We start from the raw sequence: 72089 nt of genomic DNA, 5'->3' as shown, positions 1-72089 counted from the left end.
ATCCTTTATTTCAAACCCAAAACATCACTCTTTTCATATTGAATCAAACTCAAAATATAATTCCTTTCTTAAATAATTCAATCTTGAAACATAAACCTTTCCTTGGTAAACCAAATTCAAAATAATTTAATTCTTTTCTTAACTAAATAAAATTCAAATAACATAATTTTCCAAATCCAAATATTCTAAAATAACTTTTCAAATGAAACCTCAAATTTTATAAAATTTTGGCAGCACCTCCCCTAAAGCTCGGACTTAACCACCCTTACGGGTTCCCTCTTTCTCACAGCAATTCATCCACCTTTTCTCAACAAGTATCAAATAAAAGGTTCTCAATCAATCAGAAAATCCAAAATTTGCAGTTCCCACATAATCTATCAATCCAACTTCCATCTCATCAATTTATCACTAATTTTCACAAATCACAGAAATCCTTTAACAGTTCTCAAAATCAATTCTAGTTAATCATAAATCAACAATAACAGCTATCAAAACACCATCAAGCAAACCAGCGACAATCACAACCACAATCCAAAACTCAATTCCTCAATTATCAAAGCGTCAGGTGTTCAATAATTAACTCATCATATTTCAATTTAATAAGTAATATCAAATACATCACTATTCATAGCCACATTTTAACTAATTCCAACCATTGCAAATCCATTTCACAGTCATTCCAATATATTAAAATTCCAATTCAATATCAAAATATTCAAAATAATTCATTCAAGATTAGAATATCAGCCAATTCATTGCAAAAATCAATACTTCAAAGTACAATTCACAACCGCATCTAATTTCATTTATAATTTAGAGTCATCACAACCGCATCTAATTCTAATTCATAATTCAGAATAATCACAATGGCTAACTATTCTGAAACACATTTCAAGCAATTCACGTCAATTAAGCAATTATTAACCATTATTAACTATTTGCGATTATCTAATTAACTTTGTAGGAATTCTAAATTAAAAACGTTTAATTTTAGAAAAAGAATCCTCTACCTCAATGTCGCAATTAGGAGAAATCAAGCGCGACGAACCCCTTCTTTTTCCAGTTTACAACAGCCAGTGCGGCCGAAACAGTAGCAATAGCCTCAGTTCTCCTGGGGGCAGCAACAACGACAATCGCGCCTATTGATAAACCACTATTTTATGGTATATTTTGGATTGAATTGAGTAGATTTTGTCAATTATTTTCCCACTTATTCATGTAAATTGCATGTTTTTAAGTTTCCTTCCTAATTTTGTGCTATGATTGAAAACATGCTTCTGTGGCTTTAAGTTACAAATTTTTAATCATCTTTTATTACCATTCGATGCCGTGATGTATATGTTAAGTGATTTCAGGATTTATAAGGCAGGAATGGCTTAGAGGATGGAAAGGAAGCATGCAAAAGTGGAAGGAACACAAGAAATTGAAGTTTTGAGAAGCTGGTGTACACGCGTACGCATGGCTGACGCGTACGCATGACCAAGTCATAACCAAATGACACGCAACATGGTTGACGCCTACACATGGCTAGGTGCAAGGTTCAACGACGCGTACACGTGGATGATGCGTACGCGTGACGAGTGTCACGTGTTGGAATTAAGGTAGCATTTGGTGGAGAGACCGAGACGAAAAGATTGAGACTGGGAGACAGAGACTAAAAGACAGAGATTGAAATAAATCTCAGTATTCTGTTTGGTGCAAAGTGGGAGACAGAAATTAAAACAAGAATGAAATTTTAATTTAATTTGTACAAAGGGTAAAATTAGAATTAATTAATTGAAATGAAGGTATTTTAGGTCTAAAATGTTATTAAAGTTTCAGTCTTTATCTCTAAAAATTTTAGTTTCCTGTGTCCCCACTTTTTGGAGGTACTGAAATATTGAAATTTTGGGGACAGAGACAGAAATTTTAGTACCATTCTCTGAACCAATAAACATGATACTAAATATCAGTCTCCCAGTCTCTGTCTCAGTACCTCAAAACAAACGCTACCTAACAGAATTCGCTGGGGGCGATTTCTGGGCTGCTTTTGACCTAGTTTCAGGCCTGAAAGTGAAGACAAGAGGATGGGGAGTGGAGCTGGACATTCATTGACATCATTCATTCACACACTTTAGGTTTTAGATGTAGAATTGTAGGGAGAGAGGCTCTCTCCCCTCTCTAAGTTTAGGGTTTCTTCTTTCAATTTCTCCTTAGATTTAGATTTCAGTTTTATTTTAATTTAGTTTTCTCTTACTTTTATTTGTTCTAGCACTTTAGTTATCTACTTCTCTTATTGATTCCTTTATTTTGCCCATTTAGTTTATGAACTCTTGTGTTACTTTCAGTTTCCTTTTTAATGCAATTTTATGTTTCCATGTCTTTTTTATGTTTGGCTTGGTTTCTCTTATTGCTTTCTTTCTTATGTTAGTTATAGCTTTTATTAATTCTTGCATTTTGTGATGTTTCTCTTTATTGCATTCTATGTGTTTGATGAAATGTCTCTTTTAGCTATAGAGTAGATTTTTCTATTCTTGGCTTGTGTTGGTAACTTGGGTGACCTTGAGTTGCTAATGCCCAAGTAATTGATGGTTGATGTCCATTGACACTAGCTTTCACTAATTCGATTAGTGAGTGGCTAGGACTTATGGATTGGGATTGATGAAGCTCATTTGACCTTCCTTCAATTGTTAGAGGATGACTAAATGCACTACAAGAAAATAAGCTTTCTGCCACGCTTTTAAAGCGTGCCGAAAAGTGCTAAACAGCGTGCCGATAGCTTTTTGCCACGCTTTTTGAGCTATCGGTACGCTTTTGAAAGGGTCACATCCGCCAGTGTGGTGGTTTCTCTATCGCCACGCTTTTGTGGATCTATCGGCACGCTTTCTTTTTCACCACGCTTATATCTTTTGGCTTTGGCTACCCTTCACAAACGTGCCGATAGGTGAAGATATGGCTACGCTTTCGAAGCGTGCCGATAGGAAAAGTTATTGTTACACTTAATAAGCGTGCCAATAGGGATTTTTTCGGTTATTGCCACATTTTTTAAGCGTGGTCGTTGACTCAACTATACAATATAGCCAACCTTTTTAAGTGTGGCTATAAGTTTATTCAATAACCTATTGTTTTTTTCTAATTTTCCTAATACAACCTCGCAAAATTCATATATAATTTTAAATCATAGTGTATGTGTGCCTTTATATTTGTATTTTTATTATTGAGACAAAATATAAAATAAGAAAGAAGAAATTGCATATACCAATAGGAAGAGAATAATTTTGATACACACCAATATGCTATAGACATTATTCCACAAATAAGTTCAGTTCCTTGATCCAATGTGAGCTTTCTAATACACTATTTTCTTGAATAAGCAGACAAGCAGTGGCCTATTATGCATATAACCCCAAGGCTGAATTTATCTAATCCTATATACTTCAACCCATTAATTTAACATTCCAGATGCATTTTGTGATCCATTTTGTGAGCTAATCCTATATTCCTTTGAGCATCTTCTAAGGGCAAAGAAGCCATTGTCATAGCCAAGAGCAGCTACCACTCTTGGTTCATTGAATGCTATCCAGTTCTTCACTCTGTCCCAAATGTCTTAAAAACAGAATTCTGCATAGTCTGCAAATTCATTCCTGTGCCAAATTTTATGCATTCGTAAGTAACAAGTACCATCAAAATTGTTGCTTAAGAAAAAAAGGGTGGTACTTACACTACTTGACTGTTCAATAATCCATTGTCTCTCAATACACTACTTGGCGGTTCAATAATCCATTTTATCTCAACCCAAGATCTTGTGGACGATCATAGTGGTAGAGATTTGCATAAGGAGTAATGCCTACTCAGTAGAAAAATAAAGTAAAAAATATTATGTCTCAAGAACTAGCAATCTTCTGCAAGATTTAAAAAATAAAAATAAAAAGAAAACAGAAACAATTAAAGTGCATAGCAACCAGTAAACTTTACTCTTCATCAAAAAATTAAATCATTTAATGCAAAGAAATAGATAGGAAGCATAGATAAGAAATATAGAAATAATAAAATGAAAAAAAAATTAATATACACTTAGGCCATCTCTTCTAATATGGAATTGATTCATTTAAAAAATTGAACCAAAAGAAAGGTAACAAATGGTTCAAAGAAATTAAAATACCCATGTAGTTGACGTTGTGCTTGAGATACCAACATTTCATTTTTGAAATCTACGAAAGCACAATTCCTCAACCTGAATTATACAAAACAATTACGATTTACATTTATGAACAAAAATAAATTAGAACAAATATTTTAAAAATAGGCTAGTGATTTAGTACACTTCAGAAAAGCTGCAAGCAGTAACCAATTTAGAAAAATCATATAAAATCTATCTTTGGTTAGATTTTCATAAATTTTGGTGTGGTTGAACTAGACTGACCCATATTTCATCCCGTTCAAGTCCTAGAGCATTTTCACTTCTCTAGAAAAAGTTAGGTCTCTCGAAATATGATTTTGTTTTAAGAAAAGGGAGCTGTCACAACAGTGAACAACCCTGCTTCCAGAAGGCACAAATTTCTCTACAAAACTCGAATTGTCCTAAAATTTGGACATAAAATACTAGACATCCTAGTATTTTACCTCTCTTTTGTTTCACCTCCAAAGAGTTTCAGAGTATTGAGATATGTGATTTTGAAGTTTCTGTTCCAGAATTGAGACAACATTCTTTCTGCAGAAAATGACCATTTTCTAAAAATTATATCTCCCAAACCACATATCGGAAAATTCTGAAGTTTTAGGGGAACAATCTAGACATCACAAAGTTTCATAAAAAAATAATTTTACTCATTTTGAGTGACTGGATTGCTCCCAGTTTTGTTCACAAAGTGCTATTCGAAACTGCATAATTCTGCAACAGTGCAACATGTAACCTTGAGTTTTGAGAGGTCAAAAATTGATTCCTAGCTTTTCACTCACTCTAACCTTGCATTCTAACTTTATTTTACCTATTGTGACTTGTTAGAAAGATTAACTCTCACCAAATAAGGTGGATCTGCCACTACTATTTTGAAGGAATGCTTCAACTCTAGTGGCAACTCCTCAGGGTGATTGTAGTCATAAAATGTGTAATCACATCCGTACTGCTCAAAACGTTTGTCATGCTCAAGCTTATGGACAACCTTCATAGCAACAACCCTCTGCAATGTACTACGAGCAAGAGCCATGCCATGATGCATACCAAGACAATCGATATGGTGGACCTCCTTGTGACTACCAAAAACCACCACCATATGCCTATGAACTCCCTCCTCAACATAGTTTTGAATCACCATACTCACAAATCCCTTACAATCAAACACCTTCATATGACCCTAACCTATATCCACCATACCAACCACCTTATGAGCCATATGAACTATACATAGAACCTCTCCAATTCCAACACTATTACTCCCAATAACCACTACCTCAATATACACCATCTCCATATCCTTATCAAGATGAACCACCTTCCTATTAAGAGCCCTTTCTCCCAACCAATGAACCCTCCTATCCATTCCAAGCCTCATTAGATGATTCTCTCACTTTACTACTTCAAGGGCAAGGAGTGATGCAAAGGATGACACTAGAACTCATGGCTAACTTGACCGAGGTAGTAAATAACTTAGCCTCCCTACGCTTCGACACTCAAAGTACCCCATGGCCACATGTGGAGAATATAATGAGGAGTGTAGCATGAAGTAGATATTAGAAACTCCGGTGGAAAATGAGAAATGCGATTTTGTACTAGAACAATTGGAGGAAGCCGTAGTTGTTGAAGAGAAAAAAGTGGTTGAAGACTTAGGAGATGTTGAGAGTCCATGGGAACCTCAAGTCATAGCTTCCAAGAAGTTTGAATTTAATGTTGAAGAGCGTGTACAACCTCCAAAGCATATCATGGTTGAAGACTTTGAGGAGGTTGATGATGCGTGAGCATCTTCTCTATCTTTTCCTAGTGAATTTGCATTCAAATTGTTGAGTTTAATCAAGATTTAAATATATTTTAGCCACTATGGATGTTACTTTGAGTTGTTTGCAATTCTATGTATTTCAAGTAGCATTCGGATGGATTTGACGGAGTTTTGTAGCAGAAAAGGAAGAAAGTGAATGATGCTGTCAACCCGACCTCCTTGCACTCAAACATAAATAACTTGAGCTATAGAGGTCCAATTGATGCGGATCTAGTGGCATTGGAAAGCTAACCTCCAGAGCTTTCCAACGATATATAATAGTATATACTTTCTTTGAATGACACACGGCTATGGTGGCGCCTAACTTGGGATTTCCCAAGTTAGGCGCCAGGATGAAGGAATGCACATAATCAAGCGGCCAGATGCACATCAAACTCGAGTTACTTGCTGCCTCAACAGTGCCTAACTTCAATTTCATGAAGATAGGTGCCAAAGCCAGCCAATTAACAAGGGGAGAAGTGTTCCCGCGTCCTATTGTGATGGCAATGCAGATCTTTTATATTATTTAATTTTGATTAGAACTTTATTTTAATTACATATAGGAAATGATATTTTTAGTTTTAGAAAATATATTTTATATTAATTAGGATTAGATATAAAAAGGAAAAGAATCAACCCTTCGGGCTCATCTCTTCTCTCTCTTACCTCATTCCGCAATTGACAGTTTTACAGAATCCTTGTTTTCTCTCTGAACCTTGAGCAACTAAACCTCCATTGTTAAGGTTAGGAGCTCTGTATATTCTATAGATTAATATTATTACTTTTTTATTTTAATTCATGTATTGATTTCAATTTCAAGAATTGTTTTCATTCTTCATCTTATGAATCTGGGTGGAATGGAAGTATGACCCTTGTTCTAATTGAGTTTTTGTAAAACTTGGAAAAGGAATTTACTTGAACAATAGCTTGAAAACAAATTCTCCTAAATCACTAATTATTTGGACTTAACGGGATACGTGACATATAATCCTCTTATATTTGGGTAATTAGGGTTTCTGTGGCATATAAACTAGAATTGAACTTAACCCTCTGATTGGAATCAGGTGACCAAGGAATTGGCAGTTGATGAAGGTTAGAGGAGACTAAAAGGTCTAAGGAATTAGGGTTTAGTCACATATATTTTGCCATGAATTGAATCTTGCATGATTAAAGTAGTTGGTAAGAAAAGTTAATCTGGAAAATAAACATCTCTAAAACCTTAACTGTTTTCTCCATATATTTCACAAACTGTTTACTGCTTATTTTCTGATATTCTGAATTTACTATTAATGCTTTTGAATTCTCAAAATACCATTTTCTGTTTGTCTAACTAAGTAAATCACGTACTTATTATTGCTTAGTCATCCAATCCTCGTGGGATCGACCCTCATTCACTTGAGGTACTACTTAGTACGACCCGGTGCACTTGCCGGTAAGTTTGTCGATTATAAACTCCGCACCAAGTTTTTGGCGCCATTGCCGGGGATTGATTGTGATTGACAACTACTCGTTGTTTGATTGTTTAGATTAGATAATTTTTCTTTTAATTAGTTTTATTTTAGTATTATTAATTTCTTTTTTTCATTTTTTTCCTTTATTTTTTTTCTTGCTTTTCGTTTCCCATCCCCTGTCCCCTGTTTGATTTTACTTCTTTTTACTTTTGACTTTTTTTTTCAAAACTTACGTCCGTTCCTTTTTATTTTCCTTTTTCTTTTCATTTTCTTTTATTTTTGTTTTGTTTCTGTCGATTTATTTTTTACTTTTTTATCGTTCTATATTTTATTGGTTTTATTTTATTTTTGTCTTTAATTTTCAAAAAAAAAAATATATCGCATCATATATTTATTTTTCCTTAATTCCTGAAATTAAGTTTGGTGTCACCTAGTTATTTTTATTTTAATTTTCCCGTTTATTTTTTATATAAATTTCAAAATTTTTATTCGCATTTTGCTTATAATTTTCAAATTTTTACTGCTTTAATTATTTAGTTGTTTTATTTTATTTCTTTTACACATGTTACCTCATTGGGAATTCTCTGCACTCTGACGTAGAGATTCCCATTTTCCTTTGTTTTCTGTTTGTTTATGAGCAGGAATAGGGATAAAGAGCCCCTTCCTGATTTTGATCCTGAACCTGAGAGGACCTTCAGACGACATTTGCAACAAGCTAGACTTTACAAGGTTAGTGAAAATCTAAGTGAGACTTTTGAAAGGGAAGCTGCAGAGTCTAATATGGATCATAATCGTGCTGTTAATGCCAATGTGGAAAATTTGAATGAGAATGAACAACCAAGAAGAGTAATTGGCTCATACACTGCCTCCAATCCAGATCTCTATGGGAACAGTATTGTGGTGCCTCCTATAGCTGCAAACAACTTTGAGCTGAAGCCTCAGTTAGTCACTCTGGTGCAGCAGAATTGTCAGTATCATGGACCCCCGCAGGAAGATCCAAACCAATTTATTTCTAATTTCCTACAAATTTATGCTCTTTTCATTTGCTGTGAGGGATAGAGCAAAGCTGTGGCTAGATTCTTAGCCCAAGGAGAGCCTCGACACTTGGGTTAAGGTAGTCACTGGATTTTTGTCTAAATTCATTCCACCTCAGAAGCTGACTAAGCTAAGGGTGGAAGTTCAGACCTTCAGACAGAGAGATGGTGAGACTCTCTATGAAGCCTGAGAGAGGTATAAGCTGCTGACCAGGCAATGCCCCTCTGACATGTTTTATAAATGGACCCAGCTGGAGATCTTTTATGAAGGCCTCTGTGAAATGTCCAAAATATGTTTAAATAATTTTGCAGGTGGTTCATTGCACATGAAGAAGACGACTAATAAACCCATATTTTACGATATATATTGTGCTCAATTTAAGTGATTTATTCAAACCTTCACCCACTTATTCATGTAAATTGCATGGTTTCACTTTCCCTTCCTTATTAAGTGATATACGTGAAATGCATGTTTCCTATGCTTTGAAATTATTTATTTTAATTACCCTTTATTATCATTCGATGCCGTGATTTGTGTGTTGAGAAGTTTCAGATCTTCTAAGGCAGGAATGACTTAAAGGATGGAAAGGAAACATACAAAAATGGAAGGAAAGCACAAAATGGAGTTTTTGAAGAAACTGGCAGCGACATGTAAGACCCGGTTAATTAACGGCTAATTAACCCATAAATGAGAATTTATTCTAGAAACCCAAAAATGTTATTTTTATGGCTAAATGTGATAGAGGAAATTAAGACAAGAATTTTGGTACCAATTTTATAGAAATCGGACCAAGATTGGACCGAACGGGCCAAACCGGGCCAACTGGACCCAAAGTGGGCCCTTGGCCCAACATAACTAAACCCTAAAATCCTCATTTCAGCACTGTCTCTCCTCATTTGAGACACTAAACACGCTGAAATGGAGGCCATGGAGGGAAGAACACTCTCTCAAGTTCTTTCTCTCATTTGATCTTCAAACCACCATAACTTTTGATCTAGAGCTCCGATCGCCGCACCGTTTGTGGCCACGTGTTCACCGCAAATAGCTCTACAAAACCCATACAATCAATCTTAAGGTAAGCCACGTTTTGCTCTTCAAAATTCCAGCCCTTGTTTTCGGGTTTCATGGATGAAATGTTGAGATTTTGGGCTCTTTGATGTTATAGGACCCAACTCTCTTGAAGGAGAAGGTTAATCTTGCCTCATTGGACCTTGGGTGTGGTAAGATTCTCAACCCTAGTATAATTTGTTGTTCTATGATGTTTGGGTATTGAGATGTTGTGTATGGGTATGATGATTGTGGCTTAGGTTATGTGTATGTGAATATTAGAGCTTGATTGGTGATTTTGGAAAGCTTGGGAGGGGGTTTTGTGTGATAAAATCTGTTCTTGGAGGTGTTGAGATCTTGAGAGCTTGTGGACAAGTGGTTTGGAAGTGCTTCGGTTGAGCTTGGGAAATCGGCTAAGGTATGGTTTCGGTTTCTCGTATCTAATATGTAATGTGGTAGGAAATACTTAGGCTAGAGGCCCTAAGATAGGCATTAAATTGATGATGTTGTTGATTGGTTGAGATATATGATGTGATCATATATGTGATTATGAATATTGATGCCTTGGTTGTGTGATGTATGAGAAAATGCATGTTGTGATATATGCTTGATGAATGATTAAGGTTGAATTGGTGGGTGGTTCCATGTTGATGGTGAGTATGATGATGATTATATATAATGATGGTTGATTGGAAATGGTATTATTGGAAATTGGGATGAGGAAGGATGTATGATATGATATTGTGTTTGTCCTTTAGACATTTGATTGAGAAGTGTTAAAATAGTTGGATGTGGTTTTGGAAATTTTGGTAAAGTGTCAACGTGTGAGTTGAGGATGGCTTGATGTTGATTTTGGTACATTTTGATTGATTCCAAAGAAAAGGGATGAAATTGGCATGTTTTGATTGATTTTGAAAAGAGTTGAAAGTGGCTTGTTTTGAAAATGGCACTTTGTGGTTTTGTATGAAAACATGGTTTTTGGGCATACTTTGACGGGACATAACTTGGACTACGGATCTCTGTTTTGTGCCAAATTTGTTAAAAAATAAAATTTGATCCGGGATGTCCATGCCGTTCGAAGAACGGGTGAAAAACGATTTAAAATGAGAAAATTATGTCCGTCGGAAGATTGGGGGTTGAATCTGTAAATTCTGCAGCTTTTAACTTAGAAAATTTTTTAGCAGAATGACCCTCCGCGCGTAGGCGCACTTGGCGCGTGCGCACCGTTCTTCAAGAAAACACCATCCACGCGTGCGTGTGGTGTGCGTGGGCGCGTCGATGCGCTGCACCAAATGCCCAGCTATTTTCCCGAGAGTTGTGCCAGTTTTGTGCCTGGGGCGCAAGAGCACCCACGCGTACGCGTGGCCCTGTTTTCATCTCAAAGTTGATTTTTGAGTTTTAAAAGCCAAATTTCATACTTCTAAGCCTCCGATCTCACCACTTATGTCTTAAATCATTATGATATGTCTAGCAATGAGAAAAGGGGCTGGCTAGTGAATGTGGTAACTTGCGAGTGATGCAAGGGAAAATGGATGATCAATGAGGATCAAAGATGATTATGTGAGATGCGGAGGATGGCGGTGGAAGTGCTTGTTATGCCATGGGGCGAAGGGCCGTGATTGTTAATGAATTGGCTGGTTATGGATTTAACCGTGAGCCGGATGGCTAGATTATTGCCGTGTTACGGCGGAGCCATGATTATGGCTAAGTATAAATGCATATATGCTGTTGAATGAATTGTGAATGTTTGCACTTCCACCATCGGAGATGAGGGTTTTCCTGGGAGGAAGCAGTGCCTAGCCACCACGTGCTCCAGGTTGATACTCGAAGCTCTGTTAACCCTATGTCGTAAGTGTGGCCGGGCACTGTGAAAGGCCCGGATGAGCTCGCCCCCGTAAGTATTCACCAGTGAGGGTGATGGATATGGATCATGATTATGATCAAGTTTATGATGAGTATAACTCGAGTTGGGGATGCGCGACAGAGGGACAGTCCAATGGTTAGCTACCAGGACTTGTCGGGTTGGCTCTATAACCGACAGATGATTTCATCAGCCACTAGGGACAGGCATTCATCATATGCATACTATATGAATTGTTTGAGATTGCCTATTTGACTGCATATTACTTGCTAATTGTCTAAATGCCTTATCTGTTCCTATTTGTAAATCTCTTGTCTGATATAACTGTGTTTGCTATATTATACTCCTGCTGGTGGTTGGGAGGTATGAAGGAATTGGAAAGGGAAGTATTAGTTAGACTGAAGGATCTTTAGTCAGTTGCCACTTACGGTTTAGTTTGTTTATAAGCTTTGATATTATCTGGAGGAAGTTCTAGGATTGCCTTCGGCTTTCCTTTATTATTATGTATTATATATGTGGAAGCTGTTACCATGCTGGGGACCTCTGGTTCTCACCCATGCGGATTTTGTGGTTTTCAGATGCAGGACGCGAGGCTTCTCGTTGAGGCATGCTGGAGACTTCTGGATTAGCGAAGATCCTTGTTCTCGGGACTCTGTTTTGGTTTATATATCTTGTTTAGATACTTTTATCTCCATTAAACAATACAAACTGTGATGACTCCTCTTATGGGAGATTTTTGGAGAATAGGTTCTCTGTTTTTGTGTCCCTTTGGGTTTCCTTTGGGGTTTCCTTATTTTATTATATGTATATATTGCTATGTTCGGACTGGTTATCTTCGCAACCGGATTTTGAGTCTTAATATTCCTGTTTTTGACACTCCCTTGTATATATATAATCTCGCGTTAGCTTATCCCTGTTCGTTACGTTATCGATTGGAGTGTTGCGCTTTCGAGTGACGGTTTTTGTTTACCCTCTTTCTACAAAGGCTCCTAGCTATAATCAATAATTCATACTACTATACGTACTAAATTTTTGTTTTAGAGGTCGTAATACCTTGCCATCTCTGAATTATGACTTAAGCATAAGACTCTGTATGGTAGGGTGTTACATGACGCGAACGCATGGACGACGCGGTCGCATGCCCAGCGCAAAAAGGCAGCGACTGACGCGGACGCGCGCCATGAGCAAAACACAGATGACGCGTACGGGTGACGGAAGCGAACGCGTGATAAGGAAAACTCTAGATGACGCGACCGCATGACCCACGCGGACGCGTGACAAACGCCACTTACTAGAAATTACAGAAAACGCTCCCAGCGATTTCTGAAACCCTTTTTGGCCCAGATCCAAGTCCAGAAGGCACAGATTAGAGGTTATAAAGTGGGGGAATGCATCCATTCATTATGATGTCTTCAATTATTTACTTTTCATAATTTAGATGTAGTTTTTAGATAGAGAGGTTCTCTCCTCTCTCTTAGGTTTTTAGGATTAGGATTCCTCTTAAAGGATTTAGAATTTCAACTCTTCATTAGGTTTAATATTCCTTTTACTTTATATTTCTCTTTTACTTTCAGATATTTTAATGCTATCCTTTAATTACTTATGTTGCCAGATTGGCTTATGAACTCTTTATGTTTAAATTGATTTTCTCTTATTAATGCAATTGAGGTATTTCAGATCATTGATTCTTATTTAGCTTTTTATGTTATTGGCTTTAATTGATTAATTGGAAGTTCTTGAGTTATCAACTATCCGTGATTGGTTGTTATGTCGACTAAATTGACTAGTATTCCACTAACTCTAGCCTTTCCTTAGGAGTTGGCTAGGACTTGGGAATCTAACTAATTAGTTCACTTGACTTTCCCTTGCTTTCATAAGGGTTAACTAAGTGGGATTAACTTCTATTCTCATAGGAGTAACTAGGATAGGACTTCCGAATTTTCATACCTTGCCAAGAATTTATTTTATAGTCATTTATTTATTTTACTTGCCATTTAAATCACTTGTTTCTTACTTTCAAAACCCCCAATTTACAAAACTCATAACCAATAATAAGAACATACCTCCCTGCAGTTCCTTGAGAAGACGACCCGAGGTTTAAATACTTCGATTATCAATTTTAAAGGGGTTTGTTACTTGTGACAACCAAAACTTTTGTAATAAAGGTTGATTTCTTGGTTTAGAAGCTATACTTGCAACGAGAATTTATTCTGAATTCTAAACCGTCAATCTGCAATTCTTCAAAATGGCGCCGTTGCTGGGGAACTGCAAACGTGTGCCTTATTATTGGTTATTGTAAATATTTTTCTTTTATTTGTTTATTTGTTTTTATTTTTCCCTTTTTATTTTTATTAGCTACTATGAATTCTCACCCCTCTTTCTTTGAGTTTGGTTCTAATATTGTTGAAGGGAATGGAAGTTATAGCAGGAACATGCATCAATGTCAGAGCAATCAAAGATGGATGGAGCCAAGAGGATCTGATCAACCCTTTAGGCAACAACACCCTCCAAGATATCATGGACGAGGACCACTATACAATTCATACCAAGCTAATAGACATGGTAGACCACCTTGCAATTACCAACAAGCCCCACCTTGTGCTTATAGACCATCCTCTCAACGTAGATTTGAACCACCACACTCACAACTTCCTTTTCACCATTCACCACCATATGACCCTTATCCACCACAATCTCAATCCAATTACTCCCAAGAACCACCACATTCTTATTTTGAACCCTCTCCCCCAACCAATGAAACCTCACACCCACCCCAACCTCCAGTGAATGACAAACTTCGTGTTCTTCTTCAAGGGCAAGCAAAGATAGAAAAGGGCGTACTGGAACTCACTACTACCGTAACTAAGGTAGTAAATTTAATAGCTTCCCGACATCTGAGAATTCAAGGTACTCCCATGGCTGTATGTGGAGAATCAAAAGAAGAGCGTAGCATGAAGGAGACAATAGAGACCTCGGTGGACAATGAGGAGCATGGCTTTGTACTGGAACGAGTAGAGGAAGCCATGATAGTTGTAGAGGAGGAAGTGGTTGAAGATTTAGGAGATGCTGAACCTCCATGGGAATCAAGAACTGTAAAGGATTCCGCTGAGAAGTCCAAAATTAATGCCAAGGAGGACAGTGCACAACCTCCACAGCATATGCCTTGTGAAAAATTGGACGGAACAGACCAAGAAGTTGATTCCATGGGCAGTGACGATCTTGAATTAAGCTCTCCTAGTCACGAACTCACATCTGCAACTGAATTCCTTGAGCCTGAAGAACCTTACCCAAGTGAATACGAAGATGACGTCGAGGTAGATTTCTCTCAACCTCCAACATATGACTTAAGTGATGAGGAAGACATAGAAGACTTTGATCAGGACACAGTTGGAGCTGAAGAATTTTGCAAAGAAGTGGAGGAATTCACAGAAGATTACAAGGGAGTAGAACTTACAGAACCACTGGAAACACCTATCCCAAGGCCATTACCACCTAATACAAGCTTCAAGTGGGTACAATCCTTAACCTTTATCTTTACTTTTCCACTTGAATATGGTTTGCTTGAAACAGATGGCCAGCTTAGAGCTCTCTGTGGCTTTAAGAGTAAGAGGGAAATGGCTGGCACTCAGAGCTGGTGTACAAGATTCAATAAGGTTCCATGTTTCAATTCGAAGTGCAAGGATTGGTATCAAGTTCAATTGAATGGGTCACGAAAGACATTTGGTCATCTTGGTGAGAATACAATTTCTAAACCGCCTGGATGGAAGCATATAGATCAAGACAAAGGCGGATTTAAAAGCAAAGTTTGGGATCCTGGAATCTATTATGACATTCGTCACCCCGGGAGCCTGAGAACCTGTTTGAAGCTGCTCAAAAGCTTCACATGCCTAGTTTGGGACCCCAGAGGCTGTTGGCATTCCAAACATTGGTGGAGATTTCTGGATGAATTTAAGCATAAGCCACTATAACAGGAAGCTCATCCAATATCCAACTTAAGGACTTTAACTAAAAGTGCTAGGTGGGAGACAACCCACCATGGTATGGTCGTTTCTTTTTCAATTTCTAGTCCGTACTGTTTGATTTTATGTTATATTATTTTTTATTATTGAACCTGGATGTTATTCATAGCATATGCATTAGCATTGCATACTGCATAATTGCATACCTGCATATGTTTTAAAAAAAAAGGGAAGGCGTGCGACGCGACCGCATTGCTAACGCGTTAGCGTCAGATGCGAAAACCACCTCCCACGCGTCCGCGTCAATCACGTGAACGCGTGATCTGGAAATCGGCGTAAAAATCCAACGCCCAAAAATCTGGGCTGAAATCATGCGGCTGGTGTGCGTTTAGCATAAAACGGCTCACGCGTTCGCGTCCATCACGCGAACGCGTCCTTTGCAAAATACCCATCCCACGCGAAAGCGTGAGCGAGCGTCCGCGTCACGTGGATTGCACAACACCTTAAATAGAGACAGAGAGTTGCGCTGAAACGACGCTGGAATTATGCGTTTAGCACAATTTCCAGCGACGCGGTCGCGTGAGGCATTCATCCTTTTACCCATTCCATGCGATCGCATCACTCACGCAATCGCGTCAACCCCATTCCACCCTAGCCACGCGATCACGTGCCCTACGTGTTCGCGTGGATTCAAAATCACTAACCCCTATTTTCCCCCAGCATCACCACTCTCCTTCCCCAACCCCCTCTGTTCTCTCTTCCTCCTTCCTCTGCACCTATCGCCACCGCCAACCACCCCTGACCGCCGCACCAGCGCCACCGACCCAGACCCACCGCGACGCCCACCCCCCCTCCTTCTTCCTTCTCCCCTCCTTCTTCCCTCTCTTCTTTCCCTCCGCCACTGCCCCCCCCCCCACCGTGAACCACCACCGTCCGCCCTCAGCACCACCTCCCACTATCACAACCACCCTCCGCCCCACAACCCTCGAACCCTCCTCCCTTCCCTCCATGTACCCCAACCCTAACCCAGCACCACCAAACCATCCCTGCCGCCACCAAGGTTCGCCACCGTGCCGCCCTACGTCACCGCCGTATTGTCGCCAACACCACCCCACTCCCACCACCTCTCTTAGTTCCATACTTGTGCCTCTAACCACCAGGTTCCGCCGAACGCCACTTTTCTTTCATTCGTAGTTAGTTGCATATTTTTTAGTTTATGTTTAAATTTAGGATAGTTAGAGATGTATGTTGTAGTGGATTCTGGGTGGTTAGGTAGCTAGGATGTGGTTAGTGGATTTAGGCCTGATAATTGCGCTGTTCGTGCTTCTTATTTTATCAATTTTGTAATTCTGATGTTGCTGTAATGTTAATACTGTTCATATGCTGTTCTTTACTGTTTCATGCTGTTTTTTCCACTGCTTTTTCATGTTCATATTTCGTATATGTAATTGTAGCATTATTTTAATTTATATGAACTATTCTGCTTGCTGTTTATTACCCGGGAACATCTAATTTTAGCCGGAATGCTGCCCAATTTTCTGTAAATTGTTTTGATTTTCATTCATGTTTTGGTTTTTGCAATTTGAATTCGGCATTACTTAGCTTTTCCCAAACCACTTCATGAATGCACGGGCCAGCATTCTTATTCCTTTCGATTTCCTGGTTAATAAATTGCACTTTTGATGATTCGATTTTAATTTTTTTGCGATTTTTATATCTTTATGAATCTTCATCACTAACCTGATATTTTTGAATATGAGTTGACTAGTCTTTCAATTTGTGTATTTCTTGTTACTTAGGAAACAATTCTCAATGCCACTTACTTTAACTTTCTTTCTCCTAACTCACTGCTTTCCACCTTTTCACTTTTAACCACTTTTAACTTTCTAACTTCTCCCTTTACCCTTTTTACTAACTCATTCAACTTTTTAACTCATAGCATGATTATTGTTTCTCCTAATTAACAGGTGTTCTACTTATAATATATTTTGGATTGTGATTTCTCATCTCAGCTTTTTAATTCCGAAACCATCCAAAATGCACAATTATTCAACTCATTTCATAATTCCACTGCTCCTTTGCCACTATGTGCTTATCTTGTTATTCGCCTACTTGTTTTCCTATTTTTATTCTTCAATTATATCCTAAATTTCTATTTTTCAGGATGTCTGACCCTCAGCGTAAGGGAAAAAGCAAAGCCACAACTGCCAAACGGAAAAGAGGTGAATCCTCTATGTCTATCTTGGACATCATGCATGATGACTCCTGGCGGGAAAAGCACTTTACCCCGCAGGAGAAGGCTGACCAGCTCCTCCCTGCCAATGATCCCATTAAATTTGCAAACAGATACAGTGAGCTAAAGTATCCAGTGTTTGCCACCTCCAGAAACCTGTACCTGGAGCGAACTCTAAAAATTCCAGAAGAACTACAGCAGTACACCTCCGATCAAATCAAACAGCGAGGCTGGTTCTTCTTGGAGAGAAACCTGACAGAGGTCAATGCTTCCTGGGTAAGAGAATTTTACTGCAACTATTTCAAGACTTTCCTGGATGCAGTGCACCTCAGAGGGAAACAGATACTGGTCACTGAAGAGGCCATTGAGGATATTCTGCAGCTTCAACCTAAGTCAGATCAGCCTGACGGCTACCAAAAGGCTGAAGAGGACATGCGCTTTCTGAGATTTGACTAGGATGCTGTCAAACAAAGGATAGCCCATGACCCTACTGTCCCCTGGGTCATGGAAAAGAACATAACAATGCCTAAGGGAATCAAGCTGATGTATCTGAATGATGAGGCTCGGCTCTGGCACCGGATCTTGAGCAACTTTGTTATGCCGAGCACTCATGAGACGGAGCTGCCTGCCACTATGATCACCCTTCTCTGGTGTGTGATAGAGGGTAAGGACTTGTACCTCCCACGATTCATCCGGCACTATATGGCCAGGGTCCATGTCAGAGGCACCCTTCCTTTCCCTTACCTGGTCACCCAGCTAGGCCGTCGAGCTGACGTGCCTTGGCAGGATGCTGATGAGAAGCCACCTGCTGCGGACTGCAGGAAGATTATCCCTCACAGCAGGAAGTTTCGGGCTTTAGGCTATACACCTCCATTCCTGACCGCTTCTGATGAGACAGCCACACCTTCAGCTGCCCCTTCTTCTTCCACTACTGCACCAGCCCCACCCACTACACCTCCACCTGCCTCAGAGCCTGTTTACCACCTTGTGCACTGCTTATTCCAGCAACTGGACCAGATGGAGCACCGCAACAAGCGGCGATATGAGAGATTTGAGCGTCGCAACAAGCGACGCTATGAGCACCTCAAGATGATGATTCGATCTGGCAGCGACTTCCCCTCCGAGCCTGACACACCATCAGAGCCATCTGAGGAGGAGGCAGAGGAGCATGAGGAGGAGACCCATCCACAGAGAGAAGCTGAGCAGGCAGGCTCAGAGCAGGTTACGCCACAGCAGGAGGAGTCACACCAGATACAGGCTGCAGATGCAGAGATTCCTATCCAACCAGAGCCTCCACTGCAGCAGACTGATCCTCCTATCCTCATCCAGTCCGCAGACCCTCAGGCCACCACCGAGACTCCAGCAGCCCATCCTTCCAGTGATGACACTCCTTCACACACAGCTTGAGTGAGCATCGAGGACGATGCTTTATTTTAAGTGTGGGGAGGTAGCCATCCTTGGCATAGCTTTTTGGTAAACCACTACAGACTCTTTTTATCTTATTTTGTTTATTTTTCTGTATTTTTATCTTTGTTTTTATTTTTCAATACTTGCACACTGTTCTTTTGCTGTATTTTTACTTTACTTCTGCATTTTGCACTTTAGTTTATATTCTAGCCATTTAGTTTAGTTTGCAATTCTAAACTTATTAGTTATAGAATATGTGGATTAATTAGTATAGTTTACCCTTTTAGCATATGATAGTTTGGTTTAAATTGAAAGTAAAAAGGAAGTAAACTAGAGACTTTAACATAATCAAAAACAATCCACACACCTTGTATATATAGCATTACATGTTAGTTAGTTAACAACATTTCATCAAGGAACAACACTAAAACTTTAAAGGCACCCTAAGATTTAAATTAAGAATAATGGGAGCTCTTAATTTCTACTTGCATGACATGTATAACTGATATATGATTTTTGAGCTAGAGAACACACAGCCTGTGAGTTTTTGAGCTTAATTGTATAGTTACATTCAAACCATAATTTTTATTCCTGTGTGTTTTGCCCTTCTTTTTTATTCTGGTGTTCTTTACTTTGTTTTAATCTATATGTCCAATTATAGAGTATATATACTGATGAGCGGATATTTTATACGCTTTTTGGAGTTAATTTCATATAGTTTTTAGTATGTTTTAGTGAGTTTTTAGTTTGTTTCCTTTAGTTTTTAGGAAAAAATTCATATTTCTGGACTTTACTATGAGTTGTGTGGTTTTCTGTAATTTCAGGTATTTTTCTGGCTGAAATTGAGGGAGCTGAGCAAAAATCTGATTCAGGCTGAAAAAGGACTGCTGATGCTGTTGGATTCTGACCTCCCTGCACTCAAAGTGGATTTTCTGGAGCTACCGAACTCAAAATGGCGTGCCTCCAAGTGCGTTGGAAAGTAGACATCCAGGGCTTTCCAGCAATATATAATAGTCCATACTTTGCTCAAGGATAGACAATGTAAACTGGCGTTCAATGCCAGTTCTCTGCCCAATTCTGGCGTCCAGCGCCAGAAAAGGATTAAAAGTTGGAGTTCAACGCCAGAAATGGATCCAAACCTGGTGTTGAACGCCCAAAACGGCCTTATGCACGTGAATTGTTTAAGTCTCAGCCCCAGCACACACCAAGTGGGTCCCAGAAGTGGATCTCTGCACCACCCGTCATAGTTTACTCATTTTTTGTAAACCTAGGCTACTAGTTTAGTATTTAAACAACTTTTAGAGACTTATTTTGTATCTCATGACATTTTAGATCTGAACTTTGTACTCTTTGACGGCATGAGTCTCTAAACTCCATTGTTGGGGGTGAGGAGCTCTGCTGTGTCTTGATGAATTAATGCAAGTATTTCTGTTTTCCATTCAAACATGCGTGTTCCTATCTAAGATATCCATTCGCGCCTAACTATGGAGAAGGTGATGATCAGTGACACTCATCACCTTCCTCAATTCATGAACGTGTGTCTGACAATCACCTCCGTTCTACATCAGATTGAATGAATATCTCTTAGATTCCTTAATCAGAATCTCCGTGGTATAAGCTAGATTGATGGCGGCATTCATGAGAATCCGGAAAGTCTAAACCTTGTCTGTGGTATTCCGAGTAGGATTCAGGGATTGAATGACTGTGACGAGCTTCAAACTCGCGAGTGCTGGGCGTAGTGACAGACGCAAAAGGAGGGTGAATCATATTCCAGCATGATCGGGAACGTCAGATGATTAGCCGTGCTGTGACAGAGCATTTGGACCATTTTCACAAGAGGAGGGGATGTAACCATTGACAATGGTGATGCCCCAACACACAGCTTGCCATAGAAGGACGTGCGTGCGTGAATCAGAAGATAGAGGAAAGCAGAGATTCAGAAGACAAAGCATCTCCAAAACTCCAACATATTCTTCATTACTGCATAACAAGTAACCTTTAACCCATGCTCTCTTGTTTATTCGCAATTCAACTGATAAACACAATTGACTTCCTGACTAAGAACTGCAAGATAACCATAGATTGCTTCAAACCAACAATCTCTGTGGGATTCGACCCTTACTCACGTAAGGTATTACTTGGACGACCCAGTGCACTTGCTGGTTAGTGGTACGAGTTGTGAAAAGTGCGATTCACATTTCGTGCACCAGATACATACTAAGAGATGATTGAGGCCATCATTTGAATTTTTCCTCACTTATCCCAAATTAGCCTACCTTTTACATCACCCTTGTTAGCCCCCTTGAGCTTTTGAATTCCCTCTTGTTCTATAACCCACATTACTAGCCTTAAGTAGAAAAACAAAATAAAAATCCCAAGTTAAATCCTTGGTTAGCTTAAGATAGAAATTATGTATTGTTTAAGTGTGGGGAACTTTATGGGAACATGGATGATAGAAACAAAGGTAGAAAGTTAAAAAGAATAAAGATGTTTCAAAATAAAAATTTGGGAAGCATGCTCATATGAAATCAAAACAATTAAATTACCATGTGCATTAAAAAAATATTTATTTTTGGTATTTAACTAAGGGGATACAAAAATTCCCCAATTGCAAAAATAAAAAGAATCAATGCACATGGGATAAAATTAAAGTTAATGCATGAGCTTGCAATACAAAGTGAGAAAATTTGGGCAAATAGCTTAAGAAACTTTGATTTATAAAATATGTATGTCAGGTGAGATCTTAGACTAATCAAGGATTCACTTATTAGCTCACTTAGCCTTATACATATACCCTTACCTTTACCTTGGCCCCATTACAACTTTGAAAAAGACTTCATGATTTTTGTATGCCTATATTCTATAATTGTTGATTGGTTAGATGAAGAACAAAGTTATAAAAAGTAAGGATAAAAAAAAGAATAGAGTGATTAACCCAATAAACACTGAGTGACTAGAGAGTAAACACAAAATCCAGTGAGAGTTCAATAGCTTATCACCGTATATCTCTGCTTAAATTGTTAATTGTCTTGCAAGTTTGAAAAATATTTTTAACCATCTCAATTGTAAAAGTGCTTTAACATTATCTAGGGTTTGGCTATGCATATATGATTCCTTGAGAATGTGAATTAATTTAACTACATGTAAGTTTTATATACAAGTGAATAATAATTAGAATTGCATGATTCATTTAGGTAGTTGCATTTAGGATAGATTGCATTGCATGAGATTCCACCACTTTAACCTTACCTTACTCTTTATCTTGGACTTAGCATGAGGACATGCTATTGTTTAAGTGTGGGGAGGTTGATAAACCCATATTTTATGATATATATTGTGCTCAATTTAAGTGATTTATTCAAACCTTCACCCACTTATTCATGTAAATTGCATGGTTTCACCTTCCCTTCCTTATTATGTGATATACGTGAAATGCATGTTTCCTATGTTTTGAAATTATTTATTTTAATTACCCTTTATTACCATTCGATGCCGTGATTTGTGTGTTGAGAAGTTTCAGATCTTCTAAGGCAGGAATGACTTAAAGGATGGAAAGAAAACATACAAAAATGGAAGGAAAGCACAAAATGGAGTTTTTGAAGAAACTGGCTGCGACGCGAACGCATGGACGACGCGGTCGCATGCCCAGCGCAAAAAGGCAGTGACGCGAACGCGTGACTGACGCAGACGCGCGCCATGAGCAAAACACAGATGACGCGTACGCATGACCGAAGCGAACGCGTGACAAGGAAAACTCCAGATGACACGACCGCGTGACCCACGCGGACGCGTGACAGACGCCACGCACTAGAAATTACAGAAAACGCTCCCAGCGATTTCTGAAACCGTTTTTGGCCAGAATCCAAGTCCAGAAGGCAGAGATTAGAGGTTATAAAGTGGGAGAATGCATCCATTCATTATGGTGTCTTCAATTATTTACTTTCCATAATTTAGATGTAGTTTTTAGAGAGAGAGGTTCTCTCCTCTCTCTTAGGTTTTTAGGATTAGGATTCCTCTTAAAGGATTTAGAATTTCAACTCTTCATTAGGTTTAATATTCCTTTTACTTTATATTTCTCTTTTACTTTCAGATATTTTAATGCTATCCTTTAATTACTTATGTTGCCAGATTGGCTTATGAACTCTTTATGTTTAAATTGATTTTCTCTTATTAATGTAATTGAGGTATTTCAAATCATTGATTCTTATTTAGCTTTTTATGTTATTGGCTTTAATTGATTAACTGGAAGCTCTTGAGTTATCAACTATCCGTGATTGGTTGTTATGTCGACTAAATTGACTAGTATTCCACTAACTCTAGCCTTTCCTTAGCAGTTGGCTAGGACTTGGGAATCTAACTAATTAGTTCACTTGACTTTCCCTTGCTTTCATAAGGGTTAACTAAGTGGGATTAACTTCCATTCTCATAGGAGTAACTAGGATAGGACTTCCGAATTTTCATACCTTGCCAAGAATTTATTTTATAGTCATTTATTTATTTTACTTGCCATTTAAATCACTTGTTTCTTACTTTCAAAACCCCCAATTTACAAAACTCATAACCAATAATAAGAACATACCTCCCTGCAGCTCCTTGAGAAGACGACCCGAGGTTTAAATACTTCGGTTATCAATTTTAAAGGGGTTTGTTACTTGTGACAACCAAAACTTTTGTAAGAAAGGTTGATTGCTTGGTTTAGAAGCTATACTTACAACGAGAATTTATCCTGAATTCTAAACCGTCAATCTACAGTTCTTCAACGACTGAAGAGACTACTGAGCTTATTGAGTTGGTTGCTAACAACCAATATCTTTACTCTTCTAATAGGAATCTTGTGAACTCTGGGACTCCTCAGAAGAAAGGCGTTTTAGAAGTAGAGACCTTGGATGCTACTCTTGCTCAAAACAAGGTTATGTCTCAAAAGATTAATATGCTTACTCAATGATGAATGGGATTTCTGACGGTTTAGAATTTCACAAATGAGTTCTCGTTGCAAGTATAGTTTCTAAACCAAGCAATAATCCTTTCATACAAAAATTTGTTTGTCACAAGTACAAACCCCTAAAATCTATAAACCGAAGTATTGGAATCTCGGGTCGTTCTCCCTAGGAATTGCGATAAAGTGTCTTGTTATTGGTTATGAGATATTTTGGGATTTTTGGGATAAGAGACATGAAATGTAAATGGCAATGAAAATAAACTAACAACTAAAAAGGTCTTGGCAAGGTGTGGTGGTCAAGGATCTCTATCCTAATCACTAACCACAACATGAGAATTGGCAATGATCAATCCCACTAAGTCATCCTCTAACTAATAGTAAAGGAAAGTCAAGTGAGATATATCAATCCAAGTCCATAAGTCCTAGTTCTCCACCAATTCAATTAGTGAGATCTAGAGTTAATGGCTTCCAATTGTCAATCATTTGGACATTAGTAACTCAAGAGTTCCTAAGTTACCTTCCCAAGCCAAGAGCAGAAAATTCTACTCTAACATCCTTCCAAGCATTTCATCAAACACTTGGAAGGCACAAAAGGAAAGCATAGTAAAATTGCAAGGAAAGTAAATCTACATTACTCAATTGCAAGGAAATAACAACAACAATCAAATGAACAATAAAGGAACATGAAACATAAATTGCATTAAAGAGAAATGAAAGAACAAAAGTGCATCAACATAAAAGGAGAGGATTCAAGAATTAAATGCAAAATTAGAGAGAGGAGAAAGGTAGAAAAAGAAGAATTACAAAGAGAAAATTAAATCAAAGCATGAAATTAAACTAGATCTAAGAGTTCCTAATCTAGATCTAACCTAATCCTAATCCTAGAGAGAAGTGAGAGCTTCTCTCTCTAAAACTAACTTTTCCTCCAAAAATTAAACTAAACTAGACTAGTGTGTAAAGTATGTCATCTCTCTTCAATCCTTGGGTTAAATAGCATCAGAAATGTGTTGGATTGGGCCCACAAGGATTCTAAAATTGCTGGCCACGAGTTGCATTAAGTGAATCATGTGCAACCATCAGCGTGTACAGTGCGTGTGCGTGCCCCTAAACGCAATGCAACTATGGCAAATCTTATATCATTTTGAAGACCCAGATGTTAGCTTTCCAACGCAACTGGAACTGCATCATTTGGACTTCTGTAGCTCAAGTTATGGTCAATTAAGTGCGAAGAGGTCGGCTTGACAGATTTTGCGATTCCTTCATTTCTTCATGAGTTCTCCATTTTTACATGCTTTTCCTTCATCCCCTTGATCCAATCTTTACCTCCAAAACCTGAAATCACTTAACAAACATATCAAGGCATCTAATAGAATTAAGGTGAATTAAATTTAGCTATTCTAAGTCCCAAAAAGCATGTTTTCACTCTTAAGCACAATTAAATGAGAATAACAAAAACCATGCTATTTCGTTGGATAAATGTGGGAGAAGGCGATAAAATCCTCTAAATTCAACACAAGATAAACCCTCCAAATGGGGTTTATCAACCTCCCTACATTTAAACCAAGCATGTCTTCATGCTTATACCAAGAAGGATAAGAGAAGGGGTATAGACATTTATTCAATGTAAATAACCTAAATGCATCTATCTATATGAATGCAACTAAATGCAAAATGATTCTATCTACTTGGTTAAAAGTAAATCAATCCTCCAAGAGCATGTATAAACGGGTAGGGCTAAGGTCATATGACGACTCATGAATCCTACCAATTCAAATATCAAAATGAAGTTCAAGTAGATTTGCAAGAAGAAAGCTCATGAAAGCCGGGAACAAGGAATTGAGCATCGAACCCTCACCGGAAGTGTTTGCACTCTATTCGCTCAAGTGTTTAGGGTCGATTCTCTCAATTCTCTCCTAATCATGCTTTCCAAGATTTGTTTTTCATCTAACAATCAACATTCATTTTATGCATGCATACAACTATCATGAGGTCTTTTCTTTAGGTTGTAATGGGGCTAGGGTCAAGGTAGGATGCATATTTGGTTAAGTGGACTTGAAATTTGAATCTTTGATAAGCTTAGACTTCCCACCTAACCTATATATCAACCTATACAATTCTAAACAAACCTAACTACCCATTCTTCACTTTTTTCACATACTCATGCATTTTTTACTTGATCACAACATATATGCATTGATTATTATTGAGCTTCACTTGGGACATTTTGTCCCCTTTTTATTACTTTTCTTTTCTTTTTCTTTTCTTTCTATTTTTTTTGCTTTTTTTTTCTTTTGATATATATATATATATATATATTTCTTTTTATTTTCTCATTTTTTTTCTTTTTGCAATGAAGTATATACAAAAGTATCAATGCATATGGTTTTACATTTAATTAACACATGAGCATGTACCCAATTCCCAAATATAGAAATACAAAACAAAAATACCCTTTTATCCCAACCAATGTCCCAAGTTTCCCACACTTGAATGATACTCACACTCACTAGCCTAAGCTAATCAAAGATCCAAATAAAGGACATTTATTATTTTCCGCTTTAAGGCTTGTAATGTGCTAAATTAAAGAACAAAGTGGGTTAATCGTAGGCTCAAAGTTGGCTAACAATGGAAAATAAAAGGTAGGCTATTTAGGTAAGTGAGCTAAATAAAATGATGGCCTCAATCATATAAACGCATGAATACACAAAATAATGGACATAAAGTATCAAACAAATCAAAGATCACAATCATAGAAAGAGAATAATTGCACACAAGAAGGGAAAATAAGTGGTTATAAGATGTAACCACACAACTAGGCTCAAATCTCACAAGCTTGTGTTCTTAGCTTAAAAACTATGTTCCAAAATACATTCTTTCAAGCAAGTTCAACAAAAAATTTTTTAAATTGGTAGGGTGCCCTAAAACAGTTTCTTGGAAAAAAAAATCATCACCCTAACCAAGTAGTCCTAATCATAAAAAGAAGTGGCAAAGTATGTACAAATTCTAACTAACATGCAACCTATCATGCAATGCAATAACTAATCTACCAAAGAAAACTAAGAATTGGTATTGAATAAGAAAATTGTTACCCACGGAGATCGGTCGGACGACCTCCCCACACTTAAAGATTGCACCATCCTCGGTACATGCAAAGAAGAGCAATGTGGATGGGTTGAAACAACTGATGAGCTTCTTCGAAAGGTTGTGCGGATGACTTGTTTATTGCCCCATTTAGAAACTTTTCCTTTTCTTCCTTCTTGGTGGCCAACCTAAAAGGAAAAAAAAAGAAAGAAAATTAAACCTACAACAAAGATATCAAAGCAAATAGAACATAGGCGGGGGCTAATGCCAAATAAGAGTAAGGTTCTCACTACATGGTAGCTACAACATGTGAGTGAGAAAACAATGTAAGCTAAGGCATATCATTAAGCTTGATGCAAGAGTAAGGTCAAAGCATGAAGAGCATATTGAGCATCAAGATCAAATAAGAAAAAGTGGGTCATGAAAGACATTATGAGGTCATAACAATGCATAAAGGACACAAGAGTCATACAAGATGAAGCATTGATTTAAAAGTTTCATCACCCAACAATATCAAACAAGTCAAGAGGCACCAAAATAATGCAAGAAACTCTCAATAATTGAGTAGGAAAATGCAACACCATTATTAAAATGAGAAACTCAAAAAAAAATAAAGTAAAAACAAGCTATAAAAACAAAATGGAAATGCAAAGAATAGAAGTATACGAATGCAATAAACAAAAGAAAATTGAAGAGGAGAAAAAAACTCTTTTTTTTACCGGCGCGGATGCGTCATGCACGCTTACGCGTCTATGCACAGATTGGCCGAAGGGTGTGTATGCGCAAGGTGCGCGCACGCGTGGGTGGGATTAGGCGCAGGGCACAGTGTCAGCTCAGGATTGGCCCAACTCTCTGGAAAATGTACCAGGAGGGCAGGTGACGCTATCGACGCACGCGCACAGCGTGCGTATGCGTGCATGACGCAATTAGAATCAAGAGCGCGTACGCGTGTGCGCGGGTTGGTTTGTGCCTTAGGCCCAATATTCGCACAGTGCAGGCCTAACTCTCGGGTTTTTGGCTGGGGATGGAGTTTTTTGCATCCACGCATATGCGCCATGTACGCGTGCGCGCGGATGGTCGAAAATGCTTAGGCACGCGTGCACGTGCGGTGCGCGTACGCGTGGATGGTGCTCTGTTTTTTCAAAATTTTTCCAAGTTCTTGCACCAAACCAAGCCTTCCAAACCTCCAAACAGCTACCAAAACACCCTAAAATCTTATTTAACATATTATACTACCAAATATACTCAACTAACTAAACTAAACTAAACATGAAATTAAACTAATTCTATTAATATGTACAAAAAAGAAAAAATAAAAAGAGTTTACCATGGTGGGGTGTCTCCCACCTAGCACTTTTGTTTATTGTCCTTAAGTTGGACTTATGGGGAGCTCCATCAAGGTGGCTTGTGCTTGAAATTATCCTTGAACATCCACCAATGCTTGAATCTCCAATAAGCTCCATTCTTCAAAATTAATAACTCCAAGCTTGGGTAGAGTTCCTCACAAACCATGGGCTCCCAAATTTGATCCTCCTTGTGCGATCTGGGATCCCACACTTTGTTTTGACACCCATCTTTGAGTTGATTATCATTATTCTATTTGGGTGGCATAATCTTAGAATTCTCATTTAAGCAACCAAACAACATTCTAGACCCAAGCAATCTAATTCTACACCAACCGTTGCAATTAAGCTTTGAACGTGTAACCATCATGCACCTAGAATGATATTTCCAACCACTAGCCATCTCCCTTTTGCTCTTAAAGCCACAAATATATCTAAGTTGACCATCCGTCTCTAGCAAACCATATTCAAGGTGAATAATAAAGCTTAAGTATAAGGAATTTACCCACTTGAATGAAATAATGGATGCTGGTGGCTTGGGGAGAGGTATCTTCAATGTGCTTGTAAGCTCCACTCCCTTGTGTTCTTCTTTGACTACCTCCACCTCGTGACAACTTTCTTCAATTTCAACCCTTTGTTCATCAATTTTATCTATCTCTTCTACATCACTCAAATCATAAATGGGAGGGTGAGAAAAATCTACTTCCACATTGCTTTCTATCTCATTGGGAGAAGGTTCTTCAAGTTCAAAGGATTCACCACCAAGATTGGATGCATGATCTTCATCACCAAGGGAACTCAATTCTTGCTCCACTCCTTCCAAGTCTTCATTCAAAAATTGTTTTGGAGGTTGTGCACTCCCCTCCTCAACATCAAATTCAATCGTCTTGGAGAGGTTTTCTATGATTTAGGTTCCCAAGGGGGTTCCGCATCTCCTAAGTCTTCAACCATTTCTTCCTCTTCTTCAATGATCATAGGCTCCTCCAATTGTTCTAACACTACATAGCATTCTTCCTTCTCCACCGGAGTTTCCAATCTCTCCTTCATGCTTTGCTTTTCAATTAATTTTCCACATGTGACCATGGGAGTGCTTTGAGTGCTCAAGCATTGGGAGGCTAACCGGCATACTACCTCGGTCAAGGTAGCCACAAACTCTAGTGTATCCCTTTGCATTTCTCCTTGCCCTTGAAGTATAAGGCTAAGGGTTTCATCCATTGAGGATTGGGGTGGATAAGAGGGTTCATTGTCTTGGAGAAAGGGTTTATGATAGGAAGGTAGTTCTTCTTGGTAAGGGTGTGGTGGTGTATATTGAGGTGGTTCTTGGGAGTAGTAATCTTGGAATGGTGGTTCCATGTATGGCTCATATGGTTCAAAAGGAGGTTGGTATGGTAGATATGGATTAAGGTCATATGGAGGTGCTTGGTGGTAGGGGGCATGTGAGTATGGTTGAGGTTCATGTCGAGGATATGGCTCATAGGCATATGGTGGTGGTTCTTGAAAGTCACAAGGAGATTCACCATAGCCATTGGATTGGTATGCATCAAAGGATGACTCTTCTTCATAGTGCACTGGTGGAGGTTGTTGCCATGAAGATTGATCATATACAAAAGGTTCCTCCCACCTTTAGTTGTCCCATCCTTGATACACATCTTCATTGTAGCTCCCTGATGAGACGCAGAAGCTGGTGAATTAAAAATTATTAAAATGGTTACATTGCAAGTATAGTTCTTAACTCACCGAAAATCTGCCTATCAATTTAGAAGTATGTCACAGAGAGTTTGAATTAAAAATTACTGGGAGTTTTAAGTCCCAGCTCGTCTCCCAACGAGTTGTAGAAAAGTGTGCTATCTTATTAATCAGATGTTCAAAGAAGTTGAGTTAAGTAAATTGGAATTTAAATTGAGGAAATTTAATTAATATGAGTAAAAGCCTTGACTGGGAGTTAATTGGTTGGAATTTCTACTATTGATGGAGTGATTGTAAGATTAATTTATAATTAATGGTTGTTTTGTTTGGTTATCCTTTACTAGGTAAGGGAAAGTCAAACAAGTTGGAATGCCAGATCTGTTCACAAGTTGCAACCCACTTAGTTCAAAGGGATTGGCGTTGGTGACAGGATAGCAATCCAACATTTAACCCAATTACAAATTTTTCCTTCAATCCTTCCAACTCAAGAGTTCCTTTTAATCAACTCCCCATCAAGTAAAGAAACTACTCATGTATTGTAAATAATAAATCCATAGCACATGAAAGGGAATTAAAAGAAGACATGATTATTGGAATTGAAATTGAATTAAAAAGAAATAATCCTTGCATTAATTAATCATAAAAGTATTCAAATAACAAAATTGAACAAAACAAAGAACATGGAAGAATGAAACCAAGTTAAGAAAACGAACTAGAATGACGAAGTCTTGAGGATGAAATAACTCTTCTCAATGTTCCAATGCTAAGATCAATTGAAAATTAAAAATTCTAAAACCTAGAGAGAAAAACCTAAGAGAGTAAAACTAGATCTAAAACTGTCTCTGAATGAATGTGTTGTTTGTTTCTGCATATTCTCTGACTCTAGTCTACTGTTCCGGGCCTAGAACTGGGTCGAAATAGGGTCCAAAATCGCCCCCAGCAAATTCTGCAGATTATGCAGATCGCACATGTCACACGATCGCTTGGGCTTTCCAATCCGCGCGGCCGCGTGAGCCATGCGGCCGCGTTGCTACGATTTGCTCTCCTTCGCGCGGTCGCGTGAGCCATGCGACCGCGTCACTTTACGCTGGTTATCTCCTCAAATTCTTGTGTTTCTTCCATTTTTTGCTAGCTTCCTTCCCAATCTCCAACTCATTCATGCCCTATAAAATCTGAAACACTTAACACACAGATCACGGCATCGAATGGAATAAAGGAGAATTAAAATTTAATAATTAAAGTCTCTAGGAAGCAGTTTTCAAACATGTAATAAATTCCGGAAAGAAATCTAATATGCATGCTAATTTAATGAATAAGTGGGTAAGGATCATGATAAAACCACATAATTAAACACAATATAAACCATAAAATAGTGGTTTATCAACCTCCCCACACTTAAACATTAGCATGTCCTCATGCTTAATTGAAGGAGATAAGGAAATAAGTATGAACATGTAGAAACTCATGAAATGCAATGCAAACCTATATATATATGCAACTATATGGTTCTTGCCCACTTGATCAAAAGTAAATAAGCTCTTCAAAACAATTACAAATCAAATTCCACTAATTCTATCATTATACAATAAAATGGATAAAAGTGCAAGAAGATAGCTCATGAAAGCAGGGAACATGAAAATTCATGTATTGAACCCTCACTGATAATGTATGTACGCTCTAATCTCTAGTGTATAGGGTGATCACTCTACCCTTCTCTAATCATGCTTTCTAACTTTTGTTCTTCTCCTAACCAATCAACAACAGTTAATATACCAATGCAAACATCATGAGGTCTTTTCAAGGTCGTAATAGGGCTAAGGTAAAGGTAAGGATGTATATATATATAAGGCTAAGTGAGCTAACAAAGTGAATCTTTGATTAGTCTAAAATCTCACCTAACATATACATACTTTATACAAGTTTAAAATCATACCTAGCTACCCATAATTTCTACTTTTGTATGATTCCCATACTCATGTACCAAATTTTTCTTTTTAATTTATCACATGTGCATTGATTAACATTAACACTGGGGTAATTTTTGTCCCCTTAATTATTTTATATATATATATATATATATATATATATATATATATATATAATTTTTATTATTTAATTTTAATTTTTTTTCATAAAAGCAAACATAACGTATCAATGCACATAGATTCTTCATTATTTTCTAATTTGGTTTCTCTTTTCATGAGTAGGTTCCCAAATTCCCAATATTCAAATAAATTAAATACATTCCCTTATTACCCAATGTTCCCACACTTTAGTTGATACACAATTTCTATCTTAAGCTAACCAAAGATTCACTTGGGATTTTTAATTTGTTTTTCTGCTTAAGGCTAGTAATGTGGTTATAGAACAAGAGGGGATTAAAAGCACAAGGGGCTAACGAAGGTGATGTAAAAGGTAGGCTTATTTGGGATAAGTGAGTTAATAACAAATAATGGCCTCAATCATGTGCAAGCATGTGAATATAATAAATATTGGACATATAAGATAAAACAAAATATAGATTACAATCATAGAGAAGTAAACACACAAGAATGAAATAATTATGGTTAAATAATGTAACCATACATAAAGGCTCAAATCTTTCACAGATTGTGTGTTTTTTAATTCAAATATCATGTTCCAAATACAACTCAAGCAAATTTATCATAAAAAATTTTTGAAAAATTAGTGAAATTTTGTTCCAAAGATAGATTTTAAAAGAAACTTATTGTCTTTTCAATCAAGTAGAACATGCATGCAACTATCCTAACCTACGCAATTTATTCTATTCTATAAAGGAAAGAAAATCTAACTAAAATATCCTAATTATTGGTGCTAGCGAAGAGAAATTACCTCCGGAAGTCAGGTACTGACCGACCTCCCCACACTTAAGGCTTTGCACTGTCCTCGGTGCCATCTGTCAGGAACAGGGGTGGGCTGGTAGCAGTATCTCCATCATCGGGACCGTCATGGCTCCCTGTGCTAGTAAAGGAAGTGGAATCTGGGGTATCTAAGTTTCTGAAGTGTCCCTTGAGTAGCTCCTTGAGGTGTTTGAATCGGCGCTCGTTACGGCGCTCTCTCATTTTTGCTTTCTGTTCTTGCCGATCCAACCGTTCGATTATCTGCTGGAACAATTTCTCAGTTGTAGATGCTTGTGGTGTTGAAGAAGGATTATCTTCAACTGGAGCAGTAGGAAGGCTTGTAGTGGCTGCTGGGAGTCTGAGGTATTTCCCGTTAGGGACATACTGATCATCTCGTGGAAGCGCGGCTTTGGTGTCCCCAGCTCTATAGGAGACTCCGGCTGCTGAGACAAGATCTGAGACCAAGGCGGGGAAAGGTAAGTTGCCCGCAATTTGTACGTGTTCCATAGCATTCTGGATATGTCTTGAGAGATTCAGAGGTTGGTCTATAAGGATGCACCATAGTAGAACAGCCATGTCCGCAGTAAAGGAGGACTCATGAGTGCTCGGAAAGACGTAATGGGACATGATCTGTACCCATACGCGAGCCTCCAAGTTAAGTGCTGAAGCCAAGATTCCCTTAGGGCGGGTACGGTGGTATCCGTAGATCCAACGGCTGCCAGGTGCTGCGATGATTCCGAGAACGGAGTCCCAGTCAAATTGGTATCTCTAGTGCTGAAGGGCGACTTCTTGAAAAGCGTCCATTCCTGCTGGAATAGGGGGAAGACTCAGAGCTTGCTGAATGGCCTCTTCTGTGATGGGGACTTGCTTCTGCCGAACATAAACAGATTACAGGGTCGGCATGTAGAAGTTGGAGTAGAACTCAACTACCCAAGAAAGATTGACCTGCCTTGGCTGTCTCCGTAGGAAACCCCATTGTCTTCCCTCAATTTGCGGCTCAACAAAGGTGGCAATATTGGACGGGAGGATAAGAAGGTATTCATTGTTATAGTTCCTTTCTGCCAGGATAGGGAACATCTGCTCACAGTAGCGATTGGAAAATCGCACAGCGTCCTTTGCTGGAAAGGCTTTCTCCTTTTCATCAACCTTTATTATCCTCTTAACTCGTTTTGTTGAGGGCTTGACTGCAGTTGAAGAAGGCTCTGCCACTAATGCTCTTTTAGTTCCTCTTCTTGCTGGTGGTTTGGAAGTTGCTTTCTCCTTTCCTTTCTTGGTGGCCATCCTGAAAGAAGGGAAGAGAAAGAAAATTAAATTTAAAGAGATATACAGCAAGGAATGAAACGGAAAAGAGGGTAAATGATGCACAGCAAAATGTAGATGACATTAACACATGCTCTCGAGTGCATATGAAAAGCCAACAGTGGAAAATAACTGGTGTATACAAAGACAAGTAGATGCAAGGCGTTTATTGGCATGCTAGAAAAGGGCATGAGTAGCATAGACCAAGCAATACTTTGTAACAAGCCAAAATGTTTGTATTGACAATAAAATTCAATTAATATAATAGTAAGGGAAAGTTGTGAAAAGCAAGCATTGAATAGTATAGCATAGAGAAGTGCATAATGCCATATGAGCTTTTTTTACAAACACATAGCATGCATGGTGAATAGGGTATAGAAAATATGAAGATGAATATGCAAGCAATCCCTTAAATAGGAAAAAAAAATAAATGTCAAACAATTTGCAATAATCCACAAGCATATAATGAGGGATGATGACTCCAAAAAGTTTCTAGCACCATGTAAAAAGGAAAAGAAGGAGAAGAAAAATAAAATAAAAAAATTGAAAAGAAAAAGAAAAGAAAAGGAAATAATAATATATATACATAAAATAATAAGAATGATAGAAAAGAGAAGATGGAAGAAGAAGGTAAAACCTTGTTAATGGTGGTGAGAGAGATAGAGAGTGAAAGGTGAGATAGAAAGGGGAAGGGGGAAGGAAGAAATAAGGAGGGAAAAGAAAAATTAGGATTGGGAGGAGGGGAAGATAAGGTATGTGGCAATTTTAGGTTGAGCTGTGCGGCGCATGCAACGCGGCCGCGTGGGGCACGCGTTCGCGTGGGTGCGCTTCCAGGTAAGGGGGCGCGATCGCGTCGGTCACGCGGTCGCGTGACCCATGTTACGCTGCTGGCGCGAGTGCAGCCTCGCTCCAGCACAACTCTCTGTTCAATTTATTTTAATTGCCAAAATTGGGTGACGCGATCGCGTGAGTGTGCGTTATAAAATGGGTGACGCGGCCGAGTCGGCGACGCGGTCGCGTGACAAGGATTGTGCTTCCAGCACCAATCCAGCATCACTCTCGCACAGAATGTTACTGTGCACCATTTTACGTCAAAAACTCAGGGCACGCGGCCGCGTGGGGCACGCGGTTGTGTGGGAGGCCATGATTCCCATGCGACGCGAACGCGTCAGGAACGCGGTCGCGTGGGTCGATTTGTGCCATTGACACGCTTCCAGCCACGCTCCAGCGTAACTCTCTGTTCATTTATTTTTTCTCCAACGCCCTTGCGACGCGGACGCGTCACTGATGCGATCGCGTCGCGTGGCGAAAAACCCTTTTTTTTTAAGGAAATATAAAGACATGTAAATGAAAGAGCACGAAAGCACTAATAAAGAGAAGAGTTATTAAAGAAGAAAAACTAAAAGTGAAGAAAAGAACGATCATACTGCGGTGGGTTGTCTCCCACCAAGCACTTTGCTTTAACGTCTGTAAGTTGGACGCTCCACTAGCTCAATCTGCTGCGATGTGGGGATCTTCCAAGCGGAAGATCTCAAGCTCCTTATTTTTCTGCACCTTCTCACCATGGTATAGCTTCAGGCGTTGTCCATTAACCTTAATAAGTTCAGAGCTTGAAGGATGGCTTAGGTGATAAACTTCGTACGGTTCAGCTTTCTCTACTCTGTATGGACCTTCCCATTTTGATCTCAACTTACCGGGCATGAGCCTTAGTCGAGATTTGTAAAGGAGGACAAAATCTCCAGGTTGGAACTCTTTCTTCTTGATGTTTTGATCATGCACAACTTTCATCTTTTCCTTGTAAATTCTGGAATTCTCATAAGCTTCTAGGCGAAGGCTCTCCAGTTCCTGCAGTTGCAACTTTCTTTCAACTCCAGCATTCTCAATTCCCATGTTGCACTCCTTAACTGCCCAGAAGGCTCTGTGTTCTATTTCAACTGGGAGATGACAAGCTTTTCTGTAAACCAAGCGGAAGGGGCTCATCCCAATGGGTGTCTTGTATGTTGTTCTGTATGCCCACAGTGCATCTTGTAGCCTAGTGCTCCAGTCTTTTCTATGAGGCTTTACTATCTTTTGCAAGATACGCTTAATTTCTCTGTTTGACACCTCGGCTTGCCCATTAGTTTGGGGATGGTAAGCTGTTGCAACTTTATGGATTATCCCATGCTTCTTCATCAATCCTGTTAGTCTCCTGTTACAAAAATGGGTGCCTTGATTGCTCACGACCGCTCGTGTTGATCCAAAGCGACATATAATATGGTTTCTCACAAAGGAAACAACAGTGTTAGCATCATCAGTGCGGGTAGGAATTGCTTCCACCCATTTGGAAACATAATCCACAGCTATCAATATATAAAAATATCCATTAGAATTTGGAAATGGACCCATGAAGTCAATGCCCCAAACATCAAAAATTTCACAGAGGAGCATATATTGTTGAGGCATCTCATCCCTCCTGGATATATTACCGAATTTCTGGCATGGAAGGCAAGATTTAAAAAACTCAGCAGCGTCTCTAAAAAGAGTAGGCCACCAGAATCTGCAGTCTAAGATCTTTCTAGCTGTTCTTTGAGGGCCAAAATGTCCTCCACTCTCAGATGAGTGACAGGCCTCTAAAATGGACTGGAATTCTGATTGAGACACACAACGTCTAATTATCTGGTCAGCGCCACATCTCCATAAATATGGGTCATCCCATATATAATATTTAGACTCGCTTTTCAGCTTGTCTCTTTGATGTTTAGAAAAATGTGGAGGAAATGTGTGGCTAACTAAATAATTAGCGACAGGTGCATACCAAGGGACTACCTCGGATACTGCTTGCAGGTTGTTAAAAGGAAAATTATCATCTATAGGAGTAGAATCATCCTTAATATGTTCAAGGCGACTCAAGTGGTCTGCTACTAAATTCTGATTACCACTCCTATCCTTTATTTCTAAATCAAATTCTTGTAACAGCAGTATCCAACGTATAAGTCTTGGTTTGGATTCCTTTTTAGCTAATAGATACTTTAGAGCTGCATGGTCCGAATACGCTACTACTCTAGTACCAAGTAAATAAGCTCAAAATTTATCCAGAGCAAAAACAATAGCAAGAAGCTCTTTCTCAGTAGTAGTATAATTGGATTGGACAGTGTCTAAAGTCTTAGACACATAGGCAATAAAAAAAGGATCCTTACCTTCACATTGAGCCAGCGCTGCTTCTACTGCATAGTTGGAAGCATCGCACATGATTTCAAACGGCTGGCTCCAGTCTGGTCCTCTCACAATTGGGGCTTGAGTTAGAGCAGTCTTCAGCTTATCAAACGCTTGTTTGCAATCCTCACTGAACTCGAACTCAATATCTTTCTGCAGTAATCTGGATAAGGGAAGTGCCACCTTACTAAAGTCCTTAATAAATCTCCTGTAGAAACCTGTATGGCCAAGGAACGAACGAACTTCCCTCATAGAAGCGGGGTAAGGTAAACTAGAAATAACATTCACCTTTGCTGGGTCTACAGAAATGCCATTATTAGATACCACATGTCCTAATACAATCCCTTGTTTTACCATAAAGTGGCATTTTTCGAAATTCAATACAAGGTTTGTATTAACACATCTATATAATACTCTAGATAATCCCTCTAAGCAAAGGCTAAAAGAATCACCATAAACGCTAAAATCGTCCACAAAAACTTCCATACAGTCCTCAATAAGATCAGAGAAAAGACTCATCATGCACCTTTGGAAGGTAGCTGGTGCATTGCACAAGCCAAAGGGCATTCTCTTATAAGCATAAGTCCCAAAAGGACATGTAAAAGTAGTCTTTTCCTAATCCTCAGGAGCTATATGAATCTGGAAATAACCTGTGTAACCATCTAAAAAGCAATAATGTGATTTACCTGACAGGCGATCCAGCATTTGATCAATGAATGGAAGTGGGTAGTGATCCTTACGGGTAGCTTGGTTGAGACGCCTGTAATCAATGCAGACTCTCCAAGCATTTTGAACTCTAGTTGCTATGAGCTCTCCATTCTCACTCTTCACTGTAGTGACTCCAGATTTCTTGGGCACCAACTGTATTGGGCTTACCCATTCACTGTCTGAAATGGGATATATGATACCTGCTTCCAATAGTCTGGTCACTTCCTTTTTGACAACTTCCAAGATGGTGGGATTCAATCTTCTTTGTGGTTGACGGACAGGTCTTGCTCCCTCTTCTAAAAATATTCTGTGCTCGCATACTTGAGGGTTGATTCCCACTATGTCTGCCAAACTCCACCCAATTGCCTTCTTATGCTTCCTCAGTACATCAAGTAACTGCTCTTCTTGTTGAGAAGTCAGTTCCCTTACAATAATAATCGGAAGCTTCTGCTCATCCTCAAGATAAGCATATTTGAGATGTGGAGGGAGAGGTTTCAATTCTAACTTTTGATCATGGGCGGGCTCTGGATTATCTGGGGCTTGTGAAAATGGCGAAGTGCCCCCATTGTCAGTTAAGAGGGTCCCCACACTTGGACCTTGTCCAGTGTGCCTCTCTTCAAACTCTTCCTTTTGAACTTCAGCCACACTTTCGTCTATGACATCACACTGGAAGATAGAACGATCTTCTGGGGGGTTGTCAATGACTCCATTCAGATTGAAGATTACTATGCGGCCATCTATTTCAAAGGAGTATGTTCCTGAAAAAGCATCCAATTTGAATTTTGATGTCTTTAGGAATGGTCTTCCAAGTAGGATTGATGATGGCTTATCTGAATCATTGTGGGGCATCTCCAAGATATAAAAATCAGTGGGAATATATGAGCCCTTTAATGTTCACCAAAACATCTTCACCAACTCCAGCCACTGTAATAATGCTTTTATCTGCTAACACAAAACGAGCTGCCGACCTTTTTAAGGGAGGGAGCCTCAAAACATCATATATAGACAAAGGCATTATACTAACACATGCTCCTAAATCACACATGCAATCATAAATTACTACACCACCAATAGTACAACTAACTATGCAAGGACCTAGATTACTACATTTTTCAGGTAATCCTCCCATTAAAGCAGATATAGAACTACCTAAAGGAATAGTTTCTAATTCATTAATTTTGTTTTTATGGATACATAAGTCTTTTAGAAACTTTGCATATTTAGGTACCTGCTGAATAACATCAAAAAGGAGAACAGTTACCTCAACCTTTTTGAATATCTCTACCATTTTAGGATCGGGTTCCAGCTGCTTCCTGGGCTTCCTTGCAAGTTGTGGAAATGGAATAGGAGTAGTGTTTTCTGTGGTGCCTGCGCCTTTTGGTGCTTCCCCCTGTGGTTGAGCTATTTCTTCTTCAGCTATGTTCTGTATATCCTCTTCCTCTTCAACATCTTCGATTTCTACCACCTCTTCATCTGAGGCGTATTCTGGTGAGCTTGGTTCCTCCTGATTCCTCTCCTGCAGTGTGGTTCCGGACCTCAGGGTGATGGCATTAATGCCTCCCTTTGGATTGGGTAATGGTTGAGAGGGGATTTCAGTGGTGCTTGAAGGTTGGTTACTGGAATTTTGTGCTGATCCAAACTGTGTCATAAAAGCTTGCAGAGTATAGGTGAGACCATTCAGACTGGCATTAATACTATTCATGATGTTGTTTTCCATGGTCTGTTGTCTTTTCTCAAAAGATTGTAGTAGATCTTCATTAGAAGATAACGAAGAATGAGTAAATTGAGAGGTCTGCTGCTGATTGTTCTGTGGTCCTTGGTTCTGCCTCAGGTGAGGTGCTCTGTATGGTTGATTTTGCTGCCTGTTGTTGTTATTGTTCCACTTCTGATTTCCCTGATTATCTCTGCCTCCTCTGTTATTGTTGTCCCTCCAATTCTGGTTTGAATTGTCCTTCCATCCATGGTTATTATTTCCACTTTGATTGTACCCTTGGTTGGGGCGGTCATAGAAGTTGTGAGTGGATGCCACCATGTTGTCTTCTTGTTGGAGCTGCGGGCATTCATCAGTGTAATGGCTATAATCAGCACAGATTCTGCAAATTCTTTGTGGGACTAGTTGTTGGTTTTGCTGTGGTGGAGGAGGTTGAGCTTGCTGAGCTTGTTGATTCAACTGCATTTGCTTCAGCAAGTTGGTCATTTCACAGATGCTTTGAGTTAGAGCAGCAGTCTCTCTGCTAGAAGATACTTCTGTAACAGCTTTTGAACGGCCTTGCTTCTGTCTGTGATTCCTAGTGGATTCAGCTAAATCACTGATCAATTGCCAAGCTTCATCAGTGGTCTTGTACTTCTTCATAGACCCATTGCTGGCACTTTCCAGTGTGGTCTTATCTTGGGGCCTCATACCCTGTGTAATATAGCTGAGTAGCATGATCTTGTCAATCATGTGATGGGGGCATGCTTCCAGAAGATTATTGAAGCGCTCCCAGTATTCAAAGAGAGTCTCATTGTCATCCTGAACAATTGTGGAGATATCCTTCCTCAGTTTATCAGTAACTTCAGATGGAAAGAATTTTTCCAGAAACTCCTTTCTGAGTGTATCCCAGTTGGATACATTTGCTAGAGGTTGAGTGTAGTACCACTCTCTTACTTTTCCCTCAAGAGAAAATGGAAAAGCTTTCAGCAGAATTGAAGTTTCATCAGTGCCATCACGCCTGACAATAGAACAGGCTGCCTAGAAATCTCTCAAGTGCTTGATAGGCTCTTGAGCAGGTAGGCCATGAAACTTGGGCATCAAATTTAGCAGTGCGGTCTTTATTTCAAAATCTGTAGCTACCGCTAGATGATGCGCTTGAAACGGTTGCATTGTAAAATCAGGGGCTCCTTCCTCCTGGATGGTAACTCTCCTAGCTGCCATGTTTTCTGCACGTAAAACAACCGAATCAGTAGAACGGGGGCTGGTTTCTTCCTCAGATTCACTTTCAGATCCGCCCTCAGAGCGGGCTAACCGACGCTGTTCTCGCCTTATTCGTGAAATTGTCCTTTCAATTTCAGGATCGAATATTAGCAAGCGTGGATCAGGAAGTGAACGCGTCATTTGACGGAAGAAACATGCAGCTCATAGTAGCAAAATAAAATAAAATGCAAATAAATAAATTCTAATCAATAAAATTAGCACTCTATTACAACTCCCCGGCAACGGCGCCAAAAATTGATGAGACGCAGAAGCTGGTGAATTAAAAATTATTAAAATGGTTACGTTGCAAGTATAGTTCTTAACTCACCGAAAATCTGCCTATCAATTTAGAAGTATGTCACAGAGAGTTTGAATTAAAAATTACTGGGAGTTTTAAGTCCCAGGTCATCTCCCAACGAGTTGCAGAAAAGTGTACTATCTTATTAATCAGATGTTCAAAGAAGTTGAGTTAAGTAAATTGGAATTTAAATTGAGGAAATTTAATTAATATGAGTAAAAGCCTTGACTGGGAGTTGATTGGTTGGAATTTCTACTATTGATGGAGTGATTGTAAGATTAATTTATAATTAATGGTTGTTTTGTTTGGTTATCCTTTACTAGGTAAGGGAAAGTCAAACAAGTTGGAATGCCAGATCTATTCACAAGTTGCAACCCACTTAGTTCAAAGGGATTGGCGTTGGTGATAGGATAGCAATCCAACATTTAACCCAATTACAAATTTTCCTTCAATCCTTCCAACTCAAGAGTTCTTTTTAATCAACTCCCCATCAAGTAAAGAAACTACTCACGCATTGTAAATAATAAATCCATAGCACATGAAAGGGAATTAAAAGAAGACATGATTATTGGAATTGAAATTGAATTAAAAAGAAATAATCCTTGCATTAACTAATCATAAAAGTATTCAAATAACAAAATTGAACAAAACAAAGAACATGGAAGAATGAAACCAAGTTAAGAAAACGAACTAGAATGATGAAGTCTTGAGGATGAAATAACTCTTCTCAATGTTCCAATGCTAAGATCAATTGAAAATTAAAAATTCTAAAACCTAGAGAGAAAAACCTAAGAGAGTAAAACTAGATCTAAAACTGTCTCTGAATGAATTTGTTGTTTGTTTCTGCATATTCTCTGACTCTAGTCTGCTGTTTCGGGCCGAGAACTGGGTCGAAATAGGGTCCAAAATCGCCCCCAGCGAATTCTGCAGATTATGCAGATCGCACATGTCACGCGATCGCGTCATCCATGCGGACGCGTCACTTGCGCTTTTTCCTCGCCACGCGTTCGCGTCGTCCACGCTACCGCGTCGCTTGGGCTTTCCAATCCGCGCGGCCGCGTGAGCCATGCGGCCGCGTCGCTACGATTTGCTCTCCTTCGCGCGGTCGCGTGAGCCATGCGACCGCGTCACTTTTCGCTGGTTATCTCCTCAAATTCTTGTGTTTCTTCCATTTTTTGCTAGCTTCCTTCCCAATCTCCAACTCATTCATGCCCTATAAAATCTGAAACACTTAACACACAGATCACGGCATCGAATGGAATAAAGGAGAATTAAAATTTAATAATTAAAGTCTCTAGGAAGCAGTTTTCAAACATGTAATAAATTCCGGAAAGAAATCTAATATGCATGCTAATTTAATGAATAAGTGGGTAAGGATCATGATAAAACCACATAATTAAACACAATATAAACCATAAAATAGTGGTTTATCACTCCCATTTCCTATAACATAGTTAGAACCAAATTCATAGCCAAAGTGAGAATTCATGATAGCAAGAGAAACTGGAAACAAAAATCAAATAAGAAGCAAGAAAATTGAATCCTAAAACTAGCAAGAACTAACAAAGAAGCAAAAGGCAAACCTATTTACAATATTCACATATATACAATAACCAATAACACAACACCATTGCAATTCCCCGGCAATGGCGCCATTTTGATGAATGGGATTTTTGACGGTTTAGAATTTCACAAATGAGTTCTCGTTGCAAGTATAGTTTCTAAACCAAGCAATAATCCTTTCATATAAAAATTTGTTTGTCACAAGTACAAACCCCTAAAATCTATAAAACAAAGTATTGGAACCTCGGGTCGTTCTCCCAAGGAATTGCGATAAAGTGTCTTGTTATTGGTTATGAGATATTTTGGGGTTTTTGGGATAAGAGACATGAAATGTAAATGGCAATGAAAATAAACTAACAACTAAAAAGTTCTTGGCAAGGTGTGGTGGTCAAGGATCTCTATCCTAATCACTAACCACAACATGAGAATTGGCAAGGATCAATCCCACTAAGTCATTCTCTAACTAATAGTAAAGAAAAGTCAAGTGAGCTATATCAATCCAAGTTCATAAGTCCTAGTTCTCCACCAATTCAATTAGTGAGATCTAGAGTTAATGGCTCCCAATCATCAATCACTTGGACATTAGTAACTCAAGAGTTCCTAAGTTACCTTCCCAAGCCAAGAGCATAAAATTCTACTCTAACATCCTTCCAAGGATTTCATCAAACACTTGGAAGGCACAAAAGGAAAGCATAGTAAAATTGCAAGGAAAGTAAATCTACACAACTCAATTGCAAGGAATTAAACAACAACAAATCAAATGAACAATAAAGGAACATGAAAACATAAATTGCATTAAAGAAAAATAAAAGAATAAAAGTGCATCAACATAAAAGTAAAGGATTACAAGAATTAAATGCAAAACTAGAGAGAGGAAAAGTAGTAGAAGAAGAATTACAAAGAGAAAAGTAAATCAAAGCATGAAACTAAACTAGATCTAAGAGTTCCAAATCTAGATCTAACCTAATCCTAATCCTAGAGAGAAGTGAGAGTTTCTCTCTCTAAAACTAACTTTTCCTCCAAAAATTAAACTAAACTAGACTAGTGTGTAAAGTATGTCATCCCTCTTCAATCCTTGGGTTAAATAGCATCAGAAATGAGTTGGATTGGGCCCACAAGACTTCTAAAATTGCTGGCCACGAGTTGCATTAAGTGAACCATGTGCAACCATCGGCGCGTACAGTGTGTGTGTGCGGCCGTAAAAGCGATGGAACTATGACAAATCTTATATCATTTCGAAGCCCCGGATGTTAGATTTCCAACGCAACTAGAACCGCATCATTTGGACCTCTGTAGCTCAAGTTATGGTCGATTAAGTGAGAAGAGGTCGGCTTGACAGCTTTTGCGATTCCTTCATTTCTTCATGAATTCTCCATTTTTACATGATTTTCCTTCATCCCCTTGATCCAAATATTTGCCTCCTAAACCTGAAATCACTTAACAAACATATCAAGGCATCTAATAGAATCAAGGTGAATTAAATTTAGCTATTCTAAGTCCCAAAAAGCATATTTTCACTCTTAAGCACAATTAAAGGAGAATAACAAAAACCATGCTATTTCATTGGATAAATGTGGGAGAAGGCGATAAAATCCTCTAAATTCAACATAAGTTAAACCCTCCAAATGGGGTTTATCACTCAAAACATGAGTGGGATGCAGGTTTCAGCTGTTAATGCTCAGAATGCCCCTCAAAAAGCGCCTTATGACATGAATGGTAGCTTCATTCAAAGTGAGAATTATGACTATGCTCAATTTCCTTCTGAACAGGTCAACTATATGGGGAATGCTCCTAGAAACCCAAATAATGAACTATACGCCAAGACCTATAATCAGGGGTGGAGAAATCACCCAAATTTAGGGTGGAGAGAGCTGATGTGTGGAAAACGATCCAACACAAAACTCACCGACAAGTGTACCAGGTCACATCAAGTAATAATAACTCATGTGAGTGAGGTCGATCCCACAGGGATTGAAGGATTGAGCAATTTTAGTTTAGTGGTTAATTTAGTCAAGCGAACAAGAGTTGATTTGAGTGATTTGTAATTGACAGAAGCTAAATTGCATGAATTGTAAAGGGAGAGGGGCAATTGACTGTAAATTAAAGGGCAAAGAAAGTAAAGAAGCTAAATCTTCAAATGTAAGTAATATAAATTACAGAAACTTAGATTGCAAGAAACGTAAATGACTGAAACTTAAAGTACAAGAAATTTAAATTGCTTGAATTATAAAAGGAATTGGGAATTGGGATTGCAAAAATTTAAACAAGCAAAAATAAATTGCAACAAGCAGAAGAGTAGATGATGAAATAAATTGAGATTGATTTCAAACAGAAAAGTAAATCAGCTTCAAGAAGTATTCAGCAAATGAACTAAAATGAAAATACAGATCTCAGGGGTCAAGAGACTAGAAATCCAAGTCTAGATCTCACTGCCTTCCTTGATCCAATTCAAAGAATAATTGCAAACAAATTAAAATTTAAAACAGTAAAGAAACTTAGAATTCAAATCACTGAATTCTTGAATTATGCAGAGAAAGGAGCAAAGAGATCTCAAGGGTGAGGTTGAGACAGAATTTCCTCAACTCTTCACTATCAAGACTCAAGTAAGCTTTGCAGAAAAGAAAATAGAAAACCCGGAGGGGAAGAGAACTCAATTCTCCTCCCAATTCTCCAAGATCTGAATAAAAGCTCTCCAAATTACAAATCAAAATTCTAACAGAGGTAAAAAGTTCAAAGTCAAAGTAAAAGTTAAAGTACCGTCTAAATCAAACTAACTTCTATTTATACACTTTCTTCTAATGATCTTGAAGCCGTTGAATTTGGGCCCTTGGCCTTGATGGAATTGGATTGAAGATAGCCTCAGTTGATTGCTCTTGGACTTGAGAAGAAATCCGTTTGCAATTTGGACTTTGGAGCATTCAAGTTTGAGTCAATGTTTGAGGCAAACGTTGACTCAAACGTTTCCGTGTTAACATTATGCAGAACGGTGCTTTTCTGTCACTCACATTTGAGTTCACGTTTGAGGTCAAACGTGAGCTCAAACGTGCTCCCTCTAAGGCCATTTTGCATCCAACGTTTGACCTCAAGTTTGAGGCAAACGTTGGCACAAATGTTAAGTCCCCTGGTGTAGTTTTGAGCCAAAGTTTGACCTCGAGTTTGAGGCAAACGTTGGCGTAAACGTTAAGTCCCCTGGTGTAGTTTTGAGCCAACGTTTGACCTCAAGTTTGGGGCAAACGTTGGCGCAAATGTTGGCTTCCTCCAGGGTGTATTTTTGAGCCAACGTTTGATCTCAAGTTTGAGGCAAACGTTGGCGCAAACGTTACTTCCTCCAGGGTTAGTTTTTGAGCCAACGTTTGACCTCAAGTTTGAGGCAAATGTTGGCACAAACGTGAGATCTTTCCAGGGTGGTTTTGCTGCCTTCATTTCCATTGCTGCCATCCCCTTTCTTCAACCTTCCTCCAAGCCTTTTGGTCACATGTCATCAATCAACAAATGCATCAAAGCTATGCTAAAATCATGAGACTTCTTCTCATCCTTGACATATAAGCAATTATAGCACAAAACCTCATGAGAATGCATCAATTTACTCATGGTTGATTGAATCCAAATACACATGAATTTCCACCCAAATGGCTTACTTGTAACCCAAGAAAGTGTATAAAACCTATTAAAAACAAAGGAAAAAGGCTAGTAAAACTAGGCTAAGATGCTTTGGCATCAAGAGCAACCTCAGATGCCACAAAATTTTAACAATAATTCTCAGGACGGTTTTTAACAGAATAATTTTAATAACTGCCAGTTTCAGTCATCTCAACAACAACCACTGATGAGTCCATAATTGTTGGTGTATTTTGACTCAACTTGGATGGATTCTAGCACATGAACTCACACCTAAGCACCAAAATAGCATACTTTTGTGTTTGATCCCTAATTTGATTCTAAATGTGAAAGCATGCATTTTAATGCTTAGATTAGTGATTTTAATTCTACTTTTATGTCATTCGATGACGTGATGTGGTTTGTGAGCAATTTCAGGCCTTAGAGGCAAGAATGGATGGCCAAAAGTGGAAGAAAGCATGTACAAGGGAGAAAACATGAAGAAAACAAGGAAAAGCATACACGGCGAAGTGTGCGTGCGCGCAGCCCTGCGTGCGTGCGCACAAGCAAGTATTTTTATGTGTGCGGGCGCACAAGCACCCGTGCATACGCACAGGTCAACTTTCAGCCGACTGTCCAGACGCACACATCTGTGCGTCTGCACAGGACCCAACACATGATTTCATTAATGAAACACGTGCAGCGCATTTTCAGATGCCTCTTGGCCCATTTTGGGAAGGCTGAAATGCTGAATTGGAGTGCTATATCGAGGGGAATTCAACACATTTTATGGGGAGCTCACTTAGATAGTTTTAGAGAGTAATTAGGAGTAGAAGTAGGAGTAGTGTAGCATTGCTCTCTTAGGGTTTCATTTTTCCATTCTCATGTAGCATTTTATAGCAAGCTTAATTGTGGATTTTGATCATCTTTAATTGTAAATACTCGTTAATTCCTCTTTAATTACATTGTCTTTATTTTCATGTCCTTTGGTTCAAGCACTTTGTTTATAATTGCAATTTTGAGTTCTTGAAGTTTTGATTGATGAATTTAATGTTTCATGCCTTCTTTATGTTTTTTGGATGCTTATTGTTGGTATTGTTGATAGTTGGCTATAGTTTGTTATTTTTCCTTGCAATTTTTCATGTTTTACTTTTAAGCACACAAGGTGTTTGGAAAAATGCCAACTTTAGATTTTGAGTAGATTTTCCCACCTTGGCTTGTGGTTTGAGTTCCTAGGATACTAGAGTCATAATGTCCGACATTTAGTGGTAATTCTTGGGTAGTTAGTTGATTCTTGTTTCCATTGACGCTAGCTTTTTATCAACTAGTTTGGTAAGTTAGCTAAGACTTATGGATTAAGGTCAATTATGCTTGCTTGACTTACTCCTCGATGGTTGGGGTTGACTAGGCAAGATTGACTCATCATAATTATCATAGTTGTAGTTATGGCGATGATAGGATTCCTTGGATACTCATTCCCAAGTCAAGACTCTTTGTTTTATTTATAGCATTTTCACAAGTTTTGATCTTGCTTCCCTTTACTTGCATTAATTCACAATTTTGCTTATCTCTTAGTTTTTTATTGATTAGTTCTTTTAATCTTTCATTCCTTGCTTGAAAATCCCATTTTCCTCACAACTAAAAGAGAAACACTTCCAATTGCGTCCTAGGGAGAACAACCCGAGGTTGAAGTATCCTTGATCTCGGTTATTATAATTTGAATCTAAAATATTTGATTGAGAGAATTCGTTGTTGGTTTGGACTATTTGTTCTTTATTTTTGCACATATTTAATTCTAAGCAGAAAATAATAAATGTCCCTAATTTGAATCCTTTGTTAGCTTAGACTAATGAGAGTGTTCATGATTTAAATGTGGAAAAGTTGGGTTTGGAAACATTTGGTTTGGGAATTGGGTATTATATATTTTTAGTGAAAATGTGAAAAGGATAGTTGAGTACATATTCTTGCACTCAATACCTTAATCATATGCATTAAGAAAAACAAAAGAAAAAAAAGAAACAAAATCAAAAATAAAAGAAAAATAAAAAGAAGAAAAAAAAGAAAGCAATAAAATGGGACAAAATGCCCCGAAGTAAGTGGTGTAGCAATGCATATGAGTTGTATTCAAATTTGGAATGCATGAATATGTGGAAAACATGGTTAATGGGTAGTTAGGTTTTCTATTTTGATTACATGGATTGTCTTAGGTTAGGTGGGAAGTTTAGGTTAATCAAGGATTCGGATTTTCGTCCACTTAACCAAATACATTCCTACCTTGACCCAAACCCCATTACAACCCTTGAAAAGACCTCTTGATATGTGTATCTGTGCATTAAATTTTTGTTGATTGGTAGAAGAAGAGCAAGCCTTAGAAAGCAAGATTAGTAGAGAACCGAGAGAATCAACCCTCAAACACTAGAGTAATCAGAGTGTATACACTTCCGGTGAGGGTTCGATGCTCGATTCTTTGTTTCCGGCTTTCATGAGCTTTCCTCTTGCACGTCTATTTGTACTTCATTTTATGATTTGAATTAGTGGATTTGAATTAGAGAAGTGCCACCTGTGCGCACACATAGAGATCTGCGCCCGCACAGCCCTCGGCGAACCCCCTGGCCGCAGCGCACGCACAGGCTGTGCCTGTGAACGCAATCTCTTTTTCCATTATGTGCGTCCGCACACCTTCTTGTGCGCCCACACAGGAAGCGTTACACTTTCTGTTCGCAGCGTCCGCACGACCTGGTGCGCGTGCATACGCCTTTGTTTTTCCTGTGTTCATCCGCACACGACCTTGTGCATCCGCACAGGTCTTTTCTCTCTTTTCTATTTCTTTCTCTCTTCTTCTTTTCTTTCTTTCTTCTATTTCTTCTTTCTTCCTTCTTTTTCTTCTTTCTATCTTCTCTTCTCCGGCGAAACTCCGTCGCCGTGAGCCTCGCAGTGGCTAACACAAGTGCCACTGTTGCCTATCCATTTCTTTTCTATTCTTCACCTCTTCAATTTTCTTGTTTTAATCTTCTTTGTTATGTTTAGTTGCTTGCTTTCTATTTTTCTTTATTTAACTTTAGTAATTTAGCTTTAGTTTTGTTTAATTGTCTGTTTGTTGGATTGCAAGTGTTCAAATTTCTGATTTATGAGTTGTTGATGATTGAATTTTTGGCTTGAATTGTGAATATGTGCACCACACTCCATGTGTTTGACATAATGCCTGAATGAACATTTTGTTTAATTCATGTATTGTAGCTACCATGTGTGTGGGACTATATCCTTGTTTGACATTCTAATTAAGAATTGTGCACTTTTGAATGATGATGATGTTATTTGGGATTGAAATTTCAATAACGTACTTGTTTAATGCTTTGAGTTGCTAGCACCAAATTGATTTATAAATTGACCTTTTGTCTCCTATTTGGTGTAATTTTCAACAAGTACATATTGAATTTAGTGGATTGAATGGAATTGACTGTTCATCATGAGTTTTTAAGACAATATAATCACATCACAAGGTATTTGCTCCTTGTTAATGCTTTACATTTGTTTGAGTTGACTTGACTTGATTCTTATCAAGAGTTGTCACTTTTTATAGCAAGCACCTTCCCATGTGATTATTTGATTATTCTTAAGGATGAATAGGTAGTTCTCTTCATTATTGCATTGGTTATTGTTGGTTGTGCTATTTTATATCAATCTTGTGCTTTCACTTGCACAACTTCAATATCCAATAATTTCCACATTCAATTCACTCTTGTTGTAATTGCCTAAGCTTGCTTGTGTTTTAATTGATGCTCATCTCTTAGTTGCATCTTAGGCTATTTAATTGAGGAACTCATTCTTACTTTTTGATTGTGTGGATGCCACTTTAATTAGCCGGTCGTTGTGTGTATTCCATACCACTATGCAAACTTCCTCAATTAGATGCTTCTTTACTCTCTCCTTTACCTTTTTGTACTACTTGCCCTACGGTTCCTAATTATACTTTATTCATTCTTTTCAAGGATGAGACATGAAGGCAAGAAGCCGGGAGAGGAGGAGGACACTGAAGATGGAGATGCCGAGCATGCATTAGACTTGGCAATCTCCACACAACCCAAGCCCCCGCATCCACCAACCGAAGGTGCACTACAACAAATATGGCCTTTAGCAACGCCAAATTTTGTAACGCCTTAAAACCGTTCTCTTAGATAGGTTTAGACAACGGTTTTTTATAGTGTTACTGTTGAATTCAATTTTTTATTATTTTATAGCAACAAATTAAAACCATTCTCTTTGACTACTTTAAAGAACGATTTTATAATCGTTACCATGATTTGTATTTAAGCAAGGATTTTTTATTGTTGTTTAAATAATTGTACAAAAGAAACGCATAAAAATCGTTGCCAAAATGCTACACTTTAAAACTGTTCTATTAGATGGTCTTAGACAACGGTTTTTACAGTGTTGCTGTTGAAGTTCAAATTTTCATTATGCTATACTAACAAAATAAAACCATTCTCTTTGACTATTTTAAAAAACGGTTTTACAACCATTACAACAATTATTTATGAAACAACAATTTTCTAATATTATTTAAATAATTATACAAATTAAACAATACCAATAAAAATAATTTCAAATAATTATATAAATAAATTTTGACTTATTTTATTTTAAACTCCTTATTTTTATAAACTAATCTTTTAAGAGTAATTAAATTAGTTTTATTAATATATGGAGTTAAGTTAATTAATAATCTTATATAATTTTTATAATTAGTTATTTCATGTGATTTAAAATTAAAATTCAATAATGGAAGTGTTAGGTAATTTAATTTAAGAAATTTTTATTATGAATAAATTACGATTTATTTTATTAAATTGAACTCTTAGAGATTAATATGTTAGAAATGATTAAATTGGTTTTTATAAATACTTTAAATTTAAGACAATTAATAGTTATGTACAATTTTTATTATAATTAATTATTTTATACAAATTAAAATTAAAATTTTGGTAATAAAAAAATAATAAAAAATTATATCATATAATCTAAATAATTGATATTCTCGGATTAAAACTGTATTTTATAAAATGTAATTAGTATGTTCATTTTATAATTTAAATTAAAAATAATTATTTAAAATCAATAATATATGAGTAAATAAAATTTTATATGCTCCAAAAATAATCTTTACAGTATTATATTCAAATATTAAATTATTATTTGATCTCAAATATTTTATAAAAATTATTATATTACTTATATACATTTTACCCTAATTCTAAAAATTCTTAATTTAAACCCTATTATCCCAAATTTCCTTTGTGCCCTAAATTAAACACAACTCACACACACAGAAGGAAAGAAAAGGGGAGAAACGAGAAATAGGGGGAGCTCGAGGGGGAAATGGAGAAGAAGAGGAAGGAGAAGCGAGGGAGGGGATGGCGCCGAGAAGGGTTCCACCGTTGTCGTTATCATCGTCAGGTGAAGATAGAGGGGTGACCGAGAGAGAGTCGGATGTGAGGAAGAGAACGACATGCGTGAGAGGGAGACAGAGTCTGCAACGGAGCTGTCCCGCCACCAATGCCTCGTCGCCGTCGTGCTTCAACGTCACCACTGCCGTCTGAGCCGCCGTCAGTTCTGTGTCGCTGAGGGAAGCCCGAGATTGAGATGAGGGAGATGCGAGCCAAGGACCCCGACGAGGAGTTGAAGAAGCCGTCACCTTCACTGGAGCCACGATCGCTATCGCCGTTCTGCCTTCCCCTGAGCCGCCAATACCACCATATTCTTCGAATCCGCCACACTCACCGTCGAGTCACACTCACCGCCAGCGAAGCTTTTGTTGTCGTCACCGCAGAAAGGGGGTTGCTGCTGCTGTCATGGCCGTCTTCCTTGCTGCTGCAACTTCATTCAATCCTCAACTGTTGGAACTCGCCGCTGGTACCAATCGAGATGTCTGCTACTAATGGTTCACTGCGATACAAAACAGCGATGGAGAAAGGGACAGAACTCGCCAGAGGAGGTTGCTGGAGCCGTTGGTCTGAACTGCGCTGCCTTTTCCCTGCTCCAGTGCCGCTGCTACTGCTGAAAAGTGATCGGAAATATTGCTGCCGTTGCCATGGATTAAGAAAAAGGGGTTCATCGCAATTAATTCCTGCTAGTTCGACACTCTGAGGTAGGAGATTTATTTTTAAAGTTTAATAGTTTTAATTTTAGAATGCCTACAAAGTTAATTGGATCATATATATAGTATTATAGTGCGAGAGAGTTTCAAGCACTAAAATTGTCATATTTTCAACAATTGTTTTAGTGTGAATAAATTATGTAGTAATCTTGGTACCTTTGAGTATCTTTAAAATATGTTCAAATTACTCATCCTTAAATGAATCCCTTTCAGTGTCCTATATTAATCAAATTACACAAGAAATGCTATTTCTAGGTTTAATTCTAGATTAATACTGAACCTTCTTATATAAATAACTATCTCTTTCACTATCTTCACTCCTTAACATTATCAATCATCAGGAAACTGTACTGAAAGTGTGTCGGTGAAAAGCTTGACCAATATATTACTTTGCCATTTGCATCTGAAATTAGGGACCAACCTATCTAGTATGAGAAGGTTTTGTTGTTGTATCTAAATTTTCTTAATGTTCTTAAAATATGGCATATTTCTTTAAACCACTCAACCAAAATCCAAGGTTAGTGTTGCAATCTTGTATATTTATTATTATTATTACTTTTGTTCTATCTATTTTGTGAAATTGGTGTAAGATTTGATGCTTAGGCAATACTAAATTGGATGAATGCATAGCACAAGTCACATGTTGTTTGTAAAGACAATTGGATGATGTCCCTCTACACCCCCAATGGCACATAAAATTCTCAAAGCAGACGAGAGTCAATTAAAAAAGTGGGACATTTTCTCTGACACAACACAACACTTCCCCTTTCTTGATGATCATCTATCATGTGAACATATCTGGCCTTAAAATGTCGTCAACACAAATGCCGAACCACTATTTGCATGATTTATCGTCACTGCTATGTTCTGTGCCTAATAACAATAATAGTATGTAGTATCTTCTTCTAGAAATGCAGGTTGAGGTCCTAATTAGTTTTCTTTTTATTTTTCTGGTCTCATATCATCTTTATGATACATGTATGATTTCAAAGCTTAAGAAAAGACAATGTCTTCATTTGGTTGGGGATTCTTTATATGGTGTAGGAACAAGCTAGAAAAGAGAGGAAAGAGCTGGATAAGATGCTTGAAGAGAATAGGAAAATATTATGGCTTTCAATGGATATTGGATGTGTGGAGATTGAGTTTTGGGTGAGATGAGTGTGTGATTTGTTTTGTGTGAGGTGTGTGTGCGCGCGCGGGGGGAGTATTTTAATCGATTTTTTTCCCTAATTACATTTTCTTAGTTTAATTAGTTTGTTCAGTTTTTGTTAGATTAGCCAGTTTAGTTATGCATGCTTAGTGGATTATAGGTGGTTAGGAAGTTATATCTGATTTGTAGTGGATTTAGGTTGAACTTTTTGGTTGCTGCTGATGCCTGGAATAAACGGTTTCAAATTGTATAGTGCTGTTTTATCCTTGTTAATGGCTGATTTCATGCCTTGTTTTGATTGAGTAATGATGATGATGGCCTTATTATGCTAATTTTTATATTGCTGCTGATTGCCATTCATTCTCCCTCCCCTTGCCTTATTATGTCGACACTGCTCTGCCTCCATTCTCCCTCCCCTTGCCATTTTCTATTTCTGCTTCTTCTGTAGGTTGTCAATTTTTTCCCTAATTACATTTCTTAGTTTAATTAGTTTGTTCAGTTTTTGTTAGATTAGCCAGTTTAGTTATGCATGCTTAGTGGATTATAGGTGGTTAGGAAGTTATATCTGATTTGTAGTGGATTTAGGTTAAACTTTTTGGTTGCTGCTGATGCCTGGAATGAATGGTTTTCTGAGCTGTTTTAATTGACAAATGATGGTTGTTGCAGTTTTGTTTCAAATTGTATGGTGCTGCTTTATCCTTGTTAATGGCTGATGTCATGCCTTGCTTTATCCTTGCTGCTGATTACCATTTTTTGCTTGCTGCTGTTTAATTCATATAAATTGATCCTGATTAGTGCTGATTTGATTTTAGTGAGTTCATATGGGTTGATTCCGCTGTTTATTTAAATTCAAAAATGTCCTATTTACTGCCAGAATGCTGCCGAAATTTCTAAAAATTTGTGTTAATTGAATTCCAATTTGTGAATTGAATTTGGCAATTTGTTACTTTAGTTTTGTTTCGTGACCAAATTTAACTCAATAGGTTACTTTAATTTGTTCTTTTTTTTTCAATTAAATATCTTATAAATCAATAAGAGGGATGGTATATAATTAGTATCTTTGTATAGAGACAACAGTGAAGAAAACACGAGGACCTACACAATGCTTGAAGATTCATGCAAGACAGTTGGAAGATAGAGAAGAAATTACTCTAGATATTGAAGGAGAGGCAATTGGTCCTACTGATGAAGCTGTAAACAACTTGAGCAAATTTTTGGGCACAGTGGCTAGGAATTCAGATTTTTGTCCATTAATTTACACAAATTGGAAGGGGATTAAAGATAAAGAAGCCATTTGGGAATATGTTCAAGTGAGAACTTTAGTCTTGTTTCTTTTAGAAAGTATCTGGAAATGTATACATATATTTTATTCTTACTAACAAATAATATTTGTGGACATGATGACTATTTGCTACTTAGCTATTTCAACTCTCTTTTGTTATTATATTTTTTGCAAACTTAGATTATATTGTAGATCTTACAACAACTTTTATAAGTTAAATTTGATGGGAAATGTTCAATTATTTTTCTTTAGTGATTAGATTCAAATAGTTTAGATTATTTATTGACACTAAATAATTAAAAAAAAACTGAAATCAAAGATGACTACATAATAAAACCGTTGCCAAAATACGACTCCAACGATAACGCTTTAAAACCGTTGTCTTAAATGACTATTAAATGGCAATGGTATCAAAACCGTTGCCGAAAAATGACATCAACGGTAATGCCTTAAAACCGTTGTCCTAGATGTCTATAAACTGGCAATGGTTTTAAAACCGTTGCCGAAACTTGGCACCAACGGTAACGGTTTAAAACCGTTGGCTATGTGAATAATAAAATCACAACAGTTTAAAACCGTTGCTTATTGAGTAACAGATGAAAACCGTTGTTTAAAATTTTCTGTCAAAACCGTTATCTATGCCACTAACTGTGGCAACGGTTTTTCTGTTACCGTTGTCTTAGGTAAAAAATCGTTGCCTTTGAGCATTGGTAATGGCTGCATATACCACAGGTCAAAAACCGTTGCCAAAGCGTTGCCTAAAGTTTTGGGAACGGTTTTTCAATCTACGGCAACGGTTTTTAACCGTTGCGAAAAGCCTTATTTGTTGTAGTGATGGAGCTCTTGAGAGACATTCTCCCCCGGATCATGTTCGTGGATGGAGGACCGTGCAACGCTTAAGTGTGGGGGAGGATTCGTCATTTTCGGGGTGTAAATTCCTTTTCCGAACACTTTGCACTTTATTTTTGTTTCTTTTTATTATGTTTCTTGTAGGTATTTAGAGTGTTTTTGATTGTTGCATTGCATTTTCTTCATAGTTTATATCTATTGCATTTTGCATCTTTTGCATGATATATTCTATAGATAGAAGTTGTGATTGGATGTTGTGAATAGTATGGCACCTAGTTCAATTTTATCCTAATTGTTCATGTTAATTTTTGCATTGTTGAAAATTAGGAAAAGAACTAGGAAATTTTTGAAAAATTGCATCCATCACAACATACATACATACATATGGAAATAAGTTTTGGTGAAAAACAACAAAGATTTCCAAGATTTTTATTTTTAGGGCGTTCTATTGAATTGATTTGGGAAATTGTTTTCAAAGTTGCTTGAATGATTATTTTGGAACATAGATGAGTAAAGAACAAATACCTTGTGAGTTTTTGAGCTTGAATGAGTGGTTACATCTTTTAACCACTAATTTTGTTCATTGTGTGATATATATCTTCTATGATTGTAATCTTGGTTTCGCTTGATCTTTATTTCCAATGATTGATGTTTTGAATTGCATTGAGCATGATTGAGGCCATCTTTGAATTAAGCTTACTCACCCATGCATATAGCCTTACCCTTGCATCTACCCTTGTTAACCCCTTTTGAGCTTTATTTACCCCATTGTTCTTGATATTAGCACATCACAACCTTAAACGGAAAACCATGATTTACCTTAGATTGTATCCTTGATTAGCTTAGGTTGAGGAGTGTGTTTCATTTAAGTGTGGGGGAATTTTGGGAAACATTAGTAGTGAATAAAATTGTTTGATTTTGGGTATTCATTGAAAATTTTGGAAAATGGGTACATTCATGTATGAGCTATTGAACCATATGCATTGTCTCTTACAAAAAAAAAAAGGAGATAAAGGTTGCCCCAAAGAAAAGAAAAAAAATGAATAAGAAATGCATATGTGATGTAAATGAAAGAGCATACATGAATGTGTATAAAAAGTGAGTATAGGAATGTTAGGTTGCATATTCTTGTCATTGGATTGAGAAAGGCTAAGTTGGATACTTAAACTAATCAAGGATTCAATCATTTTAGTCCACTTGGCCATATCTATCCCACCTTTACCCTAACCCCATTACAACCCCAATAAGTCCTCATGATAATTGCATTCATGCATCACTTGTTTGTTGATTGTTAGATGAAAATCAAATCCTTGAAAGCATATTTGGAAGGATATTTGAGTGATTTGACCCTAGACACCGAGTGATTAGAGTGTATACACACTTAGTGAGGGTTCAATTACTCAATTCTATGTTTTCATGTCCTTTATCATGTATTCTTGCAAGTTGCTTCATGTTGAAACTTGAATCAATTCTCTAGATTTTGCTTGCATTGAATTATCTCTTTGCCTTGCCCTATTTGTCTATACTTGCTTGGAAATTTGATTGTTCATTTTCACCAATTTCATATAGATACTATAGATAGATAGATAGATATATAGTATATACATACTTGCATGCATATAGGTAGTTGCATTTAATAAGTTGATTACCCCTTTGATCATTCTCCTTGTTAGTTTAGCATGAGGACATGCTATTGTTTAAGTATGGAGGAATTGATGAGTCCATAATTGTTGGTGTATTTTGACTCAACTTGGATGGATTCTAGCACATGAACTCACACTTAAGCACCAAAATAGCATACTTTTGTGTTTCATCCCTAATTTGATTCTAAATGTGAAAACATGTGTTTTAATGCTTAGATTAGTGATTTTAATTCCACTTTTATGTCATTCGATGCCGTGATGTGGTTTGTGAGTGATTTCAGGACTTAGAGGCAAGAATGGATGGCCAAAAGTGGAAGAAAGCATGTACAAGGGAGAAAACATGAAGAAAACAAGGAAAAGCACACACAGCGAAATTTGCGTGCGCACAGCCCTGTGTGTGCGCACAAGCGAGTATTTCTATGTGTGTGGAAGCACAAGCTAGCGTGCGCGCGCACAAGAAAGAATTTCCATGTGTGCGTACGCACAAGCACCCGTGCGTACGCACAGGTCAACTTTCTGCCGAGTGTGCAGACGCACATATCTGTGCGTCCGCACAGGACCCAACACGTGATTTCATTAATGAAACACGTGCAGCGTATTTTCAGAGGCCTCTTGGCCCATTTTGGGAAGGCTGCAATGCTGAATTGGAGTGCAATATCAAGGGGAATTCAACACATTTCATGGGGAGCTCACTTAGATAGTTTTAAAGAGTAATTAGGAGTAGGAGTAGGAGTAGTGTAGCATTGCTCTCTTAGAGTTTCATTTTTCCATTCTCATGTAGCATTTTATAGCAAGCTTAATTGTGGATTTTGATCATCTTTAATTGTAAGTACTCGTTAATTCCTCTTTAATTACATTGTCTTTATTTTCATTTCCTTTGGTTCAAGCACTTTGTTTATAATTGCAATTTTGAGTTCTTGAAGTTTTGATTGATGAATTTAATGTTTCATGCCTTCTTTATGTTTGTTTGGATATTTATTGTTGGTATTGTTGATAGTTGGTTATAGTTTGCTATTTTTCCTTGAAATTTTCCATGTTTTACTTTTATGCACACAAAGTGTTTGTGAAAATTCCAACTTTAGATTTTGAGTAAATTTTCCCACCTTGGCTTGCGGTTTAAGTTCCTAGGATACTAGAGTTATAATGTCCGACATTTAGTGATAATTCTTGGGTAGTTAGTTGATTCTTGTTTCCATTGACGCTAGCTTTTTATCAACTAGTTTGGTAAGTTAGCTAGGAGTTATGGATTAAGGTCAATTATGCTTGCTTGACTTACTCCTCGATGGTTGGGTTTGACTAGGCGAGATTGACTCATCATAATTACCATAGTTGTGGTTATGGCGATGATAGGATTCCTTGGATACTCATTCCCAAGTCAAGGCTCTTTGTTGCATTTATAGCATTTTCATTAGTTTTGATCTTGCTTCCCTTTACTTGCATTAATTCACAATTTTGCTTATCTCTTAGTTCTTTTATTGCTTAGTTCTTTTAATCTTTCATTCCTTGCTTGAAAACCCCCCTTTTCCTCACAATCGAAAGAGAAACACTTCCAATTGCGTCCTAGGGGGAACGACCCGAGGTTGAAGTACTCTTGATCTCGGTTATTATAATTTGAATCTAAAACACTTGATTGAGAGAATTCGTTGTTAGTTTGGACTATTTGTTCTTTATTTTTGCACATCATTAATTCTAAGCAAAAAACAATAAATGTCCCTAATTTGAATCCTTGGTTAGCTTAGACTAATGAGAGTGTTCATGATTTAAGTGTGGAAAAGTTGGATTTGGAAACATTTGGTTTGGGAATTGGGTATTATATATTTTTAGTGAAAATGTGAAAAGGATAGTTGAGCACATATTCTTGCATTGAATACCTTAATCATATGCATTAAGAAAAACAAAAAAAAAAAGAAACAAAATCAAAAATAAAAGAAAAATAAAAAGAAGAAAAAAAAAGCAATAAAAATGGACAAAATGCCCCGAAGTAAGTGGTGATAGCAATGCATTTGAGTTGTATTCAAATTTGGAATGCATGAATATGTGGAAAACATGGTTAATGGGTAGTTAGGTTTTCTATTTTGATTACATGGATTTTCTTAGGTTAGGTGGAAAGTTTAGGTTAATCAAGGATTCGGATTTTCGTCCACTTAACCAAATACATTCCTACCTTGACCCAAACCCCATTACAACCATTGAAAAGACCTCTTGATATGTGTATCTGTACATTAAATTTTTGTTGATTGGTAGAAGAAGAGAAAGCCTTAGAAAGTAAGATTAGTAGAGAACCGAGAGAATCAACCCTCAAACACTTGAGTGATCAGAGTGTATACACTTCCGGTGAGGGTTTGATGCTTGATTCTTTGTTCCTGGCTTTCACGAGCTTTCTTCTTGCAAGTCTATTTGTACTTTATTTTATGATTTGAATTAGTGGAATCCAGTTCATATTTGTTCTTAAAAGATTTATTTACTTTTAACCAAGTAAGTAAAAGAATTTAGCATGTAGTTGCATTCATATAGATATGTTGCATTGCCTAAGTCTCACTATTTTCCCTTTACTCTTTTGGTTCCCTTGAGCTTAGCATGAAGACATGCTAATGTTTAAGTGTCGAGAGATTGATAAATCACTATTTTATGGTAAATTTTGGATTGAATTGAGTGCATTTTGTCAATTATTTTCCCACTTATTCATGTAAATTGCATGTTTTTAAGTTTCCTTCCTAATTTTGTGCTATGATTGGAAATATGCTTCTTTGGCTTTAAATTACTAATTTTTAATCATCTTTTATTACCATTCAATGCTGTGATGTGTATGTTAAGTGATTTTAGGATTTATAGGATAGGAATGGCTTAGAAGATGGAAAGGAAGCATGCAAAACTGGAAGGAACACAAGAAATTGAAGTTTTGAGAAGCTTGTGTCCACGCGTACGCATGGCTGACTCGTACGCATGACCAAACCATAACCAAATGACGCACACGCGTGGCTAATGCCTACGTGTGGCCAGGTGCAAGGTTCAATGACGCGTATGCGTGACGAGCGTCACGTGCTGTAATTAACAGAATTCGTTGGGGGCGATTTCTGGGCTGCTTTTGACCCAGTTTCAGGCCCGAAAATAAAGACAAGAGGCTGGAGAGTGGAGCTGGACATTCATTGACATCATTCATTCACACACTTTAGGTTTTAGATGTAGAATTCTAGAGAGAGGCTCTCTCTTCTCTCTAGGTTGAGGGTTTCTTCTTTCAATTTCTCCTTAGGTTTAGATTCCAGTTTTATTTTAATTTAGTTTTCTCTTACTTTTATTTGTTCTAGCACTTTAGTTATCTACTTCTCTTATTGATTCCTTTATTTTGTCCATTTAGTTTATGAACTCTTGTGTTACTTTCAATTTCCTTTTTAATACAATTTTATGTTTCCATGTCTTTTTTTATGTTTGCCTTGGTTTCTCTTATTGCTTTCTTGCTTGTGTTAGTTATAGCTTTTATTAATTCTTGCATTTTATGATGTTTCTCTTTATTGCATTCTATGTGTTTGATGAAATGTCTCTTTTAGCTATAGATTAGATTTTTCTATTCTAGGCTTGGGTTGGTAACTTGCGTGACCTTGAGTTGCTAATGCCCAAGTGATTGATGGTTGATGTCCATTGACACTAGCTTTCACTAATTCGATTAGTGAGTGGCTAGTTCTTATGGATTGAGATTGATGAAGCTCATTTGACCTTCCTTCAATTGTTAGAGGATGACTAAATGAGATTGATCCCTACAACTATCATATTGTGGTTAGTGACAAGGATAGAGATTCTTAACCATTAACCATTGCCAAGACCTTTTTACCATTTGAGTTTTTCTTACTTTCTTGCTATTTACATTTCTTGTTCCTTATTTCAAAACCCCAAAAAGAAGTACATCATAACCAATAATAAACACAATTTCCTGTAATTCCTTGAGAGACGACCCAAGGTTTGAATACTTCGGTTTATTTTTATTAGGGTTTGTACTTGTGACAACCTAATTAAACGTTGACCGAGGATTGCTTGTCGGTTTAGAACTATACTTGCAATGAAGTTATTTTGAGAAATTCTTTACCGACGAAAATCCTCCGTCACCTATCCCAATCACCTCTGTAGCAGTGACATCAGTGGTTCTGGATAAGGACGACCATACTAAACAGAGACATTAACATATGCTATTGTATTCAGAACAAAATATAGTAGAGAAATAAAATCGGGAAGCAAAGCATGAGCAAGAGTGCTACAATTTCAAGAATGGAATTGGGAACGCAGGGGAAGCTGCTGTCGGGCAATAGCAGTGGTACTTCCCTTCAGGCTTGATGGTGATTGAACTGTGATGGAGAGGCTTCCGTCGACGGCGATGGCGACGACGGCGTGTGGCATTGGCAGCGACGACTCCAGTATGGCGACGAGAACGAAGTTCTTCTCAGTTAGTGGCTCACAGCTTGCAGTTTCCTCTCAACGTCTCTCTCTTATATCTGTTCCAAAGGAGCGGCCTCAACTGGCACCAGCGGCGGACTTCACCCATGGCGATGGCAACGGCTCAGACAACAGTGACGGCACATGACGGCACGCGACGACAGCGACGAGTCCCTCTTTGTGCGATGTTGACTCCACGCCTCCCTCTTTCTTCTACTCGAACCTGACGGCGGACTCCAAGGCGGTGGTAGGAAGCTCGATGGCGTTCGGTCTCCACAGCAACAACAGTGAGACACCGGTGATGGCGAGCCGAACAGTGAATGGACGGTGACATGGCGCAGCTCCCTCTCTTCCTCTCTGTGGCTGGTGTGGGTGTGTTGTGCGTTGAGTATGTGAAGGAGAAAGGGGGTGAAGGATGCATGTTTCTGTCTCTGGGGAAAAGGGAGAATTAGGGTTTTCTGAATTAATTTGGGGATTTTTGGGATTTAGTGTTAGAAATTAGAAATTTTATAAAAGAATAAAGGATAAATATGAATAGATATTTTGATAAAATTGGAGGGTAGAGTAATTTTAAAACCAAATATACTCTCTTAAAAATATTTAAAAACATTATTTATCAACATGTTGCTAAGTTTAATGAATTATTTTTAATTTAAATTATAAAATGAATATATTAATCAAATTCTATATAATATAGTTTAAATCCAAAATATCAATTATCTGGTTAAATCATACACCCTTGTATTATTTTTCCATCACCAAAACTTTAATTTCAATAAAATAACTAATTATAATAAAATTACACAAGAACGTTAATTAACTTAAACTCAATATTTATAAAATCAATTTAATTATTCTTAACAGATTATTTTCTAAAAATAAAAAATTCGAATTAAATTATAAATTATTCATAATAAAAGTTACTTAAATTAAGTTATATAATTCTTTCTTTTTTTTTAATTACTGAAATTATATAAAATATTCAATTATAATAAAGATTATATAAAAATATTAATTAATTTAAACTGTAATTATTATAAAAAAATTACATATAACTCCTAATTATTTTTAAATTCAAAGTATCATAGAGTTTTATTTAATTACTTTCAGTAAAATAATTTTCTTAAAATAAAATCCTCAACAAATATAATAAATTTAATTATCCAAAAAGTTGGGATGTTACAAGGGTTATGTTGAGGAAGGGGTTCATAGGCATATGGTAGTTGTGGTTGATAACCACAAGGAGGTCCACCATATCCATTAGATTGGTATGCACCATGGGACTGATTATGCTCATAGTATGCTGGAGGAGGTTGTTGCCATGAAGATTGTCCATATGCTTGAGGCTCCTCCTAAGTTTGATTTCTCCATCCTTGATGCATATCCTCATTGAAATTCCCATTTCCTACATAGTTAGAACCAAACTCATAGCCAAAAGGGTGAGAATTCATAGTAGAAAGAATTCATAAAACTATGCTATTTCAATGAATAAATGTGAAAAATTTTGATAAAATCCACCAAATTTAACACAAGATAAACCATAAAATTATGGTTTATTAGGGCACAAGTCTCAAATATGCCTTTCCAGATATATCAATTTGTGCATATACGTCATATAGCCGAAGCCATATCAGTCTGACTTTCAATTAGTGCAAAGTTGTACGGCATTGTCACATCAATTAACTTTCATTCTAGAAAACAATTTTCAGTCTATGGGCATCTCCATCCTTACAATTTTGCACTAAGCGAGTAGACTCGAAGTCCTTAACTTGCTAGGTAATGAGCGGATAATTTATACACTTTTTGGCATTGTTTTTAGTATGTTTTTAGTATGTTTTAGCTAGTTTTTATTATATTTTTATTAGTTTTTATTTAAAATTCACTTTTCTGGACTTTACTATGAGTTTGTGTGTTTTTCTGTGATTTCAGGTAATTTCTGGCTGAAATTGAGGGACCTGAGCAAAAATCTGATTCAGAGGCTAAAAAGGACTGCAGATGTTGTTGGATTCTGACCTCCCTGCACTAGAAGTGGATTTTCTGGAGCTACAAACCGGCGTTGGAAAGTAGACATTCAGGGCTTTTCAGCAATATATAATAGTCCATACTTTGCCCGAGATTTGATGGCCCAAACCGGCGTTCAAAGTCAGCATCAGAATTCCCAGCGTTAAACGCCGGAACTGGCACCAAAGTTGGAGTTAAACGCCCAAACTGGCACGAAAGCTGGCGTTTAACTCCAAGAGAAGTCTCTACACGAAAATGCTTCAATGCTCAGCCCAAGCACACACCAAGTGGGCCCGGAAGAAGATTTCTGCATTAATTACTGATTTCTGTAACCCTAGGCTACTAGTTCTCTATAAATAGGACCTCATACTATTGTATTTTCATCTTTGATAAGGCTAATCTTTGAGTAGTTCTATGCTACCTTAGATCACGTTTTGGGGCTGGCCTTATGGCCATGCCTAGACCTTGTTCTTATGTATTTTCAACGGTGGAGTTTCTACACACCATAGATTAAGGTGTGGAGCTCTGCTGTACCTCGAGTATCAATGCAATTACTATTGTTCTTCTATTCAATTCAGCTTGTTCTTGTTCTAAGATATCACTCGCTCTTCAACTTGATGAATGTGATGATCCGTGACACTCATCATCATTCTCACCTATGAACGTGTGCCTGACAACCACCTCCGTTCTACCTTCGATTGAGTGTTTATCTCTTGGATTCCTTAATCAGGATCTTCGTGGTATAAGCTAGAATTGATGGCGGCATTCTTGAGAATCCGGAAAGTCTAAACCTTGTCTGTGGTATTCCGAGTAGGATTCAAGGATTGAATGACTGTGACGAGCTTCAAACTCGTGATTGTGGGGTGTTAGTGACAGACGCAAAAGAATCACTGGATTCTATTCCGACATGATCGAGAACCGACAGATGAATAGCCGTGCTGTGACAGAGTGCGTTGAACATTTTCACTGAGAGAACGGGATTGTAGCCACTGACAACGGTGATGCCCAACATACAGCTTGCCATGGAAAGGAGTAAGAAGGATTGGATGAAGACAGTAGGAAAGCAGAGAGGCGGGAGGGACAAAGCATCTTCATACGCTTATCTGAAATTCTCACCAATGAATTAAATAAGTATCTCTATCTTTATTTTATGTTTTATTTATCTTTTAATCATTCATCATCCATAACCATTTGAATCCGCCTGACTGAGATCTACAAGATGACCATAGCTTGCTTCATACCAACAATCTCCGTGGGATCGACCCTTACTCACGTAAGGTTTATTACTTGGATGACCCAGTGCACTTGCTGGTTAGTTGTGCGAAGTTGTGATAAAGAGTTGAGATTACAATTGAGCGTACCATGTTGATGGCACCATTGATGATCACAATTTCGTGCACCATGTTTTTGGCGCCGTTGCCCGGGATTGTTCGAGTTTGGACAACTGACGGTTCATCTTGTTGCTTAGATTAGGTACTTTTCAGAATTTTTAAGAATGAATTCTAGAGTTTCAAGGTGATGTTCTTACCATCACAAAAGCTGATTGATTCCCATCAATTTAGCTATTGAATGTAATGTCCCGCTGAAGCTTGGCCAAACATGTCTAATCTTTTTAGACTGAAGCTTTAGACTAACATTGCATGATTCCTGGAATTCTTATTAAAAGTTTTGATTCTCTTTATTTTCTTTTTTATATAATTTTTGAAAATCACAAAAAAATTTATAAAACCATAAAAATCAAAAATATTTTATGTTTGAGTCTAGTATCAACTTTTAAGTTTGGTGTCTTGCATGCATTGTTTATTTGATCTTAGTTGCATTTTTATTGATTCCCATCATCAAAAATTCAAAAATATTTTTAAAACTATGTCTTTTCAAGTCAATAATACAGAGAATTGAAGATTCAGAACATTCAGCAGAGGAATCAAACAGAAAAAGCTGGGCGTTCAAAACGCCCAGTGAAGAAGGAAAACTGGCGTTTAAACGCCAGCCAGGGTACCTGGCTGGGAGTTTAACGCCAGGATGACACTAGAGGGAAGATTTTGTTTTTAATTCACATTTTTTTCAAGTTTTCATAATTTTTCAAAATCAAATCTTTTTCAAATCACATCTTTTCAATCATATCTCTTTCAAAATCAATTTCTTTCCATTTTATATTTATTTTTACCATTTTCAAAAATCCTTGCTTCAATTCAAGATTTACTTCAAAAATTTTCAAGTTGTTACTTGCTTATTAAGAAAGGATCAAATTTTAAATTTTAGAATCACATCTTTTAATTTCTTGATAGTCAAGTAATCAACTTTAATTTTAAAAATCTTCTTTTTCTAAATTGATTTTCAATCATATCTATTCAAACATATCTTTTCAATCACATCTTTTTCAAAATTAATTTTTTTCAATCATATCTTTTTCTAATTTCAAAATCTTTTTAATTTATTTTCGAAAATTCTTCCCCTCTTCTCACATCCTTCTATTTAAGGACTAACACTCCTCCATTATCAATAATTCGAATTTTATCTCTCTTGATAAGTTCGAATTCTTCTCCTTCTACCTCCTCTTTCTATTCTTCTTTTCCTCTGACACCTCAAGGAATCTCTATACTGTGACATAGAGGATTCCATACTTTTTTGTTCTCTTCTCTTTCATATGAGCAGGAGAAAAGACAAAGGCATTCTTGTTGAGGCTGACCCTGAACCTGAAAGGACCTTAAAGCGAAAGCTAAGAGAAGCTAAGGCACAACTCTCTGAAGAGGACCTAACAGAAATCTTCAAACTAGAAGAAGATATGGCAGCCGAAAACAACAACAATGCCAACAATGCAAGGAAGGTGCTTGGTGACTTTACTGCACCTACTCCCGACTTCTATAGGAGAAGCATCTCAATCCCTGCCATTGGAGCAAACAACTTTGAGCTGAAGCCTCAATTAGTTTCTCTAATGCAACAGAACTGCAAGTTTCATGGACTTCCATTGGAAGATCCTCATCAGTTTTTAGCTGAATTCTTGCAAATCTGTGACTCTGTCAAGACCAATGGGGTTGACCCTGAGGTCTACAGACTTATGCTATTCCCTTTTTCTGTAAGAGACAGAGCTAGGATATGGTTGGACTCACAACCTAAAGAAAGCCTGAACTCTTGGGAAAAGCTAGTCAATGCCTTCTTGGCAAAGTTCTTTCCACCTCAAAAATTGAGTAAGCTTAGAGTGGAAGTCCAAACCTTCAAACAGAAGGAAGGTGAATCCCTCTATGAAGCTTGGGAAAGATACAAACAATTGATCAAAAAGTGTCCTTCTGACATGCTTTCTGAATGGAGCATCATAGGTATCTTCTATGATGGTCTGTCTGAACTGTCCAAGATGTCATTGGACAGCTCTGCTGGAGGATCTCTTCATCTGAAGAAGACACCTACAGAAGCTCAGGAACTCATTGGAATGGTTGCAAATAACCAATTCATGTACACTTCTGAGAGGAATCCTGTGAATAATGGGACAAGTCAGAAGAATGGAGTTCTTGAGATTGATACTCTGAATGCCATATTGGCTCAGAATAAAATATTAACCCAACAAGTTAATATGATTTCTCAGAGTCTGTCTGGAATACAAGCAGCAACAGGCAGTACTAAGGAAGCTTCCTCTGAGGAAGAAGCTTATGATCCTGAGAACCCAGCAATGGAAGAGGTGAATTACATGGGAGAATCCTATGGAAACACCTACAATCCTTCATGGAGAAATCATCCAAATCTCTCATGGAAGGACCAACAGAGGCCTCAACAAGGCTTCAACAACAATAATGGTGGAAGAAATAGGTTTAGCAATGGCAAGCCTTTTCCATCATCTTCTCAGCAACAGACAGAGAATTCTAAGCAGAGCCACTCTGACTTAGCAACCATGGTCTCTGATCTGATTAAAACCACTCAAAGTTTCATGACTGAAACAAGGTCCTCCATTAGAAACTTAGAGGCACAAGTGGGTCAGCTGAGTAAGAAAGTTACTGAACTCCCTCCTAGTACTCTTCCAAGCAATACAGAAGAAAATCCAAAAGGAAAGTGCAAAGCCATCAACATGGCCGAATTTAGAGAGGAAGAAGAGGCAGTGATCGCCACTGAGGAAGACCTCAATGGACATCCACTGGCCTCCAATGAGTTCCCTAATGAGGAACCATGGGACTCTGAGGCTCACACTGAGACCATAGAGATTCCATTGGATTTACTTCTGCCATTCATGAGCTCTGATGAGTACTCTTCCTCTGAAGAGGATGAAGATGTTACTGAAGAGCAAGTTGCTAAGTACCTTGGAGCAATCATGAAGCTAAATGACAAGTTATTTGGTAATGAGACTTGGGAGGATGAACCCCCTTTGCTCACCAAAGAACTGGATGACTTGACTAGGCAGAGATTACCTCAAAAGAAACAGGATCCGGGGAAGTTCTCAATACCTTGTACCATAGACACCATGACCTTTGAGAAGGCTCTGTGTGACCTAGGGTCAAGTGTAAACCTCATGCCTCTCTCTGTAATGGAGAAGCTAGGGATCCTTGAGGTACAAGCTGCAAGAATCTCTCTAGAGATGGCAGACAATTCAAGAAAATAAGCTTATGGACTTGTAGTGAATGTCTTGGTAAAGGTTGGAGACCACTACATCCATGCTGATTTCATAGTCCTAGAGACTGGGAAGTGCATGGATGAATCCATCATCCTTGGCAGACCCTTCCTAGCCACAGCAAAGGCTGTGATTGATGTTGACAGAGGAGAATTGATCATTCAAGTGAATAAAGACTCCCTTGTGTTTAAGGCTCAAGGATATCCCTCTGCAACCATGGAGAGGAAGCATGAAGAGCTTCTCTCAAAACAGAGTCAAACAGAGCCCCCACAGTCAAACTCTAAGTTTGGTGTTGGGAGGCCACAACCAAACTCTAAGTTTGGTGTTGAACCCCCACATTCAAACTCTAAGTTTGGTGTTGGGAGGTTCCAACATTGCTCTGAACATCTGTGAGGCTCCATGAGAGCCCACTGTCAAGCTACTAACATTAAAGAAGCGCTTGTTGGGAGGCAACCCAATTCTATTATATCTATCTATTTTCCATTGTTATTTTATGTTTTCTGTAGGTTGATGATCATGTGAAGTCACAAAAACAATTGAAAAAGCAAAAACAGAATGAAAAACAGAGAAAAAATAGCACACCCTGGAGGAAAAGCTTGCTGGCGTTTAAACGCCAGTAAGGGCAGCAAATGGGCATTTAATGCCCAGTCTGGCACCATTCTGGGCGTTTAACGCCAGAAAGGGGCACCAGACTAGCGTTAAACGCCAGAAAAGGGCAGCAGCCCGGTGTTTAACGCCAGAATTGGCAGAAAGGGCGTTTTTGCACGCCACTCAGTGCAGCGATGAGCTATCCTTGACACCTCAGGATCTGTGGACTCCACAGGATCTCCACCTACCCCACCACTCTCTCTCTTCTTCACCCATTCACCAATCACCTCAATACCTCTTCCCCAAAAACCCCTCACCAATCAAATCCCACCATTCTCTTCACCACTCACATCCATCCTACATAAAACCCCACCTACCTCACCATCCAAATTCAAACCACTTTCCCTCCCAAACCCACCCATACTAGCCAAACCCTACACCCCTCTCAACTCCTATATAAACCCATCTTCACTCCTTCATTTTCACACAACCTCAACACCACTTCTCCCCCTTGGCCGAACCACAAAGCCTCCTCCATCTCCTCCATTCGTCTTCTTCTTCTACTCTTTTCTTTCTTCTTTTGCTCGAGGACGAGCAAACCTTCTAAGTTTGGTGTGGTAAAAGCGTTGCTTTTTGTTTTTCCATAACCATTTATGGCACCTAAGGCCGGAGAAACCTCTAGAAAGAGGAAAGGGAAGGCAAAAGCTTCCACCTCCGAGTCATGGGAGATTGAGAGATTCCTCTTAAGGGTGCATCAAGATCACTTCTATAAAGTTGTGGCCATGAAGAAGGTGATCCCCGAGGTCCCTTTTAAACTCAAAAAGAGTGAATATCCGGAGATCCGACATGAGATCCGAAGAAGATGTTGGGAAGTTCTCACCAACCCCATTCAACAAGTCGGGATCTTAATGGTTCAAGAGTTCTATGCCAATGCATGGATCACCAAGAACCATGATCAAAGTGTGAACCCGGACCCAAAGAATTGGCTTACAATGGTTCGGGGAAAACACTTAGATTTTAGTCCAGAAAATGTAAAGTTGGCATTCAACTTGCCCATGATGCAAAGAGATAAACACCCCTACACTAGAAGGGTCAACTTTGATCAAAGGTTGGACCAAGTCCTCATAGACATTTATGAAGAGGGCGCTCAATGGAAGAGAGATTCAAGAGGAAAGCCGGTTTACTTAAGAAGGCATGACCTCAAGCCCGTGGCTAGGGGATGGTTGGAGCTTATCCAACGTTCAATCATTCCCACTAGCAACCGGTCTGAAGCTACTATAGACCGGGCCATCATGATTCATAGCATCATGATTGGAGAGGAAGTAGAAGTTCATGAGGTTATATCCCAAGAACTCTATAAGGTGGCGGACAAGTCCTCCACTATGGCAATGTTAGCCTTCCCTCATCTCATTTGTCACCTTTGCAATTCAGTTGGAATTGACATAGAGGGAGACATCCTCATTGATGAGGACAAGCCCATCACTAAGAAAAGGATGGAGCAAACAAGAGAACCTCATCAAGAGCATGAGGAATTTCCTCATCATGAAATCCCTGAGATGTCTCAAGGGATGCACTTCCCCCACAAAATTATTGGGAGCAAATCGACACCACCCTAGGAGAATTGAGTTCCAATATGGGACAACTAAGGGTGGAGCACCAAGAACATTCCATCCTCCTCCATGAAATTAGAGAAGATCAAAGAATCATGAGAGAGGAGCAACAAAGGCAAGGAAGAGACATTGAGGAGCTCAAGCACTCCATAAGATCTTCAAGAGGAAGAACAAGCCGCCATCACTAAGGTGGACCCGTTCTTTAATTTCCTTGTTCTTTATTTTCTATTTTTCAAAAATTGTGCTCTATGTTTATTTATGTTTGTGTCTTATGATCATTAGTGTCTTAGTGTCTATGCCTTAAATCTATGAGTATCCTATGAATCCATCACCTTTCTTAAATGAAAAATGTTTTTAATTAAAAAAAAAAGAAAAAGAAGTGCATGAATTTCAAATTTTAAAATAGTTTAATTATCTTGATGTGGTGGCAATGTTATTGTTCTTCTGAATGAATGCATGAACAGTGCATATTTTTGAATTTGATTGTTCATGAATGTTAAAATTGTTGGCTCTTGAAAGAATGAAAGAAAAAGGAGAAATGTTATTTGATGATCTGAAAAATCATAAAATTGATTCTTGAAGCAAGAAAAAGCAGTGAAAAGCTTGCAAAAAAAAAGAGAAAGAAAAAGAAAAAGAAAAAGCAAGCAGAAAAAGCCAATACCCCTTAAAACCAAAAGGCAAGGGTGATAAAAAGGATCCAAGGCTTTGAGCATCAGTGGATAGGAGGGCCCACAAGAATAAAATCCTGGCCTAAGCGGCTAAACCAAGCTGTCCCTAACCATGTGCTTGTGGCGTGAAGGTGTCAAGTGAAAACTTGAGACTGAGCGGTTAAAGTCGATGTCCAAAGCAAAAAAGAAGAGTGTGCTTAAGAACCTTGGAAACCTCTAATTGGGGACTTTAGCAAAGCTAAGTCACAATCTGAAAAGGTTCACCCAGTTATGTGTCTGTGGCATTTATGTATCCGGTGGTAATACTGGAAAAAAAAGTGCTTAGGGCCACGGCTAAGATTCATAAAGTAGCTGTGTTCAAGAATCAACATACTTAACTAGGAGAATCAATAACACTATCTGGATTCTGAGTTCCTATAGATGCCAATCATTCTGAACTTCAAAGGATAAAGTGAGATGCCAAAACTGTTCAGAAGCAAAAAGCTAAAAGCCCCGCTCATCTAATTAATACTGATCTTCATAGATGTTTTTGGAATTCATTGTATATTCTCTTCTTTTTTTATCCTATTTGATTTTCAGTTGCTTGGGGACAAGCAACAATTTAAGTTTGGTGTTGTGATGAGCGGATAATTTATACGCTTTTTGGCATTGTTTTTAGTATGTT

General features: G+C 37.9%; 2 non-coding genes across 2 annotated transcripts; one reads left to right on the top strand and one right to left on the bottom strand.

Moving 5' to 3' along the window:
* Nucleotides 1-40490: 40490 nt before the first annotated feature.
* On the top strand, nt 40491-40598 carry LOC148549264 (small nucleolar RNA R71). The gene has a single exon (XR_015897979.1). It is a non-coding gene; the product is annotated as a small nucleolar RNA R71 (small nucleolar RNA).
* Nucleotides 40599-67155: 26557 nt separating this feature from the next.
* On the bottom strand, nt 67156-67263 carry LOC148549263 (small nucleolar RNA R71). Its single transcript, XR_015897197.1, has one exon. It is a non-coding gene; the product is annotated as a small nucleolar RNA R71 (small nucleolar RNA).
* Between the last annotated feature and the right edge of the window lie 4826 nt (nt 67264-72089).

Source organism: Arachis ipaensis, chromosome B8, assembly GCF_059453495.1.
Source record: "Arachis ipaensis isolate K30076 ecotype BB chromosome B8, ASM5945349v1, whole genome shotgun sequence".
Lineage (NCBI taxonomy): Eukaryota > Viridiplantae > Streptophyta > Magnoliopsida > Fabales > Fabaceae > Arachis > Arachis ipaensis.
The sequence above is the reverse complement of the archived record's forward strand: the minus strand, read 5'-3'. Positions and strand labels throughout refer to the sequence as shown.